Consider the following 60948-nt stretch of genomic DNA (forward strand, 5'->3'; position numbering starts at 1 on the left):
GGCAAGGAAACAGCTGTACATCTATGTCAAAAACTTTATATCAATTTCTGATATTTTGTTTCTCTTCACTCACCAGTTTTGAGCATTATTTTGTATTAGGGGTCTTGGAGAATTTTGGATCTCCTCTATCACTATTAGCCTCCACTTCCAAAGGCGTTCCTTTATAGTTTCTGTAGTTGGGTTCCTTAAGTCTTGGCTAAACTTCCTGCAGATGGAGTTTTTGAGAAGCTCTGCATCTTCTTCATGCCCTTTTTTCTACAGCCTTACTCCAAGGCTTTCATTGCTAAGGAAATCCATTGGTTCACTGTCACCCACCTAGGAAACAGGCTTCCATCAATGGTAGGCATCCTTCTCCTGTCCCTATGGGGGTAGTTAAGTTAATGTTCCCTCTTGTCCATGGTCGGGCAGAGTCTGTACTGGTGCATGTCTGCTTGCTTACATTCTGAGACATTGGGAAAAAACCCATCAATACATTGTAAGTATTTTTTGTAAGTATATTCTGTCCAAATTTGGACTAACAGCAGTCTGTACAGCTGTTTAGACAAGCAGCTAAGGTAAAATATGAGCAGAACCTGTAAGAAGTTTTTAGCATCCTGTTCTCTGGTGTTCTTCAGGCTGCTGCCTGAGCTGTATGTATGCAGTTCTGGTGAATAAACTGCTGCACTGGAGGGAGGAGGGAGGATTTCAGGACAGGCCGACTGGGTACAGTTTTATTTTCATGAAATTAGACAGCTACCAAGCACACAGTGTTCTTTGCTTCTAACAAGACTTCTTTTTCCTGGACGAGGAATAACACTGTGGCTGCTGAGGGCTGTACCTACTGGTATTGCTGTTCTCTGAACTACTGGTATTTTCACCTAAAGGTTTCTTTTGGTACTTCATCTTTGCTTGCTGCTTCCCAGAGCTTGGGTAAGATTGCTAGAACAGTGCAGAAAGCACTTGTTTTTATTCCTGGCTTCTGTGGTTGTGTACCTTGAGGAGGGGGGAGTCTGTTACTTGGTTTTGTGGGGGCTTTTGCCTTTTTTATTTATTTTTTTTCAAGTCAGTACTCATTTTAAATTTCCAGAGTTTGTCAGCATAAAAACATCAACACAGCTGTACTATTTAACCGTAAAAACACCCCACTTGCATGTAAATCATAAAGTGAAGTAAGAAGAAACATTTTATTCTCTCTTGTTTTTCCCTCTAATTTGAAGATTTTCATGTTCCTTAACTGCATTGCTGAAAGTGCTTGAGATGAAATTTGTCATGGAAATTGCCTCCATTAAGTAAAGTAACTCACTGTTCTGAGAAAGGAGGTTGTAGGCAGGTTGGGCTCAGTCTCTTCTCTCAGGTAACAAGCAATAGATCCAGAGGAATTGACCTCAAGTTGTGCCAGGAGAGGTTTAGGATGGATATTAGCAAAGACTCTTCACTGAAAGGGTGGTCAGGCATTGGAACAGGCAGCCCGGGGAAGTGGTAGAGTCACCATCCCTGGAGGTATTTAAAAGCTGTGTAGATGTGGCCCTTAGGCACAAGTTTTAGCTGTGGACATGGCAGTGCTGGGATAATGGTAGGATTTGACCTGAAAGGCCTTTTCCAACCAAACCAATTTTATGATTCTGTGATCAGCTGTGCTCTTATTGAAAAACCTTTGAAAGTAGACTAGAGGTCTGCCTGATCTGGAAAAGCAAATGTGTTGTTTCCCCATTCAGTTACAAACTGGCTTAGAAGCCTGGAAAAGCTTTTTCAATTCTGGCCATGGAGGGGAAAAACCCAAGCCTTTGAAATTCCGGCACATACCTCGAGACAGATAACCAGGAGACTTTCACTTCCACGCTAATCCTGCACAGCAGTTGCTTGCAGTTGCTGCATCCAGCCCTTTCCAATCTGTAGCTCTTATCTCTTGTTAGCACTAAGCGACAGGAGAGGGAGGGGATGGCCCTGAGAGGAATGAGATCTCCATTTTTGCTTTTCATGTCCTGAGTTGTTTTGGGATATTTGGGTATCAGTGATTGCCTGAGGCAGAAGAATCTTTGATATTGTGCCTGTCTTAAAGTAACTTCATTTAAAACTTCATTTTCCTATGATTAGGAAGAACTGTTTTAATAAATGTTGCACAGTGCATCTCCTCTGTAGGATTTGCAGGAAGCTGGATGTTAAGGAGAGGCAGAATTGAAAGCCTGGTGGATTGGGCTGCTCTGGGAACCCCTGCCTGGTGCTGCTCTGCTCAGAGCTCTGAGTCCTGCAGCGATGGAGGGGATGCTGTGCGCTGAGTGAATGATTCATCCCTCTGCCATTTATGTGCCGATGCTCTGCTCAGAGCTGCAGAGTATCCAAAGGCTAATGCCATGTGTGCTCCTGAATTACAGCCCGCCTTGTTAGGGAGAGACAGAGGATGTTCTGGGTTTCCTCTCCATTATGAATGGAGGGTGTGAGTATTTTATGTGATTGGGTGCAGTTTAGAGGTGTGGATGCCCAAGTACTGTTTTGTTACCTCTGCTGCTAGGTCAGCTGGGTCACCTGCCCCAACTCCAGCTTTCAATACCTTTGTTCCAGAGTTGTTTCCATGATAATGGCAGCACTGGGATTGTCTGACTGTTTGCCCTGTGTCCTTGGATGATTGAGGTCCAGGTCTCAGCAGAAGCTCTGAGAGGGAGAAGGGAAAACAGGAGAGAACTTTAGAGGTTAAGCAACAGATGGGGCACATTACCCTTCCCATATCCTTGCTGAAATCCTCCTTACCTAGACTTGCGGTGGGAGGAGGTTGGCATCTTGCAGATGGGCATCCTTGCCCAAGCAGTGGCCCCACCCTGCACCCGGGATTAGGTGCTGTATATAAATTGTTGCAGCCTGTCATTCAGTCTAATTTATTAAGTGCTGTATCATCCTTTTACCTTTGTCAAAGTCAAGTTCTGTGTGGGAGAAAAGGCAGGCAGACTTGTGCAAGGCCAGCACTACAGATGCATCACCTTGGTAATAACGTGTACCTCTGACATCCTGGCGAGTGCTAAGCTCTGTTCCTGGGTTCCCTTTGCAGAGTCCCAGACGTGAAGCTATCTGTGCTCTCCTGGGGACACGGGGACAACCTGTTAGAAGCAGACGTGGTTCTGGTAAGTGGCACTCTGAGCTTCTTCTGTGGATACCCAGGGGAAAACTGAAAGCCTCCCTGCTGGAGGAGGAGTCGTATTTGAGCCGAAAAGTTTGGCTCTGTCACAGCAGGAATTACTTGCTGCCTTCAGCTGGGCAGAGCTGCACATTTTGAAGCTATTTTGAAAACTATGACTTATTTTTAATCCGGTGGCTGCTGTAACAGAAAGTGTCGCAGAAAGCAGTTTCTCATAGCATAATATTGAACTTCAAGATTTTTTTCTGATGTTCTTATGGATGGAAAACATTTAAATGGCATCAGGAACTTACTTGCTTATGATGGCTACAGATGTTGCATAACAGCAAAACACTTGCTCTTCTGCCTGTTTTCATCATATGATGGTGTATTGCAGAGGCCAACAGAACCCTTATTTTTTGATATTTCACATTTACCTTTTTGCAATTATTTTTATTGTTTAAGTCTTTAAAAATTCCTATTTGATTTTAAAAATGGCAGTTATATGATTAATGCTTTTTTTCCTGTATTTTATATTGTCTAAGAGTGAATTGCAGGCATCCTTTCACCATTGTTTTGTTTCCTTCAGTAGTTAGAAATGAACTTACCTTGGCAGGAAACACTTTGCCAGGCTGGCAAAGAGACTTCTTAGCCCTCACATGCCAGGTGAGTTCAGCCACCACCCCCTCAATATTTTCTCTCTCTTTGTATTACCACAGTAAATAATGTAATAGGTGAAACAACACCTGAACTTATCCTTGTGAACTTCCAATTCCAATACGGAATTGATTGTTTTTAGGACTGTCCTGAAACTAATACAGTGTTTGTCATGTTGAAGTGAAATGAAGCCTTTAAAAACATTTTGACTGTACATCCAGTAAAATTGAGCACAACTAGGAGCCTGTATTTTTCAGATGAATAAATCAGCATTTCACCTACTCTAAAATCGGTCTCTAAAAAGAGAAGATGAGTTCTGGTTTGTGATGGTGCTGCTTTAGCTCCTGGTTGAGAGCAAGCAGAGCAAGCTGAGCTCACTGACCTCTGGCTCCAGCTAAGCCCAGCAGCTTTGTCATGTGAGCAACTGTGCTGCAGAGCTCTTGGCCTGAGCCCCAAACCATCTATGCAGTGGTGTCTGAGGCACAACTGGCCACAGAGCAGAGCTTGGGCACTGAGAGAAACAGGCTCTTACCACACAACTTTGCCTTGTGCAGTTACTGGATGAAACATTGTGCTGGGAGTGAAATGAGCTGGTTTAATTTGTTGGGTTTTTTTTTCTCTTGGGGTACGAGCATTGCAAGGAAAGGTAAAAATGTTAAAATCCTTGTCAGAACTTAAGACTCTGGAGATGAGTTAGGCACAGAGGATTTAAACAGCACTTCACTGTGTATGTGCAGGCAAGGGCTGTCAGGAAAACAAGGAAGCAGCCAGAAGGTTGAGGGCAGCTTCATTTGCAATCATTTCTGTGCCAACAATTATTAACTCCAGTAGACCGAGCAAACTGTAACACTCACTGCAGTGGCTTGGAAAGTACTGAGCTCTGTAAAGACTGAAATGAGCAACAGGCAAGAATTTAAACTAAGATCGGTAACTTTGAAGCTCAACTGATTTGGAACAGTTGAGTTGTATTGTGTGCCTTGCTGTCTGCAAGCTCTGGAGCCCACCTTGTGCTCTGTGTAGGACAGTCCCACAAATGTTTGACTTGGCCCAAATGAAGAGGCAGAGGTGGTAGGTTCTGCAGAGGAAGATGCTGACCTTAGGGAGTTTCTCCCTACCTGCTTTAGGCGATGTTTATCCTCTCTCTACTCACATTCTGTCCTTTCCATTAGACACTAACTCATCTGCTGGTGTTCTCTAACAGAAATCTCCAGTTGCACAAGGGAAACATTAAAGCACTGATGAAATACTAACTAAAGCTGGCTTCTATTTATCAGGCCTCCATTATAAAGATCAAAAAAAAACCCAAAAAACCCCCAAAATCCCAAATTAAAAACTAGAGCTCCAAACTTGCATAAAAAATCCAAATTGTCTATTTTAAGGAAAGTGTCAGGGATAAACTCTGATAAAAATACACTGAAGCTGTGCATTACCTTGGCTGGATCAAGACTGCAGCTTTCAGGTATCAGCAGTGCTGGGTGGTACCTGCTGTTCGTGATTCTTTACCATACACTTGGAACTACATATTTGTCCAGAAGAGCAAGGCGAAGTGATTAGTATTAATGTTTTATTAATGGTAAATATTGAAATTAGACATGCACAAGATATTACTATTAAAGCTTTGAATTATTTAGCTGTCTGAATTGCTTTCAGGCATCTCCTTGGCCTCTGGTCTGTAGGCACGTTCAGTTTGGTCAGTGTATGTGATGGATAGACGTAGGTACGAACCTCCATAGGGATAAATGTAGTTTCTTGTGCAGTGAAGGGAATCCTGCTGTTTCCTCATCTAATGACAAGTTATTCATCCAGTTTTTACTCATTTCATGATAAGTTATAGGAATAAAAACCTGATAGCTTGGCTCTCTTCTGTATAGGGTAGAACTACAAGTGGAGGTCAGCCCTTGGCAGCAGGGTTTGTGTTACAGGCCTGTGAACTACAGTGCCTGCCCCAAAGCACTGGGCACGTGCTGCAGCAGGTGAGTGTGCACAAAAGAGACTCACTGAACTTCACTGAAGTGGTTTACAAATGTTTCTCTACAATGCTGGAATGTCCTGGTACAAAGCTAAAGGTGTAAAAACATTTGTATGGACTTTGTGGTTTCTGAAGCCCTTTAGGGCTGACTTCCTGCCAGGAGCACCAGCCACCCCTTCTCTGCTGCACTTCAGCCCTACAAACAGGTAGCAATGGTTTTTATCAACCAGCAAAGAGAGGAGAGGAGCTTGTCCCAGGAATCTGGTTCTCCTGAGTCAGCTGCTAGACCTGGAAGTCCCATCCTACCTGTGAAGCACTATTTGCCTGCAAATGGGATTGATTTCCTCTGCAAATATTTGCTTGTGATCAGGTTACTGGATTGGAGCCCTTATTTCCTCCTGTGTATAAAGAAAATAAATAAGGCTTAACATCTTTGCCATGATTATATTTTCAAAGGCTATTTACAAAAAAATCTTTAACTTTGGCTGACCTTAGCACAACGTCATTGGGTGAAGCTGTAGGGAACAGTTGGTTTCTGTGCTGCGCAGTCTTTATTTTGGCTGGCAGTCTGTTAACTCTGATAAGTGGGTAAGTGCATGCCAAGCAAAGTCAGGCATATCGTGAGATTCTGCTTTGCCTGCGGAGAGAAAGTAGCCCCAGAAACAGCTTTGTAGGCCAGTAAACAAAAATCCATATACCAGAATTTGGAGTCAACCAGTTCTGGATCTTGAGGAGTTGAAAGGGACCCTATCAGGTGTTTCATTTGTCAGTTTCCCTTCTCTAGATGTAGAGTTGTTCTGCTCTAGTGAGAAGAGCTCTGGCTCTGTTGGAACTGCCTTGATCACAGCAGGCTGCTGCTGCTTTCCCTACCCTCTCCAGGGAAAAAACAAAAACAGCTCTTGCTCCTTGTGAATACCTTCTGGTGGCTGCCCTGCTCAAGCCTCCTTGAGCAACAGCAAAATGACACTGGGAATTAGTGTCATCGTGCCCAGAGGGCGTGTGACAGCCATGACACAGAACTCTGGTTATGGTGGTTGTGTGGTGCTTCTGTGGGGTGGTTTTGGTGTTTATTTCCAGCAGCAGCAGCAGTCCCTGGAGCTAAACAGTATTTGTTTGCAGTTTCAGGAGAAGAGCAATGCATTGTCAGCTTGGAAGAAACAGACTTTATTTTTTCCCTAAGACCTTTCCATTCCTAGATGGCTTACATCCCGTACTGGGAATTGCGTTCAAAGGCAGCGCGAATTCAGGTCAAACTTTGCCTACTTGTAGTAGATGGATGTTACCGATAAAAACATTTTACGCACACTGGGCAGAGATTTATTTAAGCTGCTTCTACAAGCGCCTGTAGTGAATTTAGGTTTCCTTTGAGCTCACTGAAAATGGTAAACTATTTATTGCCTTTATATGAAACACTATTTTGACAGATTTCTTCAGAAGAAGCACAAAAGGAGATGTTCTGTACTTTGAAAATAACTGGAGCCACTGGCAAGAAGCAGCAACCCTGCATCGAACGAGGGAACTGCTTCCAGGTTATCAAAACATGCTGTTGAACTGAATTTTGCAGCTGCATTTTCCAATGTACCATGGGATGCATCAAATCCAAGGCTGCCTTCCAAGGGTCCAATGCCGTCCAGGATGAAAGGATTGGGGGAGGCAGCGAAGGGTGCACTGGGGAGAAGTCGTCGCTGCTGGCGGTGAAGGCGGAGGAGAAGGGCCCCTCGAGCGCCGTCGTGCTGGACTACGCGCAGCGGCTGTCGCGCGAGATCCTGGAGCAGGCGGTCAAGCAGTGGGCAGTGACCGAGAGCAAGTACAGCGACATCCCCTTCATCGAGAGCGACGTGCCCTGAGCCCTCCCGCAGCCTGGCCCGCCTGCGAGTGCTCTGCGTGGCACCAGTGCAGACAAAGCACCCCAAGCTGTCCTCTGAGCATCACTGTGGGGAGGTGTTTGCAGGGAGAAAATTTGCCTTTTAACGCAGATTGCTAACAAACTAATTGGATCGCAGTAGAACCTATTTCATCAAGTGTCATTTGTTGTCAGCCATATGTTGAGTATACTCTGTCTTTGTATGTGTTGGATGTGACCAGAAATTAGTGTTAAAAAGAGGATAGGAAGACTGTGGCTGCCCTGCACCTCTACAAGCACTGCTACAGTGGACAAAACGTGGATTATTTCTATGTTCTGCACAAAAGATCAGTGGTTTGTCTGTAGGTGAGATGAACTCTCTGTGCTTGGTGAATTTGTCTGCGTTTTGCTGAAGTGAAAACAAGGTCTGCATGTAGCAAAGGTTACTGCTATGATAAATTTTACTTTGGATTCTGTGACCTAACTAAATCTGTAATACCACAAAATAACGAAGGTGATGAGAAGTGCTTTGTAAACCCAAGTGGTATTCAGGGAACCATATGGATGATGATGCTATTCACCTTCCATTGAAGTGAACCAGAGAGAAACATGCCAGTGTTGATAAGCAGTGCGTTATCATTAACAGATGCTTCTGTAAATGCATGAAAGCTTGTCTCTAAAATCCTGCAGTAAGATACGTTAATGACATCTGGTCGCTGTGTTCAGACCAAAGCTGCTTGGGTTTTTTGGTTTTGTTTGGGGTTTTTTTTTGTGTTAGGGTGCTGGTTTGGGAGGATTTGGTTTTGTTGTTTTACTGTAACCCAGAGAGATGTGCAAATGGGTAACTGGTGAAATGAACCTTCAAAGGTGTGGCAGTGCTTTAGGACAATTTGTTTCATGGGAACTGTGGCTGCATTACACTGAAATTCCTCTCTGAAGTACCACCCTTGGGGCATCTTCCTTCAGCTTCTGTAGGCTGCTGCTTCCCAGTTGGAAAACCTGTTTGTGGCAATGCTAGTAGGAGCTACGGGAGCCCCAGCCCTGAGCAGTGCTCTGAAGGCAGAGTTAGGAACTAAGCCTTAGGCCCAAAGCTCAAGGGCTGCATTCCTCCCCCATTGCATCCACACACTGCTCCATGCTTGCCCAGGACTCGCAGCCTGACCCACTGCACTCAGAGGTGGCGTTTGACAGATCAGGACTCGGATGAATTTCTCCTATTCATCCTAAAGGTACAATGTTGCTGACGTTTTATACAAAGTGAAGGCCTTCTAACAGCCTGGCTTTTACCACCTGTTTGTTCATTTTTCTGTGATACCCAGTTTAAAAGACATAGTTCCTTTTTTGAGATCAAAGTGCTTTCCATTTTGCTTTCATTTTACAGAGAAATGCTTTCCATACTGGCTCGAAGCTGTTACTATTTTTAAAAGGTACATGTAGTTCTAGTAAATGATACAAAGCATGATTTTTCAAGCAATGGGAACCAAGCAGAAAGAGGACCATGTCAATTGCTGGTTTTAGCTTATTCCCTGACATAAGACAGTCTATGAATTGAGCTGTTTTGCAAATGTTGTGACACAAACCTCGGTATTTGAAATTCACCTATATGGGGAAGTGGGTTTATCAGGAATAAAGGGTGAAAAATGCTTCTCTGTGACACAGCACAAGGCTGCCATTAAATCCCAGTGAGCAGACTGGATTCCCAGTGACCTGCTATTAAGGCTGTTCTCAGGCTTTTGCTGGAATAGGGAACACAATCAGCTTATGCTGTAATGTCGTCCTCTTTGAAGTTACATAGTCATCTTCAAAGCCATTTGCAAAGTGGGACTAAGGTTTTATGGTTCACTTAAATTCTCCTGTTAACAGCGACATTCCTTCAAGTTCTACAGCATATAAAACATGAGATCATACTCTGTTTGCTCTAAAATATCTCCATATTAGTGTGTTAGAAAGCAAAGCCAAAACACTGATCAAGTCAGTACATATCAATTGGATATTGCTTAACCAGAGTATTAAAAAAGATTCCTTTTCCTATTTCCTATTATTATGCTAGCTAAAATAAAGCTTTATTACAAAAAAGAAAAAAAGGGCCAACCTTTCTAAGATGAGTCTGGACTTGAGAATGTTAACACTGCTAAACCACAGTAACTAAATAAAAAGCCAAAGCTCCATAGCCATTGTTGGCCAGGCAGATGAAGAGCAGGTAGAAAACTGCACTCACTTCCAGAGCACCTTTAGGTGGATCTGCCCTGGCTCTGTACAGAGACCCTGGCAGTTGCCATGGGGAGCGGGTGTTGCAGTGCATCCTGTTGCCTGTCTCAAACCCTTCCTCTGGATGTAGCCTTAGCATCTGACGCTCTTCAGGAATATCAGATGCACTTTTGAAAGCAGCTTCCCCGTTGGCAGGCTGCCACTGCACGGTCCAACAGCAGGCAGAGTTCTAAAGCAGCCTAAGCTTCCATCACAGCGTCCGTTCTGATCAGCACTCGGAATTTCCCCAGAGGAGCAAGTTACCCAGGCACGCTGAACATGCCCCAAGGACCACTCCCATGTGGAGGAGCTGCAGCGAGGGGTGGCTGCCCTGCCTGCCCCCACAGCTGCCCATAGGGTGACTCAGCACCTGCTTGGTGGCCCAACCAGTTCCTCACCTGCAGCCACCAACCTCGGCCCTCACTGGTGCCTGAAGTTTACAGCAGCTTCAGAATGGCCCCAAGTGCAATTCCAGCTGCTTTACGATGCTTTCCGTGACATTGGCACGTCAGGAAAGGCACACAGCAAATGGAAAGCAAACAAGCTTGCAAACAACAGGGAGAGGGTTTCTCACCAGGAAAATCATCTCTTTTACAGGATGCTGTCCTTATAAATAATGCACTTACCCCTAACAGAAAATAAATGTGTTCAGTACTACAGTCTGGTGAGAGATTGAGGGAGATCTCTTTCCAGAGCTCTGCTGTACGTTTAATAGGCATAATACTAATACATTGTAAAAATAAAGACTTCTTTACCTTTATAAATTCAGATTATGCTAAGACGTGCTACAGTGTCATAGAGCCACTGACAGAGGGTTTCCAGCTAAGTTACCATTGATTCTTTGACTTGATTTTGTGTAATAAAGGCACTCCAGTTTGGGACTGGCATACTCTGCAAAACTGTTTACTTCTATTTAGGAGTTAAAAATATATTTGCTTTATATATTCTCCAGGAAACAAGATTAATCTGAGTGGATATGATATGACTGACTTGATATTCTAATAATGGTTCAAAATACATTAACTGCAGCACAACTTTGTAAAGTTGACGTTTCTGGAGTAAGGCACATCAGTATTCCCAAATAAAACACACTACAATATATTTTTACAATATTTTTTGTGGAAAATATTTTCTTGTGGACCAAATAAAATTCAACTTACCATCTGCTTTTATGCCTTTTATTTGAAAAAAACACAAGATTGCACAGATTGGACAAGATCTCATTACCTTGAGCTTGGGATAATTCCTGTTCACATAAATTTTGGAAGCAACTGAACATGCAAATCAAAGTTTTTTAATTCAGAAGTATATTCTTCCTGAAATCATGTAAGTCATTTACAATCAGCGGAGACATGACCCCCTACTCCCTGGGAATTACTGTGTTTTTCATTAAATGCAGTTGGCTGAAGACTGCTCCATTTATACAAAAACAATGGAGTTAACCAGTCTTTTAAAAATAGCAATTGTTTATGAATGTAAAACATACAAAGGTTTTTAAAAATACAGGGGGAGCTTTGTACTTCTTACGGAACCAGCTTGAGGTAGAAAGTCAAGTGATATTTTCAGAATTACCCTAAAGGTATTAATGAAATCTCAATTACTTTTGGAGCTAAACTCAAGGACAGTCCCATAACAAGTATGTCCATGGTAACATAAACTTGCAGCTGAAATTTTAACGAATTTATTTTACAAGACTCCAGTGACAAAGCAAGTGCCATTTTTTCTTGATTTAGTTCTCCATTTGCTCACCTCTGATTTTTTGAAAGTCACTCTGGTAGTTCACCTTGATGCCTGAATTTCCTGGACTGTGTTTCCAGGCAACAGCTCCTGGAAAGGAAGGAGCCTTAAACCATTGCAGAGCATTGCTGTTGGTAATAAAAACTGCCCACTGTCGAAAACTCCATAATGGTTCTGCTGCAGCTCTGACTTTTTGACTCCCCAGTGCTGGTTACTGACTACGGCATTTGAACAGAAGTTTTCTTTCTTTACTCTTCAGAGAAGCCAAAATTTGTACTTGTGACCTGCCTGTAAATGTAGAAATAAGTAGGAAGAAGCACTGATAATGTGAACTGATGAAGCATAAAAAAGAAGGCGTAATGTTGAAGAAAGATTGGTAGCTGTGTGTTGCACACACAATAGAAAAAATAATTTCCCACTCACTTGTATCAAGGGGTTCTGGTTATGTCATATAACCTCATGTATTATCAGAACCCAGCCACCTTGAATGCACAGGAAATGTGCTGCTTGGTGTTCACAGCAAGCTTTGAGACATTTGTTTCTTCACCACTGTAAGACCAAGAAAAACCAGCAATTTTGTGAAATCGTGAAAAACTGATTATGCAGTCGAATCAGACTTAATGCCATTTTAAAAAATGGGCTATACAAGCAAAGAGAAATGTGCTCTAGGCTCTGGCAACATTATCACATTTGAAACAATGTTTACATCACACAGCAAGGCTGAAAAATGAACAAACGTTAAATCAACAGAACAATTTCTTAGACTAATAATGTATCAGTCTGAGCTTTTATTTAAAAGGGTATTTAACACCATGCATTCTGTGTTGCATTTTCCTTTGTAGCTCTGACTACATTAAAAGTTTAACCATATTTTATTTTCATTGTATACAGAAGAATCTGGGGCACAATCCCAATTTACCAGATCAGTGACAGAGCCAAGAACACAAAAGGCCTCTTGACTTTTTGCTTATTAGGTCACCCCTTCACTGTGCTCTTTCCCCAAGGGCTCCTCTTAAACTAAGAGCTGATGCAAAAAATTAAATGTTAATCACTGTGTAAAGCAGTAAAAATAACAATTTGCCTTGAAGTGATTTTTCCCATTATTAACCAGAGATACAAATATTTTCTCATTATAGAGAATGTTCCTGAATGGAAAAAAAAACCAAAAACCCAACAGAAAAAAGCCTTGTGAATGTCAGGCTAGCTAAAAAAGTCTTGTCAAAATTGATCACACTGCTATAAATTTTTGTATCACAGAACTAAGCAGATAGATAAGATGTCACTAGGTTTGATCTTTACAGCCTGAGATCATCGTTTCCCAGTGGTTTAAAACAGTTGTCCACAAATTCATCGCTGACTTCTTCTAGAGCAGCTGGCTTCCATTTGGGGGACTGGTCTTTGTCAATCAGCACTGTCAGGTGGAATAGAGAAACACCAGAGTTATTGTAAACTTCCTCTAATTAAAATGACTTAAGGTTGCATCAAGACAGATCACCACAGTGGTTACATGGGGTAGACAAATCCGTGTGCTCTGGAGAAGGCAGAGTTTTGTAACACATGTATTTCTACTCTGATAAGAATTCCTGAGTTGTGACCTGTCCAGAGATGTATCTGGGATGATACAAGGAACAGTGCATCACTTCAGAAGTATTGAAGGAATAGACCTGAAATTGGTGGTTTAGTTAGACCTGCCACTCTTTGCTGACTTACACTCCTTCATGGGAACCTGGAACAGTATGTTATGATGCTACTTTGGGACAAGGCTTTCACAGCTCTGTGCAAAATCTGACTCTTTGGAGAGTACAGGAGATGACTCAGTGGTGCTAAAACTAATTTAAACACATCATGTAAACTAATAATGAAATAACTCAAGAGGAAGGACTAAAGCAGAGTATCTCTGTGGGAACCGAGAGTGTTTTTTTGTAAATACTGACAGATACTGAGGCCTAGGTAGATTTAACTGTGACAATCTGTATGATCTTAGTATACAGACTTTATGCTGTATCCTGGGAAATACACGACTGAAGATAAAAACCATCACTGAATGAATCACATGTAAAAGGCTAACAAGAAAACGCCAATTCCCAAAAAACATTCCCTGTATCACAGGAATTTCAAAGGCATGCCAGCAACAGCTGCATTAGCAAACAATACAAGAGGGAGTTTATTTGTGTGTAAAAATGACCAGTATGAATAAAACTCCAGAGCATCCTTCCAAGTACCTTTCAGGCTTTAAGAAACCCATAAAAGTGCTATTGAAAATGTGAAATTTTTATCATTTAAAAAAGAGCAACTGTAAGAACTGTGGCTCTCTACGATGCACTGACTGCCCAACACTCCTCACGACACACATTCTCTTCAGGTGAGTGAAATCAGCAACCTCCTGACCAACACAGCCCACAGCATGTAAGAGAGGATGGGCAGGAAGAGGGAGCATATTTCAAATTTCTCTCCTGAGAATGGCCTTTATTTGTTTGTTTTCTGACAAAGAGTTTAGAGTAGGATGGTTCTAAAGGCAGGTGCACTATGGCACTCACGGAGACCAGATATTTCAAAGAATAACAGCTATTTTTGGATAAGTTATGTTTTACTAAACTTTGTTCTTATTGAGTGAACTAGAAATATCCAAGATGAGGAAGGTGCAAGGGGGTGGAATTTTACAGTGAAAAGAATACCTATCTAAAGATTGTGCTTATCAAAAAAACAGGCATTGTGGCCTGCCTACCAACTTACAGTAAAAAATGTGACTTGAAAACTTCTCTTTAACTATTCTGTCTTTAACCAATGGTTGAGAGTGGTTAGAAAATAAACACTATTCAAATGACAATGGCACTAATTAATACTTCTGTAGCTGAAGGCATATAGGCATCACAACTTTTCAGCTTACATCCCTAAAGAGCAAGGCAAATCAGAGTCCCACATCCATTTAGTTGCAAATAGGGAACTAAGGACTCCTTAGAAACAAACTGATTGTAGAAAGTAACCCATTATATGGACAGAAACTCCAATTCCACAGAAAACAGAATCCATGAGGACAATTCTTTAAAAGAAATGTCCTGTAAAAGAGTGCTTTTACTTTGTCGTTCAACTGGGTAACTTACTGAAAAGCTGTGATCTTCCAAGTTATTTCTGAACATGGTGAAACCATTGATTGGCTTGGGTCAAAGGATGTAACTGTCCCAAATCAACTGTATTTATTCCATTGGAGTAGTACTTATCTACTGATTTTCTTCAATTTTAGTTGAAGTTCACAGTCCAGCCAAAACAGTCTAAACTGTTATGCACAAAAGCCAATGCTGATTAGAGATGCTTTAAATTAAAGAGGAGAAAGTGTCCATGTGTATGTTACCAGAGCTTCACCTCTGCTATGCTGTAGTAAGTGCTGCCAGTTCTCCACTCCAGGGTGCCACTGTCTATTCAGGTTCATCCTTCTGTTTGGATCTGTGGCCAGTTTTACTCTGGTGGATAAGCTGAATGCTCATAATGGTCTCTCCTGTGAAGTCTTTAATCTTGTGTGAGTCAAAATACTTGTTTTCTAGTAGTATCATGAAAATATTCCCTTTCTGCATTGACTTCTTTATATTTTGTATCTCTCCAGGTTGAGATCAATCATTACAAGAACAGAATAAAAATTCTGAAGACTTCTAAGGTAGGCTAAGGGAAATTCATTATGATAAAAGTAACTGAGCACAGACATCATGTTAAGGGTTTGTTCTTTTGTTTCACCTTTTTTTAATCAAAATCCTAAACCCCTCTGTTCAGTAGTAGTGACTTTACCAGACTTCAGTTAGTGCTCTGTTGCTGAGCTTCCTTCAGCACAGTCAAAACGCTGATATTTCCAAGTCCCTGGTGTTCTGTTTGCTGCCATAAAATCTCTGAACTCGTGCAGGGCCCTGGGGTGCCCAGGGTACAGCTCACATCTGCCAGCACTGCAGGGGAGGTGGCAGAAGCTGCACAGAAATATCATCTTTGCAGGATCAGCAAGATGTAGAAGACCTTTACAATTTCATTTCAAGTGCACATTCTGCACAAAGAGTTAGGAGGGTGCTTTAACAGGTATTTGTCCCTGAGATTTGCTGCTGAGACTGTATCCTACCTGGATGTGTTTGAGCACTGACTCCAAAAATGGCCACTTTTCTTAGGCAGTAAGATTTGAAAAACAATTCCTGGCAGCTACCCAGACCTATGCATTTCTTAGTTTACATATTATTCTATTAATCAAGGTGAAAAATTGATACCTAATGTGTTCCAAGCCCACATTTACTATTTTATGGGAAAATGTTGATGAAATATGATCCATGTGTTTTATGCTTTAAGGGTTTTGGCTTTTCTTTAATAGCTCCAATCACAAGAATCATAAACAGGGAAGATTGTTTGCCACAGCAGATTTTCAGGTTGAAAGAAAACCAGCTAAAAAAATAAAAAAATATTGACCTCAGGTCAAAGCAGGTTTAAAAAGCTTTTAAACTACTCCCTAGCATGCCCTTTAAAATTATGGTTTGAAGCAGATGAAAGGTATTATTAAAACCTGGCCTGTGGCCATTGGCTGCTGAAAAACATTCTTAAACTAAAATCTGATTGTTGTAACTCAACTTCTTTTGGTGGTAAATCTTTTTGTGGTAGAGTGGGTCAAGAGCTGGCTCTTAAATGCTTGTAATGTAATGCTTTAAGAAAGAAAAAGCTAATACTTAACACTTTCATCATTTTTATTCACAATGGCTGGTTGAAGTACTTAATAATCTCCCTTCCTATTAAAAAGGATGCTCAGCACATTGATGGATAGATTTTTATGAAATTAGACCCAACTACAAAAGTGATCTTGAGTCAGAGTCTACACTCCTCTGAAATGAGAAACAATCCTAAGACTGAAAATCTGAGAACAAGATCTATGCACTAAGCAGAAAACAAAATTGCTTCATGAACAAATTATTAATACAAGCAATCTCCTCAGTGCAGTTGCATCTTTCAAGGTTTTGTTTTTTCTTCCCCTGATATAGTTAAAACTTTAGCTACATCATCCTATATAACAGAGAAGTTTCCCAACTGCTGTTGTTGCAGCTTCTCTCTTTACAATGAGTTTGTGTATTTCCTGGCCATACTGACAAGGGATTTGCTTTTGTACTGTACCGCAGTCCCAGATGGTTTCACGACCTTGTGCCTTACAAGGAGAAATTCAGTTGGTGTTCCTCAGACTCTCAGACTTGGAGTTTGTCACTTCCTGAATAACTACATTTCAGCAGCTTATTTGCTGATTTAGAATACATCCCAGGAATAATAATTTTAAGATATCCTTGTCCCCATTACCAACATAATGAAAGCCACTTCTCAACACGTGGTAAATTCTTCAAAGGAGTGTCTGCTAATAAGTGCTAAAGACTAATTAATTAAAATCAGAAACTTTCCTCATGCTGTATGAATAAACTTTGCATTTCTCACCCCAGGCTATCTTTAATACAGTGTTACTAATAGCAGATACTCAAACTAATATCCATTCCTCAAGTGGTTTTTAAACTGCTTTATAAAGACAGATATAAAACAATGAGGAGGAGGTGATAATACATACTTGAGTATGTAACTGTGTGAATTAAAAGTCCAACCAAAAGTTATCCATCCAAATGCCTTGTACTGTAAGCTCCTTGGAAAAAGGAACGCCTGTGCTTTATTTCATCTCGTGATGAACAGTACATAAATAATTGCTACAGCCCCTAACAGATGGGACTTTGGGTTTGACAAACTGCACTGTGAATCAGCAGTAGGATCAAGGACAGACTCGAAGTCTGTCCCCTGGATGAACTTGCTGAGCCACTGCTCTACTTTAACCACTACCTCTCTTGACCAATGCCTTAAAATGCTGAATTATTTAACATTATGTATATAGTTTTTTAATAGTCAGACACTTCAATTTAGAGATATTCTGGACACGGGGGAAAGCAAGTCTTTGTTTTCTATGCAAACAGCTGTTCTTGATTTTGAGTCTTAAAGCATTGTGTAGCTGGCTCAACCAGCTCTGTGGCAACACTAAGCCTGGACACAGTGATACACATAGCTACTCAGTACTGTCAGTGTTTAATGTGAAATGGTGAAACCAGGTGGATAAATAGTGTTAGGGAACTGAGATTGCACAAAGGAAACAACATGGCTCTTGTGCTTTGGAACAATAATAAATTCTGGCCACACAGAAGTCCAATAAGCAAAACCTATGGGAATCTGGGAAGTTTTCTCTCAGGTGTTGCTGTACCCACTTGTAGTGATCTCCAAAGAAGCACCACAGTAGTGAATTTCTGTATTATTATGTTTGAGAAGTGTTTTTGGTGTGCATGCTTACCTGCTCGAACCCCTTCGTAGAAGTCATGGCCTTTCTGAAAGATCATAAAAAAAAAAGTTGTAACATGACATTCTATTTATCCCATCTTTCCCTATCCCACTTCTGCTTGAAATGCAAGTTCTCAAGATTCAGTTAAATCCCACTTGTACTGTTCTTTTCTAGGCCTACTTTGTCTTTACTTATTAAAGAGCTCTGTTATCTTCTTGCTTAAATGCAGCCACATCTCTCAGAATCAGTCTGTCAGCCTGTAGCTGATCAGGCACTTTGGCACAGTCCATGTTCTCTCTCTGTGTAACATCTCAGATCTTTTTCTAAAGAGCTTCACATGATAGGTCTAAGGTGTGCAGTATCAGGAATTCTTCTGAGAAAGGCTAGTCTGCAGGAATTGTGCTGTATTCTGCATACTTGGAACACTTTGCAGTTAAATGGAATCCTGTAAACATCCACTTCTTTTTTGATAAAGGTAAATGTAACAAATCCCTAAGCATGCTTCATTAGTAATGGAGCCACAGTGCTAGTTTTAGTCAGGCATTAGAACATATCAGAAATAGACAGATTTTCACGTCTTTAAGTATTTACTTTAACCATTGCAAATCATTTAATAGGACCTACAAAAACCTTATTTTAAAATGTGACACAACTAATAATAAGGATACCATGGGGAGCCCTGCAAGGCATTTGTTCACATAATTCAGTTAGCAGCTCTGTTCCACTGGAAGGATCCCTTTCTCATATGCTATCCAAGTACTCAGTACAAATAGCACTAAAATCTCTTGCTGTGATAAATTTTTTTATAGACAACACTCTTGAAAGGCAGTGATAAACAACTATTTGCACCCTGCTGCTGGGAATTAAGGCACTGAGGACTAAGTAATTTAAATAGAAAACCCATTCAAGAACACCAGTTTTAAAATTACAATCCAAATATGAAACTATCTATATATTAATGTTTTCATACTTTTTTAACAGAAGTCTTCTACATTTCCATCTGACCATCATTAATGTACTGTCCTTTGCATTCCATATAATAACATGAAACTGGAAAAAAGTGACAGCCTCACAAACTCAAAAAGATGATATTGAAAATTAAAACCTATACATTATAAACCCTTGATGTAATCTACATAAAATTTTTAGCCTCTGATAAACTGCTCCCCCTCTGTGGCTGGAGAGAAAGAGAAGAGGCTCAGCTGTTGCTTACCATGCATGCTTGGCTCAGTCTGTATTCCATCCTGAGTACCTCTTGTAAGCTCATGGAAGCTCCTTCTCTGAGCTGTCTGAGAGTCAGCTTTAAAGATGTAGGTGACATCTTATTAATAGTCTGGGGAAGACATTAACATTATTTTTATTTTCTTCAATTTGGACACATTTTCAAGTCTGTCTTTTGTGCAATTTAAACTTTGTAAAGTCAATGATGGCTCTCTTCTCCCTCAGCTCCCTTTGTGACACCTATTCCTCCTGCTCCCTCCCACCAGGCTGTCACATTAAATGAACTTCCCTTCGTAAACTTTGATCAACAAGATCTCTGGGATGTGTGCCATCACTTGTGGAAAGCCTACAACTCCTAAGGTCCCATTATTTAAGATCAAATTACTACTAGCCAGAGAAATTAATGAAAGACATTTTCAAGAATAATCTTTTGCTAAGTGAAGGCAAGTGTTACAAGCAATTATACTTTGTTTCTGAATATCATATATATGTAGTCTGAATTGCTCTTAGATGTACTGATATTGTAGCTGATATTAGTATTGCTCAGCATTTAAGTTTTATTTGGTACAATAGAGTAATAAGGTAATAATAGAGAGATTGGCAACAAACTTCAGGTAGTTGCTTTATGATTACTGGCAAAGACCAAATGATACACAAAGAAAACAGAAAGAAAATGTTACATTAAATCAAACATATTTATCCAGGATTCTTGTCTGGGATCAACAGATACTGAAGTAATTTAGCCCTACATTACTCTGCTGATAGGAAGCTTGGAGGTCTTGCCTTACTTTTGACAGAAGTACAGGCTATAAATACTGTGCCACAGACAGGATTTGTTTAAGGCACACGAACAAATGCTGTAAATTTGGCTCTCAGGAGTATCCTTTGATGAACAGCATGCCAGTAAACAGTAGGATAAAGTGGGGAGAAAGACAAAAACCTAATTAAGAAAACAGAACTGAGCTTTAAAGATTCATGGATTTTGGGGAAAAGGAGCTAAATCTTACTGTTGCTTATCATTGTTTTCTTATTTGAAACAAGATCCTCCTTCCTCTGTAAACCCAAATAAAAGCTCTGGATCATTCACAGTACAATAGACATTTCCTGATAATTAGGACATTTTTACCACTATTAAAAAGCAGCAGATGGTAAGATTTGCCTCTTTACATTATTTTCATTGCAGACATTAGGCTCCTTACCATAGACTGAAATGGCAAGTTTCCAGTCATCAACAGCAACATTTTTTCTAGCTCCCAATTACTCTTCATCCCTCCAGACACCAGCTGATACAGCAGTGACCCATTTTGCCTAGTTAAGCTGGAAAACATGTGATTGCTATACAAGCAGGAGTCTGTGGAATTGGGCCTTCAAAGCACTGGTTCTGTCGTTCTGTTATGTAGGAACCCAGAGTGCCGAGAATATTTCTCTGCCTGTTTTGAAGGGTTCTTACCCCCCTGAACAACACTGTTTTAACCTCCAACCTTGGAAAAAATTACCAACAGTCAGACAAGAACTAGAAAATACAGTGGTGTGAATTAGGTGATAGACTACTATGTAAGATTGTCACAGGGTGAAAAATCTAGAGGTTTTGGTCTTCTCTTTGTAGTAAATAGCTAAGAGTAAAAAATATCAAAATGGGATTGTTGTTCTCTAAACCTTCTTCTCCTTCTTCTACTATTCCATGTTCTGCAGTAAAAGTAGTTTGGGATGATTGGATAGAGAATTCCGCAGTTCCTGCCCGTGTTACTGAGTAATTGGTAGGAAAATGAAAATAATATACATTTTTAGTAACTATTGGTTAAAATATCTTTAAAAGGCTGTGTAAATCTTGATAGTTAGAGAGACTTCTCTCCTGCTTTCTGTGCTCTATGCTGTACCTGGGTCACACTGGTGGCTCTGTTCCTCTGATAAGACTTAATAAACAACTATCTGGCAGCATTGAAACTCCAGGAAAAGTCTTGCTTTATCTTTGAAACTCCTTGCAAGGACTTTTAAAATTCTCTCCCATTAGGAGGGATTTGATTTATGGCACAGTTCAGTGTCATGTTACTTGCATGTAACCACTGTGCTTGAGAGAGAAGCTGGCAAAGAAAGAGCCAACACTGGCTCTAAGTGCCAACAGTTCCTGAGTTCTGATCAAGCTCTCAAACAATGAGCTGCCTTTCAGCAGATTAAGAAATCTGATGTACCTCTAAATACATCACTCTGTAGGTCTCAGATGGGTGGCAGCTCTTAACTAGACCCCTTATTTCCTGTAAGATGCTCATGCTGGCCTTACCTTTCAGCTGGACCTTTCCCCTTTTGAGTTTCACATTCTGCCAGTTAGATTAGGAAGTCTTTGCTCAGACCAGGTTAAATGGTATGCATGGTACAGTCAGGTGGTTCCAGGGATGAAATGGTAATGGCAAGTTCTTTCTGGTCAAAGCAAGCATTGGAATGGGGAAGATCTCAAAACAGCACTTAAGGCAGCTGCTAGATCCACTAGACTGGTTATCTTGGCATATCAATGAGGCTGAAGGTGGAGGAGGTAGTGACATAAATCAAGCTGGAGGAAGAGGAACATGGCAGGAAAACGGGTAGGTGTAATTGCAGAAAAATGAGTCACCAGTGTAGCTATAAATACATCTCTGTACAAAGAGGAGGAGACTGGTGCTAGGGAACAAGCCTGAAAGGGAGACAGGATAGGCTGGAGTGGGGAGTACTAAAATGCAAAGAAGTCTTTTAGAAGTATTTGACATCTATTCCAGTACCTTTCAAACCATCTTGATTTTGACACAATGATCCCAAAAGCTCTGAGCTGAATTTGCAGCAGACTGAACACCAATAAAATACTTTCAGAAGGTGACAGAATTAAGCAGCGCTGACACAGTGGAGTCCCTTACAAGAGTACAAGAGGGAATCGTGATTTTCTTTCACTTAAAAACCCAAAAACGTCTCAGAGGTTCAGTGCATCACTCCCCTTGCAACAGATGAAGACACCCATCACTTTCTGAGGTAGCAATGCATTTGGTCAACTACAGGGAACAATGGTCCTGGAGGAGCTTTGACAATGTATGAGGAGTATCTAGCCAAAGCCACACAGGAAAGCTGCCTAAGGACAGAACATCACCCTCACTGGTCTGTTAGAACAGTTTCAGAATGCTGCTTTGAATTCAACATTACCAAGCTTCATTCCTGTAATCTACCTCACCCATTTGCTGCACACACATTAAAGTTTCAGGAGCTCTTATGTGCATCCTTGCCTGACCAGTAGATCTGGACAACGTGTCCTGTAATTCTTAGTCTGCAGTGTCCTGCACACTACATTGGCACCCATTCAGTAACAATGAAGGATTTTAAACCATTAAGTGTCAGTGCTCAGAAGGTGCACTGTCCTGCCAAAAAAGCTCTAAGAAAGCATTACGTGAAAACCAAGTCAAGTATCTGATGCTTTTCAGGTTTTGACCCTACATGTTTACTTCATCCCATTAGAAATGGTACACCTGCCACTCAGATAAAAGCTTTTTGGCTCATGTAAATCCTGAAAACAAAGCAGTGAAGTTAAAGGTTTGGAAACTACTGAGTTCAAAGTTCTCTAGCTTTCTACCTAACTGCATTCAAAATGTGGTAGAAATCATGAAGTCATTCTCAAGCAGAATTTTAATGAATTTATATTCTTCTTCATGCAGTATTTCAGTATCAGATATGCGACAGCCTGCAAAGCAGGAATGTTTTGAAAGTAAAAAGCAGGAGTACTGTAGGTCAAAGAGAACAGGATACTTGGGATAGCATGGCTCACAGCGTACTTGGATTATGGCACAACTAGGAGTTCCATTTTATTAACACTAAAAGGTATCTGTTGATCCAAGGTACAAGGTAGATGTACCAAATTAGGATATTTGTATTAAACTTTCAGTTTGGGCTTATTCCATAAGCCTTCTTATACATATAATAAATACAGGGGTAACAAGGGGAATAACATAGACATTGCTGTTACTGAATCAGCTGATACAGTATATATCAGTTGGATTTGCTGTTGTTCCTGTACCTGGACACTAAAGTGAAACCTTGGTTTCACACTTGCCTAATCCTACTGCTTAGCACAGCACATCTGCTGTCAGAAACTCCTCTGAAACTTAAGTATTTGTTCACACTAGCAAGTCTTGCATCTGCTAGAAAATGTGGGATTTGTTTCCTGGGGTTTTTCCCACGAATTTCTGCATGGACTGAAGCAAGTCATACTAAAACATTCTTATCTCGTGAACAGAACAGACAATTGTTCTGAAACTTTGGTCAACTCCAAGGATGTTCACTTATGAATCACATGAAAGAAAAAAGTTGTTATAAAGTCCTATTAAAGACATGAGAGAAGAGAACTGAAGAAGCAACAAAATAGCCTTTTTTCTTTTTTGTTCAGGAATTTTAAAAACCAGTTACACAAAGTTGTAACTTTGAAGTAGATGACCTAGTTTTAAGTTCTAAATTAAAACTGTTAAACAAATGTACTATCATAAACAATATGGATAAAGAACCAATAATTCTTGGTTGTTTTCAACATCCACTGAACCTAATCAATAAAATACAAACAGATAAAATTTGTGTTCTGGCACCAGAGTACATCTGACTGCTTTATTCAATGAAACTTGAATACTAGGGGGAAAAAATGAGCTTTCCATTTTATTCTATTTCACTTTTATAAGAGCTATGCTAAACTTCTTGCAAGGTACTAGGTGTACTGGTTGGCACAAAGATAATCTTAAAACTTCCTTTCTCAAAAACTGTCTGATAGTTCCAGTGACAATGTGTTACATTTTTTTTTTAAAGTGACAGGATGCCTAATGTGAACACTACCTTATAAAATTCCTTCTGCTCATATCAAAGTCAGACATGATGGATGTTTTACTATGAAAGGAGGATTTCTTCTGTGAGCTGTAACTAAAGTCAAAATGACCCTTTTGTTGAGAAATGCGTCAGTTCTATCCAGCTGTAGTATTTCACTAGCTCCAAACCAAACTTTTACAAGGCACCTGAACAAGGATACTTCAAAGGAAAAAAGAAAATATAGACATCATTTATAAATGAATGTGAGTTGCTTCTTGCTTTTGAGGCTGAAGTATGAATTATGTGTGTAGCATTGCTATACGTTTTTTGAGTAGTGACTACATCCAACTCTCAGAAATGCATTAAAAAGATAAAAAACCCCTTCGTGATTATAAATTTTTTGCTGTTTACCCAAATGAGATATCTGGAATTGAAGAAAAACAACAACACTGTTTTGGCACTGTTTTCTTCCAAGTTTTGCCAATAAAATAAGAAGCTATAAAGGGAACACTTGTTCCCAACAACCCCCCCTGACTGTGGGGACAGGAAGAGAAAGGGGAGCTTGGTTTTACATTAGATTACAGTTTTATGCACTATAAGATGGTGCTCACATTGTGTGATTTTAGAGGAATACCCTTGTGTGATTTTAGAGGAATACCCTTGTGTGAGTAGAACTACTGAGAATCCCTCAGGACTATGTGTGAGAAGCTGAGGCTCTCAGTCCAAAGTCCTACAGGGTGACTAAATTTTCCCTATGATAATAAACCATAAAACCAGACTTAAAATCTCTAACAAAAATGACATAGGAGACTTTACCTCAAGCTGCTTCATGGCAAAAGGAGAACCATCTTGCTTTAATTTTTTAACAATTTCTTCCATACTGTTTGCTGAAAAAAGACTAAAAGAAAAAAAATTAGTTAACAAGCTGCTTCAGTCTCCCCCTTACCTTTGAAGAGTTGATAACACTGACATTAGAAGCAGGGCATAACCAGCTGATTTGGCTTTTCTTAGCGATGTCTTCCATGTTGTTCAATTCACTAACAAACTGGTATTTATCTATGAACTTCAATTACTGCCATCAGTCTCAGCTGTGTTTTTATAACATATCAAATCTTTAGCTATCAGTTCCATTCTACTGGTTTGGTGTCAGTATCTTTTATCTCTAAATGTAGTTATTGCTATCCTTCTTCTACACTTTCAGCTCTTTCTTATCACTCCCACTTATTTCTCCTTCCCTTTCTGATACACAGAAGTTTCAAGCTATCATAGAAATGGCCTTAACCCAATGAGTACTATAAATGTGCTGGGTAACATTTCCTGCTCAACAGTTACTCTCACAAATTCCCATCCAATACCTACAGAAAATGTTAATTTTAATGTGCCATAGGCTATGAATCAGGCCACTATGCCCAAGTATTCAATGTACTGATGAGTGAAATATTTAATGAGCTTCAGCTAAAGCTCCCTAGAAACAAAATGTTACTTAAACTTGCAGGTCATTTCTCTCACCTTATCTGTGAAATACTGTTACTAGATTTAACTTCATGTTCTCTACCCACAAGAATAAAAAATTTAAAAAGACTGCTGAATACCTGTTAATCTTCTCCATATGTTCATCAAGTACAAACTCCTTTTCTTGATCAACTGTGCACTATTTAAAAAGCAAATACATATTTTACTTGGTTATTTTAGACTTAAAAGTGTACCAGTACCAAAAAATTTCAGTGACTTGTGTTACAGAAATATCGTATCATAAATGAACACTTAATATTCATAAGACAGTGCCATTTTTAATGAATTACAATTTCGCAGTGTGTATATATGAACTTGTCACTTTATCCTGTGAATGTAAAAGATGTTGCCTCATACTGCAGTGCTTGCTCTGAGATACTTTGTATGCATATTTGTCTGGGTGGTTATCTTGTACACAAGTAATTCTGATTATTCTATCAAAACACTTCTGTGCAATACACTAAGAAAGTCACTGTAGATAAATCTACTCAAAAACCTGAGATTGTTTTTAAAAAAAAAAAAACCTTTCATTTTCTTTAAAGATATACAGGCCTATGTTTAGGCTTTTTTAATGACCAAAAAAAAAAGCATTTCTCTTCCTTTTCTATGTCATTTAAAAAAATTTATTTAGACAAAGTGTGTGATAGATCCATCAGCCTTCTGTGGGAAGGCTGTCAAATGTTTCACATCTTCTGGCATTAAGGGGTTTGGGACATAAGCAGATGTTTCAGGAACAGCAGCTGAAGCTGAAAAAGGTTCCCTGGCATTTCAGCTCTGATAACTTAAAATACACAGTTTCCGTTTCCATTCAGTGTCATCTTGTAAAGCGGGATACTGCAACATATAATCACTCCTATTTCATAGTGTTCTGTTTTGTCAAAAAAATCAGTACTATGATGTAAATTAGTTTATCCCATTAATTTTTCTAGTTAATCTTATTTATGAACTTAGTAATTACAAAACAGAAATAACAAGAGTAGACACAGCACATTTTAAAGCCGAACAACAGCAGAGTAATAGACTGACTGAATAACACTGAATACTGGTTTGACTCTAGAAGTTTTCTTTCTTTTGAAAGAGAACTGCAATGCACATCAAAACAGTTAAAACAGCCACTGACTGTAAAAGAAAAACCTTTTATTTTCATGCCCATTGTTACATGGGGCTAACACAAGTTTTATGGATAGAGTGCAAAGAGTTTGGAAATTCATTATTTTCAACCATAAGAAAAGATAATCAGTAGCATGGATAAAAAAACAATGTCTACATATATTTAACAATTTTGCTTGATTTCAGTAATTTCAGGTTACCTTCATGTGGTAGGAGTTCAATAAATCTGCAATTTTTTCTTTTGAAGGGGATTTCAGTGCTATCAGGTCTTTCTCCAAGGCAGGTAGCTATTAAAAATGAGATTTAATTACAAATAAGTAAAACAAAGCATACTACTTGCGCTATTATTATGGTAATAGTAGGACATAAGTATATAAACATCCCCTCATCCTCCCCAAATTTCTGACAGACCTTAAAGGAGTACAAAGCAAACACCACCAGGAGACAGAGTTCATTTGCCAGTGTTGAACCACCCAAATTTAATTATGTCTGCAGTGACCAGCAAAGAAGTGCTTCCCAAGCAGCCCCCCAATGCAAGTTAAGCCAGGCTGCACCAGTCTGAGAGGAAAGAAACACATTAATGGGGTGTTACCTTGACTGCAACCTTTGCAGTTGTATAAATCTCTAGTTTCATACACTGTTGTCTAAATTGTACATTTTTAAAGCCACTTTCATTATGCTGAGTAGATCATGTCCTTCCAACAGTGGAATTGCAAAAACAGCACCATTTGCTCCTTTCTTCAAGCAAAGCTGTCACCAGCTGGCAAGTGTTAGAACGACAGCTTGAGAGTGTCTCACCATCCCTGTTTGCAGGGCATGGCCAGCTAATACAAGTGCACCTCTGCAGACACTCGTGTTGGTAACAGTATATTGGGGTGCTGAAACCCCAAACCTGTCACTGTGGCTCTGGGCTGTGCCCTGGCCAGCACTGTTGGCACCTTACCTTTTCAGATTCTACAAAATGCGTAGCAATGCCAGCTTTTAGCACATCTCTTCCTTTCAGCCTACATCCTGTTAGTGCGAGGTAATAGCCAATCCTTCCTGAGAGCCTTGGCAAGAAATACCCTCCACCTACATCAGGAAAAAGGCCTGTAATAAACAACACAAAACAAAAGTGAAGGGAGAAGATCTTGTACTAATCACCACTAGCAGCAATTTTTTCTTGTCTCACTTTCATCTCCCTCACATAAGCACAGCAACCTTGCCCAAATTTCTTCTTGACTTGTCTTGACATTTCTGGCATCAAAACCCTTCCTAAAACCAAACTCTTGAACACTTTCCAAACTTCATCCTTTCTACTGGCACATACTTTACAAACATATACCAAACAAAAATATTTAAGCTATTTGCCAACAACTCGAGACAATTTTAGGTGCTTGAAAAATCAAGTGTGTTCTCAGCTAAGAAAGAGAAGTGACACAAAGAATTATGAAATAATTTGTGCAAACTCAACCTGGATGCTGCTGTTTCACTGAAATCTTTTATTATGATAAAAATATCAAACACTGATGAAGCGCCTCTTGCGCAGCTTAGTTTGAACCAATTTTGGGGTTGAGAATTCAATAATAGATGAACAGTATTGCCAGGGTCTTCCTGAAGGTGGAGGCACAAGATGCTGACTTAGTACTTGGCTCTTTGACAGAACTGTGACTAAGCTGAAATTAAAAAAAAAATATTAAACTCCAGTTTAGTAACTGTCTTGAATATTTTTTTAAATCTACAGATTAGGGTAATTTTTTAAAAATTCAAAGCTGTGAATAGGATTTAAAATACTTTAAAAAGTTGTAATTACAAAGTATCTACCTTCTGTTCTATACATTGATCACCAACAAAATAAATTTAGACATGTTTTGTAACATACTTAAATTTGAGAAAACTTTGGCTTAGCTGTATTGATTTCGGAAATCTGAGTGCATAGAAGCAGGGTCCAGTTACTAGTCTGAAATCATGCCAATGGTGCATTCATGGAACTGAAAATCTTTTAAAGAAATTAAAGGTGTGCTGCGTTTTTTACACTGCCAGAGGATAAATGAATCACGGAAACAAATGAAAAAGAATATAAATGAGCAATAAGAAACTCCTAAGACACATGCCAAAGAAGAGATACTAACTGGGAAAATTCACATGTACATAAGGAGTTTAAATGGGATTCTGATAGAAGATGGTAATTTTTCACTCACAATTAATTGCTTTTGTTCACAGAAGAGTCAATGTATGTATTATAGAAAGACCCTATTCCAAATATTTTGAGACATGGGAAATTAGTGGTCCCTGAACAGTCCTCCCCCTCAGATGGAATAAGGGGAGGTTTCTTTCAGACAGCTGCTCTTCAGTGTTTCCCTCTTAATAATATCTAACCCATCTCAGGTTCCCCTTTGGTTCCCTCTTGGTCTTCTTTTTGTTCTGCTGCTTCTAATACATCAAAAAGCTGGTTTTAGGAGTCACTTCCTATCAGCTACAGCTGTAGTATTCTATTCCCACTGATGGGTGTGCTGTCATTAACTGATTTATTCCTCATCCCCCAGGCTACTGAGACATAGAACTCTCCTCCTGAAATGCTGAATGCCTTGCTAACACCCTTTAAAAGCCGTAAGCTGTATTAACTCCAATTCATCACTTACCTTCTTTTTCATCTATACTCACATTCTCAAATAGTCTATTCTACATTTTACCTTCTCAGCTTGAGCCATCATAACATTGATGCCAACACTTCTATTTAGTTTTATGTTTCTATTCATCTGTCTCCCCTTGGATATCCTTCTACTGCAAAAAAAAACCCCCACCCAACCTCATTTCAAAGTAAAACTTGTCTTAAAAATGCCCTCCAAAGCAAAAACGTAATTACATTATTCTCTCCATCCACCGGAACAATAACAATATTTTTTGCTTTTTGGTGTAGTTAAAATAATACTTATGCTGGACTACTGTTTTCCCCATGCTCCAGCACATTTCCAGAGGAAAAACATCTTTCTATTGGGATCCATAGTGCCCCCTTCCACTCCCCATATACAGGGAATTCAGTTCTAAATAAACTGTGAAGTTGATTAGCCTAAGTTGTTTTAGAGGCAAATAAAGCTAAATTGAATGAAGGTTTCTTTAATTAAGGAATTTACAAACAGGATTAGTGAAGGTCTACCTAATCCACTTGAAAATTACTTGGTTGCATAGTCTGCTATAGCTTCTACTGTATCCTTTTCAGTATTCCTGTCTTCCTTTTTCTCTTATAATTTTACTTCTCTTGTCCACGTTCTACATATTGCTCCTAATTCTCTCAGTAACGCTTCCCATATATTTCTCTTTGCTACTGGGGTTCTCTTAATGTATTTCATACTTGATTTTTGGTTTTTTTGTTAGCATTTAGCAATCATTTCTCAATTTCCTACTGAAGTAAGAGAAGAGCTGTGTTACTGCTGGGCTGCCCAGGCCATAAGCCTATGCCTGTACTGCTGACTTGCAGTCTGTGCTCTGACACAGGAGCAACATGCTCTGCTGTAATCCCAAAGGTGCAACTCTGCATTTGCCAAGCATAAGAAAGGCAGTGCTCCTATGTTCTTACCTTGTCTGGCACAAGGGGTTGGGAATTTATTAGTATTGACTTACAGAAAGCTAAAAACTTAGCAGGGATATACAAGAAAGTATCCATTATTAGTGTAACACCACCTCAAAGCCCACACATTATACTTTCATGGTTTGTTCTCCCCACCAGTGGTTTTTCCATACCCTCCTACTTCTGTGCTGATTTCTAGTGCTTTATCTTATCTATGTCAAACTCCACAGTCTAAAACTGCCTTTTCTTTCCATTTGCTAAGTGGCATATTTATCAATATCCTTTTATTTATGGTGGTGTACAAGTGCAGAGTAACTGTGAAAATGGAGCCACTGAATGAATGCTTTGTTTTCATTTCCCAGCAAAGGTGTCATGCCTACTGAAATAAGTGAGCACATGAAAAAAACAATTAATACAGTATCTAGAGAGCTCAACATTTTAAACACACCCCACAGAGATCAAAACAGCTAAGCCTTTAAATCCAAACAGATTTCAGTGGTTTTACTTCTAAGTGATCCTAAAAGCGGTTTAATTACTTTCTTTCCTAAGCAAGTTCCAAGCTTTTCCTTCACATCTTCACAGTCTATTTTTGTTTAAATACGTCCTTGTCACCACAAGAAATCTGTGTAAAGTACGTAGTTTTTGTTAATATAAAACTACTCATATCTTTACCTTTGAAGAAGAAAGCGAAGATACTTTTATTATTAGAATAATTTCACATGCCAATGAACCTCTATGTTTAGTTAAAAAAATACAAATACAAATTGTTTACTTCAAATTATTTTCATATACAACAACCGATTATAAACTTCAGAGTTTTAGAAAACTCATGCTGTATTAAAGCTTAAGTTTAGTTTACCAAGTTTTTCTTCAGCAAAAAAAACTCCCAGACCTTAGAGGGCTGAAATAGCTTTTGGCTCTTTTATCCCAACTTTACTCGTTCAGAAAAATTACATTACATTTATCAGCTAGCAGGAATTGCTCTAATATTTTTTCAGGAGTTAAAATGATAACGAGCTTGCTTATATTTGGGTGGTTTATTATGCTTTATTGTGCTTGACAGCTGCATCAGGAGATCACTTCAATCTGATTTTTCTTGAGCCATACCTGTATCTTTATGTAGCTTAGAAGCTCTGTAGCTCTACATTTTCTTTTGTACCTCTCAGAATTAACAAAGAAACTGTAGGATCAAACATTAGAAAACGCATGGTAAGTGTTGCTATTTAAAAGAAAAAAAGGAGACGCTGAAGACATTGTGATCTTGCCTAGACACAATCTGTGCACGATTGTAATGGGTCTACATTATTAATCTACAAGAAAAGCTGGGATTCCAAAATCTGTCTCATTAACATTGCAGAGCAGCTTGTAGTACACCCAGTTTGACACATACTGAGTTCCCATGGTAAAGCTGGCATATCTGCACTGGGAGCTTCAGACTTTACCTGCCTTCATCTGTAGCAAGACTTGGTTCCTTTTTAAAAAGAAGTTTTATCCTGTCAGACTTTGTGTCAGTCTACACAGTTAAGAGCTTCAATGATCAACTCCCAGAATACAGGTAAGTTTCTAATAATTTAATAGAAAATACTTTTCATATACAGTCATCTCTAATTCCCTTTTAAAATTCTTTCCCTACCACCAAAGCTTTCAAAGATATTTCACCCTGGTTACACAAACAGTGAAACCCTAAACATGTTAACTTGTGATAATCTGTTAACACACTTACCTATTGCTGTTTCTGGCATGGCAAAAAGAGTCTTTTCTGTAGCAACTCGAAAATGTCCATGGACTGAGACGCCAACTCCCTACACAGGCAAAGGACACAGTTATAAAATTACTGGTAAAAATAATCATGACCACAATCCTATGTAACATACCTCTTGCTTTGCTCTACAATGTAAGTAGCATTGGATTTACCATGTGCATCTCAACAAAATATTAAAAGACCTTTTATGGTTCAAACGCTAATAAAGCCTCATATTACCTTCATGATTTGGCTGAAATAGCATTCTATGCTTTGAATGATGGGTGAGTCAAACAGAGAATAACTTCAAAAATCCACGAGTGACCCTGTTACCTCCACTACTAGGGGAGTTGACATCCTTTTGCTAATGTTACTCCATCTATAATTTTTGCACGTACTTCAAATTACCAACCAAAAAAAAGCCAATACTTTTGGAAAATACATAAATTTCACAAAGCTGTCATCCTAATACTTTCAAAAGAAATAATAATTAACTATTCTTCTAATGTGATAATTACCTACATTATAAACACAGAAGTATTTCAAGCAGAAAAAGCCTTCAGCATTATTGATTGAAATTCAAAATACATGAAAGAAACTCACTTTTTATCCTGGGCACTTGCGTTCACCAAGTCAGTAATGGAATTTACATTTCTAAGTATCTAGCACTCTTCTCTAGCAGCCTGTTCTGATGAAACATTTCCCTCAAAAGCAGAAGAGTTTCTGTGTTGTCTACGCCATATTTTCTGATTTAGGTAGTAAGCAGCAACAAGGCCCAATATAAAAAAAAAAAATTAACTTAGCACAAAATTAATTTAATTTAGATAAATCTTCAAGAGGCAAACTGACAAATAACACCAAAAATGGTTATCTGAAAAAGTTACTACTACTTAGTAATAGTATTTGAAGAAATACAAGAATATTTAGATTATAGGGCACAACCACAACACACATATTGAGGTCTCACTTCTCAAAGCTTACCTACATGATATTTGTCAATAGAAATGTGTGTTTGATCCTATGTGGAGACAAAACCCTCTGCTGAATACTTCACAAGAAGTTATTTCATACAAATATTCTCTCTCTCTTCCTTTTCACTGTTTCAGTTTACTTCCATTCCTCACTGTTAATTTTCCCTTTGCTCAGTCCTTCCAGCCATCCACTTTTTATGTTAAAACTAAAATATCTTAAAAATCATTGGCCAGAAGTAGTCAGTGTCTGACTACTTAAATACAAGAGATTTTAAATAACATTTTAAATTGTTTAAATACTAGAAAAATGGCACTTTACCCACTAAGGCTATTAGTCTTCACAAATATCTTCACAATATTTCATACTTCCCATAAAAAACAGTGGGATTAATTGGGTGATATTCCCTTGGACGACCAGTATGTATTTGACAGGTTTTAAAGATGAGAATAGAACTTCTTTTCCTTTTGCTTATCTACAGAGACCTTTGATTGGGCTTTACATCAAAATTTTTGAAAAGTTATCTCAATTTCATATAAATTCAATTTCCTTTACATCCTTCCCTGGCCTGTCTTACAATTCTGCCCAACAAGAAATTAATTGTCACTGGTTATTCCATTAGGGTGATACACAACTAAACCTGAAAATATTTTCAAGTTTCTTCTGTGAAATGACTCTCTGCCACTCTTGGGTTTTAATAGAGATGTATGAAGTTTTTAAGATTCCAGTTTAATTTCATAGGGTAACTGATTATCAAACTTGATTTTATATTCAGGGACTAAGCCAAATGTATTCACATGAAGAACTGCTCTTCCAAGGAGGCAAATGGGATTTGAGCAAACATCTGAATCTTATTTGCACAGACCTTATGTCTTGTCCCTTATCTGTCCTTTAGCCCTTTCTCTGAGCACTGGTCAGATCTCATCTGAGCAGCAGCAAGAGCAATGGGCCTGTATTTAGTTCTCCTGAAAATGCAAAGCTGCATGTAAAGCTATGTTCACTCCTAAAACAGTTTCAGAACTCTTAAATGAAATGTAAATGTGACTTCATCACTTTCAACTTTTTAAATGTCATAATAGCATATTTTCACTGCATTAAGTAAAGCCTGCTGTTACTTTTAGGCATGCTCAGCAATAACGATGAGCTTTTTTATAAAGATAATGAAATAAAAATAATGTCCATTTTGGTCCTTCTTACGCTTAAATTCATATTTTCTAATCCTACATCTAAAATACAAATACTATCTATCTCAAAGTATTTTTTCTGGCTTGCTTTCTAGACAATCAGAATTTTGTTTAAGGACTCAAATTTTTAGCCTGAGTATTAAGTAATAAAGATTTGAGTGTGAATTTCATGAAGGGAGCTTCTCTTCCAACCTCGTTCCTTTTTTAGAGTGACAAAAATAAATGTCAGGTTTTAATAATAGAAAGTTGAAAGATGTAATTTTCTTTTGAAAGAAGTAATTAAATCAGATTTCACTTTCTCAAGTGCTTAAGCCATAATTGGATTTGTTTTCTAGACAGCCTTTGAGTTTTATGTCATAGATAACAGCCTTATTTCAGATGTATATTTAGAAGACTAAAACTTTATTTTCTTTTTATTTATTATAAAGAAAGTGGTGAAAATACGTTCTTACTTCTTTGAAGATCATTTCTAAATAATCCAATATTAAAATAAAATTTGGAGAGAAAAACTAATTAATGGTACAAATCCCAGTAACTTCTTTACTGGTGTTCATATGCTTTTGTTTATTTGTAACTTCCCAAACAGTTAACAGATCACTGCATGTGTTTAACCTTCTAGAGCTAATACAGAGGACAGATACTCATTAGTTTAATAATATCCTGTGTAAAGAACAAACCAGTCAGAAGTCTAAATGCATTCCTCCTTAATTTCTAGATTTTCTGATTTTATTTTGTTTTAATTTAGCTGAAATCTTACATAGCTAGAGTCCCCCCTTATCTTCAATTGGACTGTGTTCACTTCACCAGGTACTTCCAGCATTTACACATACAAGTCTTAACACTATAATATCTTTATTAAAATACACTATATATTGCTGTCAGAGTTCCGCTTTTCATGATCTTACATTCTAAAGCTAATGTCTTCCTTCAAACTTTTCCAAGGTAATACACTCCCGTGGTCAATCAGGCTTTTACTGGCTGGAAACGTTTTTCCACTGACACCTGAGTGTTTGAATTTTGTAAAGGATACTTAAAGAATCAGGCTAGAAGTTAAGGAGAATAAAGAAATTAATGAGCAACCAACTTAAACTCCTGGGCTGATTTGGCTGAGGTAGTTTTCTTCAGAGTAGCTTCTTCCTAGCATGGGGGCTGTGTTCTGTTTTCACTGAAAGCAGTGCTGATAATACAGAAATGTTTTTGTTAATACTGAGCAGCATTTGCACAGGGTCAAGGCCTTTTCTGAGTCTCACCCCACCCAACCAGTGAGGGGGCTAGTGGTACCAAGGAGATGGGAGGCCAGGACAGCTGACCCCAACTGACCCAAGGGATATTCCATATCATATAGCATCATGCTCAGCACATGAAGTGGGGGGAAAAAAGGAGGCAGAGGGAACATCTGGAGTAATGGCGTTTGTCTTCCCAGGTCACCATTACGTGTGATGGCTGGAGATGGCTGGACACCTGCCTGTCCATGGGAAGTACTGAACGAATTCCTCGTTTTGCTTTGTTTGTGTGTGTGGCTGTTGCTTCACCTGTTAAAGTGTGTTTATCTCATCCCATGAGGTTTCTCACTTTTACACTTCTGATTCTCTCCCAATTGTCCTGGCCCACGAGTGAGTGAGGGAGTGGCTGGGCAGGCCTTAGCTGCCAGCTGGGGTTAAACCATGGCAACTCTCCTTCTGTAGGGTTTATATATGAATCAAAAATATAGATAAGAGCAGAAATGAGGGTCTGACAATGTATTACTGGAGATAGGCTATCAAGGGGTTTGGTTACAAATTACAGATTTATTACTACATGGATATTAGAGCATTAATCTTAAAAACAGTGTTAGAACTCAACTCAGTCTCAGTGTACCTCAGGGAGGAATGTAATTTTATAGGCAGTTCAGTCTGAATTCATCAACAAGCTTACAAAAAAGAATGTAGAGTATCTGAATTTTTTTTCCCATACAAGACTGCCTACTCAGTGCTGTATTTCAAAAATCATTATGTGGCTGTGTATAGAAACTTTATCATTGATCTCCATTTTGTTTCTCATGATAAATACAGAACCTTATTACAAATTATTTTTCTAATGAAAAACCGGGTGACCAATAGATGAAGAAATGAAATACAGCTACTGTGAATCTTTTGTGTCCCGAAGGCTGTATTATCTTAAATTGAGAATGACCCACATTTAGTAAATCAGAGAATTTATCACATCTGGGAAAGTTATTCAGAAACTGAGGGCCATCACAACAGGGAAAAATACAGAGCAAAAGAAATACTCCCTTCCTGAATGACATACCTAAGCATCTGCTCACATACAGAAAAGCAGACCTGTGTCACAGCAAAACCATACATCACACTTGGCTATTTACTAAATAATCCATCCCAGACTGTAAGGAATGCGTAGGCAAGACAACAAAAGAAACATAAATAGAAAAGGCCTTCAGGAATGTTGCTTGTGTCACCTTCACCAGGCTGGTAAATAATTTTTAGCTGTTTGACTAAGCACTGTTATGATAATACCAATATTGACTGCAGTAAAAGACCTATTGTAACAGCTCCCATCTAGTGACTACACTTTTGACATTTTTAACTGCATGAGAATAGCTTCTGGTAGAGCTAGAACCAAAAAGAAATGTAGCAATCAATTGAGCATAACACAACAAAGGGCAAATATGTCTGCATACAAATGAGTAAAAATAGCCAAGGTGCAGCAAAAATGTTTTCAGATTGGAACTGATTCAGGAAGCAGCAGGAGCTTATAGCTACAGTGTATCAAAAATCAGGGATGTAAGAGCATTACCCCCTGCATCCAGACACAATGAATCTTAAATTGAATCAAAATTAATCTTCATTCATCATTAGTGTTATGGCCCACTCCAAAGAGTATAATTCATTTTCATCTGTAGATACTAACAGACAAGATGACAAATGAACCCGAGCAATGCAGCATGACAGATCAATCTGGACTTAGAATATCACTTCCTTTGGCTGTTGACATATAAATCAACTCTATACAGGTATTTTAAAAATATCTTTAAAAACAGTGGGTATTGTCAAATTTTTCAGTAATTTAGTGTGGTAATTTAAAACATAAAATATTAATATGATATAATTTAAATATAAAATATTAATTTCCATATACTGATTATGTATTAGAGAGTCTCAGTCCAAATTGCTACAGACACATAGAAGCAGAACGAGCTGACAGGAGACAGATTATCTGTAGTAATATCTGATGTCTCGGTCTTGTTCTTCTGACCCCTAAGTATTTAAACAAATGGATCCAACTACATGAACACCAATCATTTAGGTCAGGCTCTTCTTACAGGAAAACTTAGGGAAAAAAACACATAGGCCATTCTATGCACCAGTGCTGCTGCAGTGAGTGACCTTTATCAACCAAATTTAGACTGACTTTCTAAAAGCCCAGGTTTGGTTTTTCTACTGCCAGCCCAAGCTTTCAGTGATCACTAACAATTTTTACTAGGGTAGCTTTCATAATCTGCACAAATTTTTATGGGCACAAGACTTATACTGCAACAGAAGGAAAAGAGAAGATGTAAGAAGACCTAGATCTGAAAAGCCTACAGCTTTTAATTAGTAACAAGGTCAACTTTTTCTAGTTTTACATTTGAAAGTATTCTTTTTATCCCAATTTGGTTTCTTTATACATAACTGGCCATGTGTATTCAGAAGAAGATAGCAAGTGTGGCTTTTTGATTGTTTCTAAAATTCTGGAAGAAGCTCTCCCTTTGTCCTTCTGTATCACCTAAAAATGTAGCTACTGCAAGAGATTTCTATGTCCAGCTCATCACATCCTAATGTCTGCAGGGAGGGCAGACAAGTGGGAGGGAATGTGTTTCAGCAACGTGCATCAATGCACAACTGAGCTTTTAGGCTTTATCTTAGAATTGAAGAAACACTTCCTGTTCTTAAAGACAGGTATGTGCATCAGAACGTCATTTAAATGGTGGCACAGTTATTTGGGATAACAGGAGTGAATCCAGAGGATTTTTGTAATGATGCTCTCTTTCTCCGAAAAAAGTGCTTATAAAGTGTAAGACTGATTAAAAGTCTTACAACTCAAGAAGAACATGAGCACTCAAATTCTTCAGGAATTGAGGAAAATGAGCAGAAATATGAAAGGACAGGGAAGCAGGCAAAGATAATTCCCTTTAGAACTTTTATTCCTTGATCTATAATAAAGGGAAAGAGAGGGAAATAATGAGATAACTCTCAGTATGAGGCTAGGCATGTATACGAAGGCCTAGAATTAGAGAAAAATAGTGGGACTTTTAGCACACCAAGAGTCTGGTGTTAAATGGAAAGAACAAATCTGTGCAGAAGCCAGCAAAAATCTCAGCCATTGTAGAGTTAGGAGAGGGAGAGAAAAGGAGTTTTACTTACTGTACCAGTACTGAGCTATAATTTAAAATAGTTGTATTCAAGACAGTGCTTTATGATAAGCCCTTTGGGGAATAACATCATGTGCAAACCATTGAGCATTCAGTGGTTACATTTTGTTGATGTCAAGAGCTGCTGACATTCTAGTCCGATTAGCCACAAAATGAAGAGCACCGTTTATCCCTGGGATCATACACCAGAGCCAAGCAGGCAGAGCAGCGTGGCCAGATGGCAGAGAGACTAGAACAGCAGCAAGGAGTGAACCCTTTCTTAGGATTGCCTCAGCATTGTTTTCAACAACCCATATTTCAGAAGATAAGTGGTGCACAAGGCAATCTCGCAACAATTTGTTTGTACTTGCAAAATCTGTATTCTATTTCACAGTAGAAGCTGCCTTCAGCTTTGAAGCACTAGCCACAAAACAGGCCACAAGCTTCTCTGTGGTACACAGGCACGAGGGAGGGGGAGAGGGGGACAGGCAGGGAGAGGATTGGAAAGCAGCTTATCTAGGTTTAGTATGACAATTACTTTTACTTCAGGGCAGATTGTAGAGTGTGAATTAAAACAAAACCGAAGACGCTCCAGAGCATGATGGCTGACAAGAGGCATGACATACTTACAAGAAGAAAGAAAAAGAATCAGGAGAAGTCCCAAGAAGTACTGACATTTCTAGGTTCCAGTTTCCTAGCTTTAAAAAGGGTTAAAGGGGTAATAATGTCCACTACAGTAGAGAAGTACTATGTAAAATCATAATTTTTCATGAGCTTTCTATGATGTGCAATAAAATTTGCACCCCAAATTAAACCAGAATGAATAGCTTTGCTCTGTGCGCAATATCCACTTGCAAATGCACAATCCTGTAATTAAAAATTGTATCACAAGTGGGCAAAAAAGTGAGATTTTATAGATACGGTTAATCCTAATGTTTCCTAGTTTTTGAATGTTAGTCTCAAATGCTGCTATCTACACTTCTGAGTAAAAGTTACATGCACACAACTTACATGAACAGATATATGTTGGTAGTGAAAGGAACATTCCTAAAGAGTTACAGCTGCACAATCTGGATAAAAATGGGACAGGATAAGGACAGCTATTGGTCAACTCCAGCTCCTTTGTGTACTAAAACTCTATTGACTAAAATGGATAACATACAAGCTGCTTATGACATCACTACCAATTTACTTGAGAACAAATACTAATGTAGTAAGAATTGTTGACCAAATCCTACTAAAGTGTAAGTGTAGACGTCTGTAACTATTGGTAGATACCCCATCAGGTCCTGGGATCCGATTTACAAGGAAAAGTAGATTCCTCTAACAATGTCAGCATCTGGAATGTTTTGCTGAAAATTAAATGGCAGTAATGTGAAAAAGAACTAAAACTGAATATTAGGTACTGAGTTCACTCTTCTACTACAACACAGGTGCAGTAATCCTGATTCTGTATTCCAGAAGTGAAGATGCACAGGTAGATGCACAATAGAATGAGTATTTCCAAACTATGGAGTAGGTTCAGGAATTTGGCGGCATGTGTTTCCCTGGAACACCTGCATTATCCCTTGATCAAAATGACATCACTCATTAAGCAGCATTCTGAAAAAGCTTCATGTTTTGAACTGCAGTGTTTGTGATGCTTTCCCATCCACAGCATAGTTTCCTTTCACAAACAAGCAAGGGAAGCACAGCCTAGATGATATCCCTGGGAAATGGAGGGCACCATCCTCTGAAACAATTTTAAGAGTTACCAGCAGTTTGCAATAGAACTGAGAGGGCACCCCAGATGAGGTCATGCAGAAGCCAATCATTAATGAAATTTTATTTGACAGCTGTATTACCTGCTTGGATGATGAAGTAACAAGAATTTCTCTAAGTCACAGTTTACTTTTGGGGAAGGCAAACACTTTGAAGGGCAAGATTCAAAACTATCTCACTTTGGAGAAACTAACAAAATGAAAATAACTACACTCAGGAAGGCATAATCAAATGCAGAGATGATAAGTATGCTTTCCATGGAATAAATGACTGGATGTTTTTCACAGGTTTACAGCAACCATGAAATTAGTACAAATAAGGCAATGCTGTTGTGAAAAGAACTACTGAAGGTATCACACTACAGCACAGTCTGCACCAAGGCAGCCAAGGGCTGCGGTTGGAACACTCAGCCTAGATTCAGTACATCTGGGCAGCCTCATCAGCCTAGTGCCACCTGATATGGCACTCAGGTGTCTTGAAACTCAGAGAAAAGGAGTACATTTTTTCCTTTGTAGTCTTTAAAGAAAAGAGTAGCTCTGCAAAACTGTCTCTTTGACAAATGAGTTCAGTTTAAGGAAGAAGACTTAAAATTGGTAAAAGGTAAGCAATAAAAGAATGGACTGTGATGGAAGTCTATGTTAGGCAAGGAGGAAAGAGGTGAGAGTAGAAGTTTTGCAAAGAACTAGAAGTGGTGGCCTACTAGGACTGGATGCTTTCAAAACTCCTATTTACATGGACTATTTGTGACAGGATATCTCTGTAATAAAGGGAGGATAATTATTCTGCTCTACTTGGTACTGATGAATCCTCCAGCTGAAATATGGTCTGGTCTCTGGCAATGAACTGTAAAGTACACAAATGGGAGAGATTCCAGAGGATTGCAAGAAGACTAAGAGACTTAATCTATAGGAAAGGCTGAATTGCTATCCTTATCCCTATTAAAGAGAGAGGACCAGGAGGAAGAAATGCAAGTATCTCAAAATGTCCATAGGGAGCTGTGACTAAGACTGGAATATACTGATTACACATACTAAAGACTTAAATTAGACACTAGGGAAACTAAGCTTGAAAGAGTAACTAAGCACTCAGGTGACATAGCTAGAAAAACCAGAATTCCTGCCATTGGAGAGTTCTGAGTGCTTTAGGTGAAAATCAGCTAAGCAGTCACCTAGCAGTACTTAACCATAATGCAAGTGCAAAAGAATAATCCTGATGCTCCTTCCAGCTCTACACATCTGTGTAGTCTAAAGCTTAACATATTTCACATTACTACATGAGAAAGTAACACTTAAACGGGTCTTAAGAAAATTCTGCTGTCCAACAGTCACCCTAAAGAAACTCTAACTTAGATGTAGACTCTCAGTGTAAGTAAAAGACCTTGCCTAAAAAACTCATACCGACAGGTGTGTTGACAAAACTAAAGGTAAGCCACTCATGAACCCAAAGACCCCGTTAGGGGTTGACATTTTAATCTCCCAGTCTGTACTACTAAGGTGCTCTGAGGAAAGACTAAAGGAGTTAGTCCTGTGTACTGCTATTGCTCTCACAAACCAGGCCCCACAATCTGGGGGAGTCAGAGGCGGAAATTTGGTCAGATTTTCTTCTGTATTAAAGAAAAAACTTCCCATGATACTTCCTAAACAAGAAGACTGGAAAATAAGATGCTTGGAATAACTAAAATCACAGTGCTTTGCAAAGGATTTAAGAGAGCTAGCAACTCTACCAAACTTAATTTCTGCACTGAAAATGTTGCAAGTTACCATGTAAGTTAAAACCTACTTCCCCCACAGGAAGATGTTTTCTCATCCTAAAACTAAAATCATAAATTTTTAAAGCAAGGCTAAAACAAACTTAGCAAATATGCTGCATAAGAGGCCAGACTAAAGGATTAAATCCTGTAGAAAATTGTCTAAAGCCAAGAATTCCTACGTTTCAGCAACACTCTCTTTACTCACCAGTAAAAAAATAAGCATTTGGGGTTTTAGTTTGGCCTTACTGATAATTAAACACATAAGCATTTAATAATATTAAACAATAGGCTTGAAACAGCAACAAGTTGCTTTTCACAAAGCACAACACTGAACTGGGAAATAGATTGCCAGAGGCCTTTCTGAACACCAAGCCTACTTACTGTCATAAAATACAAGATGTACAGAGAGGGGAGTGAGTGTGACCACTGATGGTTATTTAGCACTACGGTTCTGAAATGAAGCCTAGCTCAGGAAGTTTCTAAATCCATGCATGATCTAGAATACGATACAGCAAAAAGGGTACTTCATTCATGCTGTTACAGATCCCTGTCTAAACTAAAAGCAATGGCCTTTGCTCCTGAAAATGTTCTTCTGATTTTGCAAAGCTCCTTAAGTTTTTTTACATATATTTTAAAGTTTTGAAAGTTAATCCAGTGACCTTGAACATTTTCACCAACTTCCAAAGTCTACGCCCTGTTTATCTTTTTTTTTCCTGTCATATATTCACCTTGAATTCCAAGCCAAATCATTGAAAAGCCACCACTCAATCTGTCTAGTGTGCTTTATTTGGCTCTGAAAGAGGTTTCAAAACAATTTTATGAATCTTTTTATCTGTTAGAGAGAGTATCTGACACAGTAATATATTTTGTGCCAAAGCCCTATTTAAAACCATAGCTTTGGACTGATCTTATAAATCACTTATATTCATCTCCAAAGAACTTAAGATTGTAACTTTTCTAAAACCAAGAAGACCAAACTTAGGATATCATTTGCAGACAGTATTTTTAAAAACCACAGGCTTCTCAATTTCTTGTCAACTGTTCGGGTACTTAATTTCAAGAAAAAGAAAATTTACGGATAGAAATCAGCTAAATGTGAACTAGATTTTAGCAACATGGGAGTGCCCAGTGTTCCTTTCAACAGAGCACGTCCTTTAGCAGTAAATGTGGTATTTGTAACTCATTTCACTATTTTTCAGTAAACTGCAGATACCTTTGCTTCTAACAAATTTGTCTTACAAATTTGAACTTACTGCTCCAAATAAGTACAAAAAGATGAAAAGATACGTTTATACTGAATATCAATTTTTGATGAACTACAGAACAGACAAGAAGGGGCTGAGGACAAGCTCCACAGCCCCATCTGTTGGCTAATGAAGCTCCCAAAGCCATCTACCAGCCCCTAGCCAACAAGGAAGTGGAAACAGCTCGTTTTTTGGATAAAATTCCTGGTTTTACCATCACGGATCTATGGTATCCGTGCACCAGTAGCAAGTTTTACTACCTAAGCACATAATAACTGAGTTTCTAACACACTTCTGTGATTTTTAACTAATTTTAAATAAGAACAGCAAGGCAATCTGCATAATGCTGTTTGTTTGAGCTAGGTTGAGACTGGCTTGCTTGCATTTTCATTCAGAGATAAATGGCCTATAGTGAAATTGCAGTGTTTAAGACATGTCCCTTGACTTTTAAACCCAAGCTGAAATTACTTGCTTTTAAAGCCCAGGGCTTGAATGTCCATCTTTTAAAGGCATCTACTGTAGTTTGTAAGTGACAAATGTTCTACAGACATCTGCCTACAGGGGAGGTGGTTGAAAGGAAAAGGGTGTCAGACAACTCAAATCTACCACAAAGCACACACATGAAAATTAATCAGTGTTGAGAAATACTACTGCTAGCCTTCTTTGTTAAATTATCAGGAGATGCTTCCATGTGCTGCCAGCACGTGGGGGGAAGTGTTTTGATGCTGCACTCCTGTAGGAAGTACATTATCTCAGAGTAAACTGCAGCTGTGCTAACAAATTCAAATCAAACAGCACTCAAGGTTACACAAAAAAAAAAGTTTAAAATATTCTGGAATATGAGACCCATCTACTTGCTCCCCTAAGTTAGGCCACATACTTGCTGAGTCAAAATCTAATCCCCTACCCACAAAGATAATTGCTACTTCTAGTATATGATAAGCAAATATATGGTCATTCAAACTGTAATGGCAGTTAAACTCTGTCATGGTCCCACTGAAATTTGGGTATCCTGCACTAAAATTTGGTTATCCAAAATAAAGTTTCAGACTAATTGCTGTCTCTTAGAAGCTCTTTAGAGGAAAGAGAATTCATGAAGAATCTTAGTAATGCAGAATCATTTGACTCCATTATGTTCTTTTCAGTCCAAAAATACACTTTCCTTTCAAAGGACAGAATTCTATTCCTGCTCAGGCCACATTCATAATGAGCAATCTGCAGGACCTTTAAAAATACAGTGGCTGCTGGGCAGTTTTGCTCATTCATAGCTTTCCATCCTATTATTCAAAAGTCCATAAAATAAATGGACTCCCTACCTCTTATCTACAAACCTTCAGGTCTCCTTTGGTCCATTAAGTACTTTTCCTGCAAGAAGAGCTACAGAACAAGACCCCTTTATGCTGGAAACAATGTATGTATACTAGGCTGGGGGGAATGGCTCTCTAGCTGAGATCTTTGGGACTCGGTAGAAAAGAAGCAAAGGGCAAGAGAGCTACTGTGTGTTTAGATCACAAGCGGAAAAGACCAAAACAGACAAATGAAATGTGTAAGGAAAGATGGAAAGGGAAGAGTCATGACAGGTCATGGATCACTTAGTGTTCCACTTCTTGCATCCTATCTCTGACAAACTTGATTTAAATAGACTCCACGCCCATATCATAGGGACATGCCAGAAAACAATGGAAATCTAAGCAGTGACATGGTAGACACACTTCTTAGTCAAACTCATTGTTCAAAATAACTGAGGATCATTATAGTCCACTCTCTGATATGGTGCAAATATATCCTACAGATGTCAAACTCAACAGAACAGAATTTTAGCATGTAAAAAAAAGCACGGCATTGCCCTTTTAACTACCTACTTATGGTATTTACAGACAACAATTGCTGAAAAAATTATTAGCACTGAGTATAACTAGCAATATGATAGAGTCTTCTCTATGTTGCTTTAGAATTAAGGTGCAGCCCTGGGTGAGGTGTGCGTGTGGAATCAGGATCCTACAAATGATGTTTTAAAAGTACCACAGAGGTGAGAAAGTAGATGCATTTCCAGATTTTAGTTGTTGGAAAAATACAGAACTCATGAATGTCTGTTAAGGTGTAGCTGAGAATTTTCCCAATTTTTCAGAGTTGTTCTTTAAATGTATTTTTATATAGTTCTATTTTTTAATACACTTAGAGTGGAGAACTATTCTCTGCTTTTGTATGATATACCAACTCCCCCTCAGTATTCTGAAAACCTTTGTGAGGGTTATTTCCAGCAGTGAGGGGATTCTGCTCTTTTCCTCAGAGAAAGCACTTGTATTTGCTATCAAGGAACAGCAGAGGCCCTACAAGAGCAGCAGTGTACCCTGATAAGCAAGAGACAAGATTCAGATGATGATGCTTGTTCTTCAACTGCCATGTTGGAAATGCCTTGTGTGCGCTTCATTCAACTCACGGACAGAACACTACATTATTTGAAAACAATCTATCAGGTATCACACCAAGGTACTTAACTTACCCCTCCCATTGTAATGCCATCGATAAGTGCCACATATGGCTTCTTGCAAGTCCCTGTAAGAAATGTAAAGAAAAACAATCATCCATCTTTTTCAAGAGTGGACCTGTGACTAGCTGCCACATGACATGTTACCCTATGTCTTACTTCAGCAAGAGCAGCAGAAAATAAATGGTAATTTAAACAGTAATCATGTTATCAACTTACAATGAAGGTACCACATCAAGTTCTTAAGAAATGAAAAGAAACACTAGTTTCTGATTTACTGGATTGTGAGTGTTGCAAGAGAACATTATACAACTATCAAATGTCAAACTGGTTGTTGTGTGAGTACCTGACAGTTCAGCCATAATAAAGAGCTTTGCCTGATGTTGGGACACAGCAGATGCCCTTTCACCCCCTCTCACAGTCTGGATTAACAACAGCACAGGGTGTGTGCCAGCCCTTCAGTGCTTTATTACAAAGCCAGATGTATGGGCAGGTTCCAGTCACAATGTGACTATAAACTAATGCAATGCAGGCATGTTCTGTCATGCCAGCTCTTGCATACAACCCTGAATGTGGTGCAGGCAGGTTCAGATGACAATGTCCTGAACTACCAGCTCCATCTGTTGGGGCCTTCAGCAGGCATAAAACTAAAGCCCCAATGCTTTCCATTACTATTCACAGAAAGATTCAGAGCTTCACTGTGAATGAAACAGCTGCCTTGTATTCAGTGTTTTCAGGTCAGACTTACAGTCCAGGAAGACTGCCAATACAGGTATCCCCCGCAACCATGTTGTGAGTTTTTCTGTAACAACTATATAGAGCTTTGTTTAAAAAAACCCCTGTTTTTAAAAGGCAGTTCAATCCTTCAAATGAGTAGGTAGAAAATGTTAAGAGAATTGTATTTTGAACTTTGTTCTTAGATGAACATACAAGCTAATGCATGAGCGGTAGATGCTACTCCTTGAACTAAGTTTCTGTAGTGATAGCCTTTCCCATTGCCAAGGCTGTGAAAGCAGCTCCCTGCTGTATTTTTAAGTTGTAAAATGGAAGATATAAATAAATCTTTTTAGCAGAAAACTCAGTCTTAAAGGAATACAATCATACTAAAGCTATCAAAAATCTAGGTTTTGTAATTAGATGCATTATAGATATTGAACACCTAATGAAAGAAAAAGAAAACAGACTTTTACGTACCCTTGCAACAGAATCATCATCAAGTTCAACTGGCAAGGTAATACTACTTTTCTCCAACTATGTGAAACCTTAAACTATTTTTTCATTTTGTACTGGTGAAGAAGAGAAAGGTACATGACAAGCATGCTCAGTCTAGAAAAACTGTCAAACCAGTAAAAGCAACTTTTTAGGAATTACTCTAATAGCTGCGCTCTTCTGTCAATGTAAGCAACACCTTCACCTGTCCTCCTGTAGTGACTAACACTGGATACAATATTTTAAAACTCAAACTGTATTCAATTAAAATATGTTTGGAGTATTTTCTTCTCACCAAAACCTTCAACTCTTGACTTTTACCCTAAAGAATTAATATCCATTTTTAATATGCTTTACTCCAGTAAACATCACCCAGTGTCTTTGCCATTCTTTGCAATAAACTAAGGCAGCTCACTCCTGAGTTATGCAGCCCTAGTCCTTCATGCAGTCTATTTAAATGGAAAGACTTAATATAATTTGATCTTCTGCTTTCTGACTGAATATTAATGATTTTCCACACATCTATTTTTACCTCAGGTCTTCTTTGAAGCAGATCAATGATACTTAGGGCAGAACTGCAGTGTCTGCAGCTAAAGCTAATTCTTCCGCAGAGGAAATAGAACTAACCAGAACAATGGGATGGGATAAAGCAGCTGTCACAGTAACTTAAACAAAAGAAACACATTCTCCATGCAAGGTATAAAAATGAGATATGTTACATTACTGGTATTGAACTCAGTAAAAAAAAATTACTACTTCTCTGATGTTACCACAGTCTTTAATAGATTATCAAAGAGGTAAGTTTACATTTGAAGCCAGTGTTACGAAAACTGTACTGTTTCAGAATTGCTATTAACATACCAATGGCATTGTTCAGCCTATATTCTCCTCTGAAGAAATCTTGTGACAGTTTATCTCCAACTTTCCCCGCTTCTGTGATGGCTTAAGAGAAATAAAAATTCTGAAGATAACTGTAAGTTTAATAGAAAATAAAGTAAAAGAAAATAATGTCACCCAAGTTGGGTCTTTTCCTACAGCAAAGAGAGAGAAACTTAATCCTGCTTTATTATATTTGAGAAAATTTGCTCAAATTTAAATACAAATGTTAAGTCTCAAACTGTATTTAATTGTATTTTGCTGGAGACTTTGTCACACACATGTGAGAGTATGGTCCATTTCTGAACCCCTCCTAATGTCAAGTACTCATTTGTGATATTTTTTCATACCAACATTTAGAACAGTCACTTAAAACTGATTATACTGAAGACTCTAAATACTAAAAATGAGAAACCAATTAAAGCATGACAAAATCTAACAATAACCTGTGCTGCTTGTTTACTGACAGTTTACAACAACTGCTAATTTTGACACTTTGGAGATTTCCTGCAGATCATAGCTAAAAAATAATCACAGATACATTGATCACTCTTGTCAGATCTGTATCTAGCCATCCAAAACATCAGACACAAATTATCCAATACTATCAGAGCTACATGTTAGGACCCCTCAAATTTCTTGTAAAGAAGCTGTCAATAATGAAAATCTGGGAAGAGAAAGGTAGAGACAAGAACCCTCTCTTCCCTGGAATGACTGGCTGCTATTATCAGTTATTCATAAAAATGTAATTTTTTCACTTTTATACAATGTCCTGACAGTTGTCTCTTGACAAATACCTTAAACAGCATCTGCACATGAAGGTGTCATAAGGGTCAGCACAACTGATCTCTTACTGTTGTGTAGCAAGCTTTTTTTACCCAAGTCACAGTAAACAAAGGAGATCAACACAAAGTAGTAACTGGGAAAGACATCAAATATTTAAGAGAGTATAGTCCTTACCTCTGATGTCACCCCCAGCACAAAAAGCTTTTCCTCCAGTTCCCTTTATAATTATGAGAAAAGTTTCAGGATCTTGCTCCCACGTCTAAAAAGAAATAAATATTTCCACAGAAGACTTAAAATCTGTGCAAATAATGCTTCCTCTGTACAGTGTCTATAATTTTTACTTTACTTTTTCAAAAAGCAAATCAAACTGTATTTTTAAATAGTTTGTCTTAAGAGCTAAGTGTCTTTCTTCCACTTCTGCATCCTATTCAACCATGAGAGCAGAGATCAGCAGAGCTGCCTCACATATTTCAGAAAAACACCTCTGCACAGCTCCCAGCCTCGGGGGAAAGGCAGCATACCACAAAACAGGGCCTGACAGAAATCCCAATGGGAAAACTGCAGGGGCAGAAAGGTGGGAATATGGAAGACATATAGTAACAGTGTCTCTATCCAAATCATGGAAGTTGTGTAAACCTAAGATGTCTGGCAAAGAAATCAGCATTTAAATTGTCAGTGGATTTTGTCAAAATGACTGCAGTCGACACTAATGAAGGGATGGATCAAATCCATTTGTCCATGTATGTTTTGATAGTTACAAAGACTATGGGCTTTGGATTTTTTTTCTTTAAATACACTTGCACCTGACTTCAGCAGTGGTGCACCTGTAAGAGAAAAAGATGCCTTTTTCAGGCATTCCACCCTTGCTCTGAAATTATGTTTACGTGTCCCTTAATCAAGTAAGTGTACCCAGATAAAAGAGGGACACGGTATTTCTGTATGCCAGCAACTGCACTTAAAACTTTAAGGTTATGCTTCAAATAAAGCCTGGTACCCAGTACTACAGATTAAGTATTTCTTGCTTTACATGTTCTTCAAAGAATGCACAAATTTGCAACACAACCATCTACCAAAATACCAAAAGGCATCAGACAATTATCCAAAAACTACTGGCATCTAATGAATTTTACTCTGTGCACATGATAAATAGTATCATTAAATTAAAAGAAACTACTTTCATGCTTAAAATTTCATGGTACTTCACTAGCTTGTAGAAACAGTGACTGTAAATCCATGAGTTCTCATTTAAGGAATGACACTGACAGCCCCCTGCTTCCCAGTGGCTGGTATCTTTTATTTTCAGCCATGCAGCCTCCCCACAAAACATGCACTCCTTCAAGAGGCAACACCACTGGACAGTTTGAAATCTGTGCATGCCAACTGATGAGGTGGGTGCTGCCAAAAGGAACATACAAATGCTGAGCACTGCTTGCTCTTAATTCAGTCCTGGTATTAACACGGATGTCCATTTACCTATGGAGATGCTAAATTTAACTCTGTCTGACAGCTTGTTTCTTTGACCTGTCTTCTCCTCTTTCTAACTTGCTTGAAACAGCCTGGTTTTACCCATGGTATAAATCTGAGCCCATTGTACTCACACAAACTTTCATTCTTTAAATCAGTACACTAAGAAGTGTCTAACTGCACTTCAAAATCAGTTTCAAATAACATATGTATTGTGGATGGGTAGAAATGGAGCTACTAACCTTTATTTGAGGATAAATTTGTTGGATCATAGACAGATTTAGCGCATTGAGAGCCTTGGGTCTATTCAAAGTTATTATTCCTGCACCTCCTTTCTTTTCCAACAACACTTCTGCTGTCGAATCTGTTTGCTTAGACATTTTCTGTGCAGGCAAAAACAAATAAATAAAGCAAACGTCATCAGTTGGATAACTTGAGTAACATATTTACAAAAGTGTTTATGGAAATTTATTCTCAAACCACACTATTTAGGATCACAAAACAAACATGCATTCTGGAATTGTATGCTAAGTTTTTTCCACTGTACTTCTATTTGCATTTACTAAACAATTCTTTGGAAACTACTTTATGTTTGAGTCCTTCAAAGTTAGAAACCTCAGACAGGTTTTCAGACCACACATTGCTTCACAGTAATATTCTGAGTTCACTTAAATAAAATTTACGACAGAAACACACACACAAAAAAACCCCAAACACCAAAAACCAAAATCAAACAAACAAACAAAGAACTCCCCATCCTACTAATAAAACACAAACCCATGGTTCCTTAAAACTGACATTCTGAAAATACTTGCAACAATTAGAAAAACGTCAGTTCCATATATCCTTAACTGGTAGTTTGACACTGCAAACCCAAATATACATCCTGCTTTGTCTTTAAGTAACTTTTAACATTACAGAACAAATCCCCTGAACTTTTTTCTCACTCACAGTAGGCTGATATTTAAGGAATTTATGGAAGCCAACATAGAAACTATCTATAAAGGTAAGTAAAGCCAAAAAAATTAAGCTTTAATTTACAGTAGAATAAAAACTTGTAACAAAATGCTCAAAGATGTGAGCAATACTATGCCTGAGCAATAAATGGCAGTGTTCAGAACCACTGTGTGCAGACACATTAGAAGTTGCATGTGCTGTGTGTCTCAGGGGAGCTAAAGAGTCCTGGAAGCTTCCAACTCAGTCAAACATGATGCTCTCCTTACCAAGTGTTGTAATATTACTTGCAGTCTGTTGAGTGCCTTTAGCCTGAAAAAGAAGTATTAAAAAGAGCTAAAACCATAAACGAGCCAAACCATTCCCCAAATATCTGACAGCTGGGTTAAGCAAAGCAATGGCAGAAAAATTTCTGAACACTACTGTTTTACGTTCTCCTGTTTAAATTAAATTAGGGCACAGTTTTGTTATCGAAACAGCTGGAAATTCTTTGCTTACTAGTAAATACACAGCAGACACCAGTGTCAGCTACTAATGTTTTCAAGTCAGGAGAACCTGGAAATACCAGGACAGAGAGATTGAGGGATATTACTGACACTTTGTGTCTGTGTTTTGAAGATTTACAACCTTTGTGCGGGCGTGTTTAAATACTGACTTTAAAAAAAAAAAAAAAAAAAAAAAGTCTTGTCAAAAACTTCGTGTATTTCCGAAAGCTTCCATGACACAAACCTGCCCTTGTGTATACATACTTAATACATACATTTACACAGAGTTTATGTAAGAGCTCGCCCAGTGCTCGTGCTGCTGTGGGCGACAGGAGAGACCCACGCTGTCAAACTTTGCGAACACGTCACTCGTTTTGAGTAACGAGGCTATTATTTATTTACGGCCACTGAGGAAGGCTGTGCTGGCCAGACACCAGAGAGCTCGAAAGAGAAACTTCACCTTTCAGCTACTTCAGCGCACACACCCAGTCAACTACATGTTACACATTAGTGCCGCGGCATACTACGCTGTTTTTTAATCACAGGCTCGCTCCTGAAGGTGAAAGTTAGTGAAGGCCTGGCTGATGTAGGCCCAGATTATAACTCGCAGCAGCTGCGGGGCTGCGATCCCCGGCCGGCCCGGGCCGCCGCTCCCCTCGCTCCCCGCCGCCACTTGAGCCCCTCAGGGCGGCCCCGTTACCTGGGCAGCGCCCGCAGCGCCCGGCCCGCCATGGCGGCACCGCTCCCTCACCGGCTCCGGCCCCGGCGCGGCACCGCGCGCATGCGCGGGGCTCTGAGGGGCCAGCGGCGGCTCCGGCTCCGGCTCCGGCTCCCACACGCCGTGGGCCGGCCGCCAGCTCGCTCCCAAGAACAGCCCTTTTCTATTAACGAAGGCAGATTTCTTACCGGAGGGAAGGGGTGCTGCTCCCCGTCCTGGATAAGGCCGGGAAGTGTGAGGGCACCAGGTGATGTAGCTGCTTTGTCGGTGAAGCGAGCGTTGCCGCGTGTAGCAATAACATCACCCGTGGTGGTTGCTGCTCAAGGTGGGGAAAGCTCGCATTGCTAAACTGCCTTCAGAGCTGAACTTCGTGCGCTGGAGCTGCATTTAGACGGCTTATTATTTTCAGCAGTAAGACTGATTTCTTAATTTCTGACCTCCCGGCTTCTCTTGATCCTTTGCACCTGCCCTCACAGCTCCTGACAAACGGACAGCGAGGGGGGTGGGATTAAGGAGCCGCTCTAATGTAACAGCCCACCGAGAGCTGCTTATCCGTGAAGGTAAATACATGGATTGAGAACTTGCACGGTTACTGTCCCAACAGTAGCTACAGACAACTGTAAGCTCAAATACAGCCTGTGTCTTCAGCATAAGAAGACTCAAAAATTGCAGATGTGAAAATTGCCTTTTTTTTTAAAAATAAAATATTAAGGCACTTGAGAATTTATGGCCGTCACGCTAGGAGTCAGTAATAGAAAATTCACTTTGATTTCAGTAACTAAGACCGTACCATGAATTTTTTTTAGGCTGACATATACCAACATGAGACTGATATTGAAAAGACACGATGAACCATTGATTAAATTACAATACAGTGCATTAGGTTGAAACGTAGCTTCATCAGCTCTTGGTGTAACAAGTTCTTAGCATCAGCTGCCTTGATTCGCATTTGTATTTAAAAGAAACAAAAATCTTAAAACCTTTTAGCAAATTTGTTTTACTGGAAGAAAAAAAACCCCCAGCTCTCAGAAGCACTTCTAGAGAAGTCTCCAGAGGGCAACCTTGCTCTTCATTTCAAAAATGATTCAGCCCCCTGCTTATATCAGCGTCATCTGTGTTGGCATTTCTGTTGCAGTCATTCTCAGAGTATATTAAATCTGGTTGTAAAAATTTTAATCTAACTAAATAGACACACACACACAAAAAATACAGAACATTTCTGTATTAATGCAGTCTCGGTTTTCAGTCTTGTACAATGTGAACAAAAAGTAACTGAGAACAGGACATGAGGTGCTTTTGCAGGCACTGAGAGACTGCCTACTGCAAACTAATTAATTGCAGAATTCATTAGGTGATCCTGACTATTCAAACTTTCACCTAAAGGTTATATGATAATCAATGATGCAGCTTATTAGCGTCATCTTGAGTACAGACAGCCCTATATCCTGCTTTGTACCAAGTGCCATGTGATTAAATCTAAACCAGACTAAACGATGCCAAATTATCACGGTTGCCAAACCTGAACCCTGATTTAGATACATATAAAAATATATATTTTTGAGGATAACTCTGCAGCTCTCATCCAGGCATAACCAATTACAGGGAGTTTGATAAGCAGATAACATTTTTGTTTCTCATTTCCTGTGACTGAAAGTCTCTACATTTCACAAAAAAATATGAAAAGAACTTTTCTGTGGGATAATCTCTTAGTTAGGGCTGTTGTGAAAATGAAGAAATGGGTGTATGGCAGCTAACCTTGGGTAAGAGCAGGTGGAGGCTGTTTGAAACCCCTGGAAATCTCCTAACAAATTCCACCTGCACATGGGCAAGGCTGTGATCAGGACATGATTACACGGGATGTTTGTTTCTGGGGGTCCAAAATAGAAGTTGGTGATCTGATTCATCTTTTACTTATGCTGATTTTAATCTGTTCTTGTCCTGTCCTCAGTGTAAACAATGGTGTAAACCCTTTGTGGTCTTCCAGCTGTATGTCTGATTCAAGACACAGGTGGGCCTACTCCTTTGTAAACAATGAAGTAACAGCAAGCTTTGTCTTGAGAAAACTACTGATTTCTCTCCACAGTGCTGACATTGATTTTATGCTTAATGTTTTCTTTAACTTCTTTGCCTTCTTTTTTTTTTTTTTTAAGTCATTTTCAAGAAGAAGGGCTGGTAACAAAAGAGCCATCTTCCTTGAGCCCTCATTTTTAAACATGCTGGTGATGGCTTGAATTTACCTATAGGTTTTTTTTGGGGCAGGGGATTCTTAGGTGTTAGAAAAATGCTATTTTTTCACAGCCATTTAGCTGACTGCAATCCTGTCCAAAAAGTAACTCAGATATCATCCTGTTTTTCAATAGTTCTCCTGCACACCCCATTTTTTTTCAGAGTGGAATATCAAAGTGCAAATGCTTTCTAAAAAGTAAATAAAAGAGTTCTCTAAGTAGAAATAGGAAAAAGAGTGAAAATAATGGAGTTGCCTGAGAATAAGCAGAATGAGATGACCTTTAACCTGGGAGTTTGTGGGTGATATTACTATTGGCAAAGAGGGCTGCACAACACTGGACCAAGCCAGGAACTGAGAGTGTGTAAGTGCAATAGCCAGAAGGATAAGCAGCGTATAATTCCTCCCCCTGGAGAAATTTCCTGGCAGCACATTCAGCAGGTTTGAAAAGAGAAAACAAGTTGCAGACTGTAGGAGGTCTTCAGAGTTGAGCAGATGTTTTCAGTTTTGTTTTTGGTTGGTTTTTTGGGTTTTTTTGTTGTCGTTGTTTCTTTTCCAGAAAAACATATACTTTTAGAATGTGGGAGCTCTTGCTCTCAAGAAGAATTCCAAGACTGTGTGCCACCTGTACACCCCTAGTTAACCATTAATTTGTGCCTCGCATTTTCCTCTGAGAGGTCCCAGAGTAGTTGACCAAGACCAGATAATAAATGCTACAGGTACTTCATCATGCCCCATGCTGCTGTGTCCAGGCTTGCTGTAAATTCAGTCTTTTCCTCTGCTGGTCTAACAGCTGGCATCTAATTTCTCTATGTGTGGGTAGTTAAGTGCATCCTTACAGCGTGTGAAGGTTAAGGAAAAATGAGTCTGTGAAGGTTGGAGGAACAGAATGGGAAAACTTCCAGTTCATGCCTGCTAACTGGTTGTTACTGTGCTGACAAACAATCCTCACATCGTTATTTCTCAGTCCAGATTCAGCTGACAGCCCTCTAAAACACCCCCACAGGTTACACAGGTTGAAATTTCCTCGTGCCAGCTCGGGTATCTAATAGTAAAGGCTCAGGTCTGCAGTAAGAGTCTTCCAGGGATGTCACTGAGAGCAGAAGTAGACTTAAAGTAAGCAGAAGACTAATCTGTTTCTTCACTCTCTAACAGCAGGCCAACCCAGGGAAGGACTGAAACATCTATATAATATGGAGAAACAATTTTTTCCTTTTGTCTGTAACCTGAGTAATCTCATGCAAACAGAGTGCCTTCCCCGGGGCTTTTGGTCAGAGATCTTTCAGATAGTGCATCCATGCAACATCTGAAATCATAGATTTGGAATGAGGGCACAGCTAATGGCATGCAGTAGTGAATTTCTCCTGTAACAAGAAAGAGTGTGTGTAAGGGAGGGGGAAAAAAATCAACTTTTATTTCCCCCTTTTTTTTTCTTCACCAGTTAATTTCCATCTTATCAGTGGGGAACTAGAAAGTGTTTGGAAAAGGAGGAAAGCAAATCCATAATGAAACTGATGAGTGAAGTAGTTTTCATTTTCTTTTGGCCTCAGAGAGCACCGGGGAAAGTGTAGGAGTGGCTGGGTGCTGCTGCAGATGCTGCCGTGTTGATGAGACAACGAGGGAGGATTCCAAGCGAGGTCCATCCAGCAGTGAGTTCCTCTCCTCCCACCACCCCGGCTTAGACACAGCACTCGTGCTGCAGCCACCCTGCCAGAACCCCCTGGGTTAGACGGGACCCTGGGCAAACACCCTCCTACATCTTTCTTCCCTGCTGCCACAAGCAATCTGTCACTCCTCTCCCCGAACCACCCTCCACCTACGTACAAAGCCATAACTGTAAGGAACGCCCTCTTCCCTCCTCCTTTTCCCCCCCACAAGCCTGTTCTCCATGGGTGAAAAATGCAATCTTCCCAGAGATCTGGTCACCCCCGACTTTGGCTTTGAGACCCAAGCTGTTTGATACCTTTTAGGACTACAGCTTGGAAAGCTCTGCTTGCAGATCTATTGTGTTCGTTTTTCAATTGCATATAATTGCACATGTGCAGGTGGGAAGGGGCTATTTGCTTCCCACTCGCTTTGATACGCCTCCCTTCCTAAGAGGACCGCTTCCTTCCCTTTCTGCTCTCAGCCTCCCACGCATTTAGCAATGAGAAATGCTGCAGAAAACTGACCAGCTACCAACCCGCCCACCTGAGGAGGAGGAGCACTAGCAGCAGCAGCACATTTCTCTTGCTCTCAGCTTTTTAAACACAGTTAAAAAGAGCTGTAGCGTAGGCGGAAATAGCTGTAGGGAGTGTGTGTGGGAATGGGGCTAGAGGAAAGTGCATTTTTTCCTTGGTAGGACAGTTAACTTCTAGTGGACCAAAAAAATACCCCAAAGATATCTCACTGCTGAGGGTGTCTTTGGCTGTATAATTAGTTCTTAAGGTTGAGTTTCCCAGGTCTGGAAAGAATGAAGCAGGAAATGAAGCAAGTGATGGCAGGGAAGCTTGCCTACCAGACTTCAGGAGTCTGCTTATCAAATTATATCTGTGTTGCATCTCGTTGTGTCATCACGTCTGTTGTTCTGCTCTCAATGTGTGTGCTTGATTCTGTGAGAGTCAGAGCTGCCTGTATGTAGGAAGAGAAAAAGGCATGTGGTTTTCACACAGTGTGGGTCCGTATTTCAAAATACTGTCCCTGTTGGACCTCTTGAAATAGCACTGTCCCAGAATATCAGTTAATTCAAGATTTACTCCGTGTGCTTCTATAAGAAATTAAAATCAAGCTTATTTGTGTTAACTGGTTGTTATTTGAGGCGATTTGCTTGTATTACATGAAAATAGCTGTGGAACTAGTATAGGAAAACAGAACTTCCAAGACTTGTGGTATAGAGTGCAAAGTGATAGTGCTGTTTCTTAAAAAGTCTCTCTGATAGTCTCCAAGAACCAAGGGTCCTCAACAGCCATGAGTTTCTGACTTGGTTTGACTTCACTATCTGAAATACAGATTTTACAATATGTAATCCTCATCAAAGTTATCCTAACCTGAGTTAGTTGCATGCATTCTTCTCAAGTCAAAACTCTACCCATGCATTGGTCTCCTCACCAGCATCAGACTTTCCATATATGTAAGTGATGCAGAATCTTCTATCAGGATGTGGTCTTTAATGATTCAGAGGTGCAATAACAGCCAAATAATGAAATTTGACTGAAAGTATTGGAGATGCCTGAAAAAAATACTGTGTAGGACAGGTTATTTTCTCCTAGTGAGCAGAAGCCTCAAGCCTGGGAACTGAGCTCACTGACTTCAGTGCTTTCCTCCACAGCCTATCTCCTGCAGCTCTGGAAATTTTACCTTAGAGTTGGAAGGAAAATGTAGGCATAATTTTTAGACTCAGAAACAAAGGAAGTTATGAATAAGCCTAATTAACACATTTGCATGTGACACAACAGACAGATCAGCTGATGGACTTGTGTTAACAAGAGCCAGAGCCCTATCAATGGAGATGTAACCTTAATGGAACTAATTATCCTGGTGTTTTAAAAGTCTTATTTATGAATGGTGAATAATATTTTAAATATATCCTTCTAACCTTCCACTGAATCTTATGTAAGTCATAATTATAATCTACTGGAATTACATACCCAGCCTGAGGAGGAACAATATTCCAAATATTAAGTTCATGTCCCTTGACTGATTTACTTTAAGACATTGCAGCAGTTCCTTTGTCAGTACCATTTTGAAGCACTATTGGCCCATTTGTAATTCTACCTCATATTGGTTCAGTTAGCTTTGAAGGTAGCGCTTTTCATACCTTTTAGATCAATGAATGTACATCAGATTTTAAATGCAGATTATATGCTTATCTTGCCAACTATCATTAGCCCGAAATGTTCCTTGTATAATCTATCTATTGTGATAGACTTATATTATTCAAGAAACAGGAGGAAAAGAAAAGAAAAAAAAGGAATAAAACCCCCAAACATTTAGAAATATTAAGAATCTATTTTAGGAGCTCAGTCCTGTACGTAAGATTCCTCTTGGCCTCCCTATTTTGTCTGTCGTTCAGCTGGAGTGTCACACACTTTGGTCTTGAACTATCTGCTTCCTTCTCAGGGGTTGTAGTGAATGACTAGTTACCTATTTTGTTTCCATCAAAATCCTAGTGAATTAAGAACAAAAGCATTTAATGCTAATTAGTAGCTTTCTGACAGGCCAGGGAACTGATCACCTCAGATGTTTAGTTCAAGAATTTGTTACTCTAAATGAAAGCGAGGCCCTTCATCAGGGCAGTTTGGCTGACAGTTTGACAGTATCTTATTAAATGGATGTGGTGTACTCAAACTTTTCCCTGTTTCTCATCTGGCAGCTCACACAAGCATTAATTTTCACTTGAAAAGATCTACATTTTGTTATAAAAGTCAATATTAAGAATATTTTTCAAAATTTCTTTCTGTTTTATTTCATCCTGGAGTACAGTGAAAAGTGTTCATAAAATAATGACTTGAACACTGCCTAGGGAAAGATACCTCATTTAATGCCACAAATGATGCAAAGGACAGCAGAGCAGATTGGAGGACTTAAAAATGAGGGGGAAAATAGGTCAGTAGAATAAACAGAGGCCTTTAAGCTATTAAATAAGCATATATCACTCACTGTTGCAGATATATTCTGTTCAAAGTAGAAATTATTAGCATCCAGTATGAGGTAATCATGAGTTTCAATGCAACTCAATTTATCAGCTCTGTGTATAATGATTAACCTGGCAGAAGGATGTGTAGCATGTCAGAAGGGGAAGTGTTTGTCTTTGTTTTGATTTTTTTTGTTTTTTTCAGGAAAGAAATATGGTCACCCTGGATCATAAACAAACTTGCAATGGCAGTGACAGGGAGAGTGCTCAGTTCCTTGAGCACTTATTGAGTGGATAGGCTTCCCTAGGGATATACTGCTCAGTGAAGAAAGGCAGTGGCAGCTGTGTCAGGGCACAACATAGATTTAAATTGTTCCAAAGGAAATCCATGGTCTCTAGTATCACTAGCTCCTCTCTGTAATCTCAGTCTTGCATCTGCTCCATGGATTTCGTGATGCCACTGGTTCTCCTGTCCAGACCCAGACAGTCCATCTCTCTGTGTCTCTGCAATAGCATGCTGGGGCAGAGCTTCATGCTGCTAAGTGCCCTGTATGGGAATATATATAATTATTTCAGAAATAACATGGAACTCAAGGTGATTGAGTCATACTTTGACACACCTCTGTCTGCCAAGAAAAATGCAGGCACTCCCTTACAGAGCAGTTGCTAAGAGCACTTTTTCAGGCTCTAGGAGAGAGAAGATGCTTTATTGTACAGTTAACTGCAGGAGTTAACAGCAGGGTTTCAGTCTGGGACTTGTCAAAAAATTAAAGCATGTAATTAAAGGCTGTGCTTCTGCCTAGGAGATGTTGCACCATGTAGAATTAGTCTGGGACATTATTCTGTAAATTTAAGACACTGTGAAAAGTGATTTTATTGGCATTTGTAGCCTAAAAAAATAAAGAAGAGAAAGTTCTGGTCAGCACTAAGAACAAACATCTTTTGTTTGTTTTATGCTAAATTTAAATAAAAGAAAGCAGAGACTATGTAAAAAAAAAAGAAAAGAAAGAGAGAGAAATCCTTTTTAATTTTGAAATGTTAATAGATTTTTTTTTTCACCATGACTGAGCAGGAGAATCATGAAACACATTTGATCTGTGCATTCCCTTTCCTGTGTCACCACTAGCATCCCTTAGCTTTTGTGAGCCTTTTGGAACATTCACCATTGACCAGTTACCATCCTAGTAAGAGACAGCTGAATTTTGCAGGTACAGCTCTCTGACATCTGAATTACAACAGCAACATACAATTTTCAGCATATTTCAAATAGTCAGGAGAAGCAGGCAATGAGAAAAAACTTTGTGGCTTTTTCACTCTTCTATTTTAGTTTTCACTTCTATGAAGTAAAGAAGGTAATCTGTTTCATTGTAATATCAACATTAACCTTTTAGTTGAAACAGTAGGACACCATACAGTGGTGATAACAAATGGCATCTTGTCATTGCTCCTATTAGTGAGCTAAAAAATAGTTTATGTTTGCAGTGCATGTGCCAGAAAAAGCCACATAGCACAATGGCCCATGATTATGGGATCTAGAGGAAGAAGGTTCAGATGCTTTGAATTTCTGTGTTGCTTTACAAGTCAACACATGGAATATATTCTCCAGTTATTTCTTAAAGAAAGCTGTTCTGTGAACTGTTATAAACTGATATTTAAAAGGGTCTTCTCTATGTTACAAGGGATGCATGCTTTTTTATTTCCAAGCAAATAGTTTGACCATTGCTTCACACGTGAGCCTGTAACTCTGCCACCGGTCAGCCGATACCCAGTTCTGCAGAAGGAAATGAGCCTATTTTTTTAGCACAGGATAAACAAATCCTCCATGTATTAAAATGCACTCACTCAGCCACACTCCTTTCCCCAGGAGTCTTTCAATTTATCTTTTCTTCTGAGGAAATTTCCCACCTATCTAAGAGTTTCCCACCTTCTTTACTTTTTAAGTAAAAAAAGCCTAGTATTTATATTTACAGAAGTAAGAAGCCCCAAACTCTGTCATGTTCTCCAGTATGTCATTTCAGGAGGCTGTAGGGTATTTGCAATCATCTGTCTGTTTCC

The 60948-nt window shown here is 39.0% G+C and overlaps 2 protein-coding genes across 4 annotated transcripts; one reads left to right on the forward strand and one right to left on the reverse strand.

Moving 5' to 3' along the window:
• The first annotated feature begins 7252 nt into the window (after positions 1–7252).
• LOC309574954 (small membrane A-kinase anchor protein) lies at positions 7253–8088 on the forward strand. Its single transcript, XM_082284977.1, has one exon. It carries the CDS (start codon positions 7295–7297, stop codon positions 7556–7558), a length of 264 nt encoding a protein of 87 aa, XP_082141103.1. The 5' UTR covers positions 7253–7294; the 3' UTR covers positions 7559–8088.
• A 2877-nt stretch (positions 8089–10965) lies between these two features.
• HIBCH (3-hydroxyisobutyryl-CoA hydrolase) lies at positions 10966–52121 on the reverse strand. 3 transcript variants are annotated; one of them, XR_014226595.1, is made up of 15 exons: positions 52040–52121; positions 51124–51166; positions 50143–50283; positions 48611–48695; positions 47636–47716; positions 45581–45633; positions 31765–31843; positions 27438–27583; positions 26695–26781; positions 25465–25523; positions 24689–24770; positions 19065–19184; positions 17864–17897; positions 11962–12949; positions 10966–11826 (listed from the first exon to the last, which is right to left on the reverse strand). XR_014226595.1 is itself a non-coding variant. In XM_082285491.1 (14 exons), the coding sequence occupies exons 1-14, from the start codon at positions 52069–52071 to the stop codon at positions 12834–12836; spliced, it is 1158 nt and encodes a 385-aa protein (XP_082141617.1). In that variant the 5' UTR covers positions 52072–52121; the 3' UTR covers positions 10966–12833. The 3 variants fall into 3 exon arrangements, 2 of the variants coding, with proteins under 2 accessions (XP_082141617.1, XP_082141618.1); XM_082285491.1 differs by having other exon boundaries at positions 10966–12949; XM_082285492.1 differs by lacking the exon at positions 47636–47716 and having other exon boundaries at positions 10966–12949.
• Between the last annotated feature and the right edge of the window lie 8827 nt (positions 52122–60948).

This window comes from Coloeus monedula (genome assembly GCF_965178545.1).
Source record: "Coloeus monedula genome assembly, chromosome: 7".
Lineage (NCBI taxonomy): Eukaryota > Metazoa > Chordata > Aves > Passeriformes > Corvidae > Coloeus > Coloeus monedula.

Excerpts from the sequence above, each read along its gene's own strand:
- LOC309574954 (XM_082284977.1), top strand. The coding sequence starts at position 7,295 with ATGGGATGCATCAAATCCAAGGCTGCCTTCCAAGGGTCCAATGCCGTC.
- HIBCH (XM_082285491.1), bottom strand. The coding sequence starts at position 52,071 with ATGGCGGGCCGGGCGCTGCGGGCGCTGCCCAG. Across the intron at positions 45,634-47,635 it reads TAGGCTGAACAATGCCATTG|GGACTTGCAAGAAGCCATAT; the intron begins GTATGTTAATAG and ends CATTTCTTACAG. Across the intron at positions 25,524-26,694 it reads TGAACTCCTACCACATGAAG|TGCACAGTTGATCAAGAAAA; the intron begins GTAACCTGAAAT and ends CTTTTTAAATAG.